Source organism: Nicotiana tomentosiformis, chromosome 12, assembly GCF_000390325.3.
Source record: "Nicotiana tomentosiformis chromosome 12, ASM39032v3, whole genome shotgun sequence".
Taxonomy (NCBI): Eukaryota; Viridiplantae; Streptophyta; class Magnoliopsida; order Solanales; family Solanaceae; genus Nicotiana; species Nicotiana tomentosiformis.
In genome coordinates this window covers 22094296-22155243 of record NC_090823.1, presented here as the reverse complement: position 1 = coordinate 22155243, position 60948 = coordinate 22094296, and the positions used below count along the sequence as shown (strand labels likewise).

General features: G+C 39.2%; 2 protein-coding genes and 1 non-coding gene across 5 annotated transcripts; 2 read left to right on the top strand and 1 right to left on the bottom strand.

Annotated features, from left to right (window-relative positions):
* The first annotated feature begins 15796 nt into the window (after positions 1-15796).
* LOC104120767 (protein ENHANCED DISEASE RESISTANCE 2-like) lies at positions 15797-16986 on the top strand. The gene has a single exon (XM_009632602.4). It carries the CDS (start codon positions 15973-15975, stop codon positions 16843-16845), a length of 873 nt encoding a protein of 290 aa, XP_009630897.1. The 5' UTR covers positions 15797-15972; the 3' UTR covers positions 16846-16986.
* A 4028-nt stretch (positions 16987-21014) lies between these two features.
* LOC117273530 (U6 spliceosomal RNA) lies at positions 21015-21116 on the top strand. Its single transcript, XR_004503536.1, has one exon. It is a non-coding gene; the product is annotated as a U6 spliceosomal RNA (small nuclear RNA).
* A 1925-nt stretch (positions 21117-23041) lies between these two features.
* On the bottom strand, positions 23042-27813 carry LOC104120769 (uncharacterized). 3 transcript variants are annotated; one of them, XM_070191854.1, is made up of 3 exons: positions 27632-27813; positions 27429-27543; positions 23042-23579 (listed from the first exon to the last, which is right to left on the bottom strand). In XM_070191854.1, exons 1-2 carry the CDS (start codon positions 27725-27727, stop codon positions 27484-27486), a joined length of 156 nt encoding a protein of 51 aa, XP_070047955.1. In that variant the 5' UTR covers positions 27728-27813; the 3' UTR covers positions 23042-23579; positions 27429-27483. The 3 variants fall into 3 exon arrangements, with proteins under 3 accessions (XP_070047955.1, XP_070047956.1, XP_033508598.2); XM_070191855.1 differs by having other exon boundaries at positions 23042-23554; positions 27632-27812; XM_033652707.2 differs by having other exon boundaries at positions 23042-23576; positions 27632-27811.
* Positions 27814-60948: the final 33135 nt, after the last annotated feature.

Here is a 60948-nt window from a genome sequence, read left to right as displayed (position 1 = left end):
AGGAAAAAAAAATATAAATCACACGAGTGGAAAGATATTAACCAAGTTGGGACTCAAGAATAAAGTCTATAGAAGATTAAATATTCAAAAAGATAAATCTAAATTATATGAAAGGAAACATATTCAATACATTGTAATTTGCTACTCATAATCGCTAGAATACTTTGTGTCTTGCTAATAAAGATATTTGAAATAACTTAGTTTAAGTAGAAATAACATAATATGTTTTAGGAATTAGTAATTTGAGTTTAATTATTTGTTGCCTTGAAGCAGTTTTCATAATTCCAAGGCCCAAAAAAAAATTTAATGCATTATTATTATTTTTAAACTTACTATATAAATATATTTTTCACACGTAAAATTTAGTCGGTACGCGGTTCAGTATTTTTTCGGTTTATTTTCATAAAATAAAAAACCTACCCTAATTATCAGATTTTTTAAAAGAAACCTATAAATCGGTTCAGTGCGGTACGGTTCGGTCGATTTAGTCAGTTTTCGAATATCCATTGACACCCCTACTCACAATAATGAAGAACTAATGAACAAAAGAAAGAACTTTGAATAGAGAAAATAAGAGTATATTGCCTTGAAATGCGTGTTACAATATGTTTATGAATAGTAAGCTTTCCCCTTTATATAGTAGGAGAATTTTACCCTAAGTACAATTCTAAAAAAGGTAAAAATCTTCCGTTTCGACGATCACTGATTTTCTGTTGATATAAGCCGAGATTCACGCCGTGATATCTGGTTGGGTACGAATATTACGACCCTTTGTTAGTCGTGTGCAGCTGCTCGGTGATGCTCTCTAAAGTCTCAACCCTTAAATCAGACCTCGAGTGTATGGCCCTGATATCCTCGAGGGCAGGTGTTTGCCCGAGCCTGATACGAGCGGTTCTTCATTCTGACTCCGATACGTTAAAGTCATCTTCCCGCTCCGCTTGGCTCACCGGGAGGTCGAGTCATGCAACGGGCTCGGCCCTTACCCGTATACAGATAGTCCTCTCGTTTCTCAGAGAGTAGGCTAGCCGAAACGATGGAAAACGATATATGACTCTAGTTCCTTCCTTCGTAAGTCACAACGGGGAAAAGAAACGTCCCATCAATCGCGTCGTTCTGACTTCGAACACGTGTCACTCACTGGCAGGTTGCCTCCGAATGCAAAACATCGACTATTTTCCAATAAAAACCTCCTTCCTTTGTACTTTTTTTACTTTCCGATCAAGCCGCAATCTTCGAGCCATCAACCATCATCAAAACCTTCTTCAAATCTTCATTTATTTTCTTCAATATTTATAGCAATCTCCAAATTTCTACCCAATTTTTTTTCAAATCTTCATACCCCGTTTCTCCAAAACTTAGTGTTTATTTCCCAAAATTTCAAACACTCCCCCAGATGACAATGGCAAAAACATCGAAAACTGTTCCTCAACAAGTTGCCTCTTCATCTTCTTAACCGGTCGCTGGTACTGAAGCGGTTAACCCTGAGGTGGTTGCCCTCGAAATGGCTCCCCCCGTTGCAGATGCTAACGAACCGACCATCGAGCCTCCCTTTTCAACGTTTATCCCCGGGGCTGATCAATTGAAGACGACTTCAAGGTTGAGAAGCCTTATCGCAAACAGACCGGGGGGAAGGGGTCTAGAGATAGATATGTTCGGTGACCGAGGATTTTCTTCCCACGGTTCGCAAGGAATGCGATTGGGAAGGCAAGGATGTAGTAGTCCCCGGACCCGAGGATGCCGTTACTACCCATGGGAATGGGTACTTAAGTGTTTACACTTATCCCTTCACATCGGACCCGGTAGACCCGATCGTCCTAGAATTTTGCAAGAGGTACGAAGTGTGCCTCGGGCAGATCCATCCATCACTGTGGAGGATCGTGACCCTCCTTTGTTACTTCGTGAACAAGACCGAATCTCGTCGTTTCATGATCGACCACCTGCTCAGATTATACAGTCCGCAGATGTTCCGAGGGGGACTGATCAAGCTTACGCGTCGGGCCAACAAGGGCTCCTTCTCCAGTACCGGGGCTGGGACGCTTTGTCCGGGTGAAGACCGAGGATTTGATCCACCCAGAATACATTCCATTCCCTGAGGAATGGAATGTGTCACGTAAGCTCAAGTCCTTCATCAAAATTTCTTCTTTTTTTATTTCGATATTCTCATTTATGTTTGTGGCTGTGCAGCTGTTGCCAGGGTTCCGAATGTGGTCCCCCAGTTAAAGGAATGGATCGAGGGCATATGTACTCAGATGTCCTACTTCAAGCGCACATGGCGCGGACTCTGAAAGGGCCGATGGGAAGCCTGTTCTCATGGTAAGATCTCTTTCTGGATAGACAACATTACGTCTCTGTTTTATATTATACTAACCCCTCTTCTTTATCATTGTAGGTTTGCCTAAGACCACCAAACTTAGGCCTTCGGAAGGGAACAAAGATGTGCCCTCGCCTGTTGATCCCTTCGTTGTTGCCACAGAGGGAAAGAAGAAGAGAAAAAGAAAACTCTCGGGCTCCCCGAGCTCCGAGGCGAAGAAACCGAAGAAGTGGGTGCTTCGCAAGCCTAGAAGGGGCTCCAGTTCCCGTGTGCCTGCCTCTGATTCCCTCCTTCAACTTAGGGATGAGCCGGAGGAAGAATCTGTCTTCGTAACTCATGGGACGACCACCTATCCCGGGGATTGGGAGGCATCCGAGAGGGAGACTCGCAAGACCGACCCCCCTCCAACTCAGAAAGCCGACGCGAATCCCCGAGGTGAAACTTCCCAAGATGTCGGTTCTCCACCAAAGTGCCCAACGTAATTGAGATCTAGGGGACGCCTTCTTACACCGAGTCTTTGCTCGAGGAAGCCCAAGGAAAGAAGGAGAAATCTAACGAAGGGGCTCATGGCGTGGACGATCCCCTTCGTTCCTTTTTTGATGGTGTGAACTCGTCTATCTTGGAAGACTTTTCGGGGATGGGCGATCTGGAAGTGCCGAGAAAGGATCCGTCTTCAGAAGTTGGAGGGCTAAACTCGAGCCCAAAGTTAGTCAACCAGTTCCCCACCCCGAGTGCGTACCCCGATCATAAGAGGTCGATAATCATCACTGTCCCGGAGGATGCCCGAGTTCTTTCTGGTCCCTAGGGAATAGCGAGCCACCTTCGAGGCCTGGTGACCGAACAAGACTAAGCGAAAATGAATGAGGTGGACGTGTCGTACCTATTCAACGAGGCGTAATAGGAACTGAATCGGGTAAGGCATCATTACGCTCTTTCTACCTTTGACTTAGTCCTTGATATTTCTCATGTCTTCTTTCTTTTAACCTTTTGCATGCCTCGATACTCCATCACGAAAGTTTTTTTGGGTACCGGATTGAGATTAACCAGCTCGAGGCTGAGGTCAAGGAGCTTACTGATAAAAGAGACATGTATAAGTTTCTCAGCGAGCAACACGAAGGGGTCGTTAAGAACCTCCAGGCCGAGCTGGATGTGACTCAGAAGGAGTATGCCGACTTTGTGGAAAAGGTAAAAGTTTTCGAAGTTAACCATGAAGACTTAGTCATGGTGACTAACGACCAAACCCCGCAGGTTCAGCAGAAGATTGGCAGGATCGACCAACTCCGAGCTGAAATGAATGAGGTCCAAGCCATGACCGATGGTTAGAAGAGCAAAATGGACTGTGAGGCAGCTATCCCGGAGGGAGATCCTCGAGGAGATCCATGCCCGAGGCTTCGACATGTTGGCCGAGATTGAGGAGGCGAAGAGACTTAGGGTCGAGGCTAAGAAGCTAGCTGAACCCGATGATGAAGAAGGCTCAGAGGGCTTAGAAGATCCCGAAGATGAAGAAGGCCCCGGCGACTCTAGTGGCGGGTCGGGTCGTGGTGAAGATCATGCGTAGATGCCTTAGGATTTTTTGTCTTTACTTTTGTACCTTGTATATTTATTTTGTTGAGGCCGTTTTCATTGGCTTTTGTAAAGACATTCCAGAATGTATATAAAGTTTTTTCCCTTTTGGTAATTTTCAAGTCTATTATATTTAGCATCATTTTTATAATTGCAAAGATTTCAAATGCCTTAGCACGGAATCAAACGTAGTAATAAGTCATTTTTCGGGGGACCGAATAAGACTTGTCCCCGATGCAAGTTTCACTTGAAACTTATGGGGGCTCGGATTGACCTGAAGCTTTCCCCAAGATGATTGTTTAAATGTTTTTAGACTATATCCTTGCCGAGGGTAACCTTTGAAAATGTTTGGAATTTTGTTGAAGGCCTTATGTTTTGATTACAGGCTTCGGACGTCTCTGAACCATTTTTAGGGTGGCTGTAGCCTTTTAGGTTTTGGCATTGCCTAATAGGTTTTGTGCCTCCAGGTTTCGATAACCCAAGCCGCCCGAACTTATCAAGGACGACAGTCCTCGAGTGGGGGTAGCCCTTTGGGCTCGGATAGGGGTGTCCCTTGGGCCCGATAGTTCCCGGGTAGGAATAGTCGTTAGGCTTGATACTTTTAAGAAGCAACAAATATTTGTTAGCAAGGTAGAAACTTTCTTTCATTTCTATGTGTAATGTACAAGATTGTATAAAAGCTCATATTATGGTCGGGGTGACCTATGCGGGCACAGTTTATTTGACTGTTTGGCCCTTACAATGAATCCTAACCACCGGGCCTACACTGTTCGAGCACAGAGCTTCCTTCATTGCTAAAATTCATGACTCAAGGGTGATGGCCCCCAGTATTTGAGGTCGATCTTCGAGTGGACTCAGATACTGTTGATGCGACCATTGGCTCCGATTTGAAACTGGTCTTCGACTCTAAGTTAGCACAGTTTATTGTTGCCTCATTAAAAAGCTTGCCGGAAAACCCATTTGGGACAAAACTGATTCAAGGAAAAAAAAGTGCAATGCGTGCTTTCAGACCTAATCAACTACATTCTCCTTTGGCTGTTGCTCGTAGGTGTTAGCCAAAATAAAATAAATAAAAGAAAACGAATGATGGCGTACCTCAGTAGTAATATCGTTTTAAGTAGGTAAAATTCCAGTTGTTTGGTAGCTGTGTGTCGTTTCCCGCTTCGAGTTTGTACGAACCTTTACCGGTAATCCCAATGACTCAATACGTACCTTCCCAGTTCGGTCCTAGCTTTCTTTCATTCGGGTTTCGGGTGTTCAGTGTTACTCTTCTTAATACCAAGTCCCTGATATGCCCACAAGACTTCGAGTAGGATTTCCTTCCATTTTCCTTTGGCATCGGTCAACCATTTCTTAAGGTTTTGAAGGATTGTTTTGTTCGTCGACTCTGCCTGCCCGTTCCCACTAGGGTGATAGGGTGTTGACAAGATCTTCTTGATCTTATGGTCCTCAAAAAATTTTCTAACCTTATGCCGATGAACTGTTTTCCGTTATCACATACTATCTCGGACGGTATACCAAACCGGCATATTATGTGGTCCCAAATGAAGTCGATGACTTCTTTTTCCAGAAACTTCTCGAACACTAGAGATTCAACCCATTTAGAGAAATAGTCAGTCATAAATAGTATAAATTGAGACTTACCGGGTGCCCATGGTAGGGGACTGCCGATATCCATTCCCCATTTCATGAACAACCAGGGAAATAATACCGAGTGTAGTAACTTCCCGGGTTGGTGGATCATCAGTGCATGCCTATGACAGTCATCGCATTTTTGCACTAACTCCTTCGCATCTTTCTCCATGCCGACCCGGTAATAGCCGGCTCTGATTATCTTACAAACCAACGATTCTGCCCCCGAATGGTTTCCGCAGGTGCCTTCGTGAACTTCCCTCAAAATGTATTCGGTGTCTCTCGGTCCCAAGCATATAGCGAGTGGGCCATCAAAAGTTCTTCTGAACAGAGTATTATCTTCAGACAGGCTAAACCTGGCCGGCTTCGGGCGGAAAGATCTTGATTCTTTGAGATCCAATGGCAGCTTCCCGGTCTTCAGGTAGTCTATATACTTGTTTCTCCAATTTCAAGTTAAACTTGTCGAGTTTATCTCAGCATGGCCTTCTTCTACTACCGATTTCATGAGTTGTATGACCGTCTCCGAACTGAATTCATCATCATCAACCGATGACCCCAAGTTAGCCAGAGCATCGGCTTCGCTATTTTGATCCCGGGGCACGTGTTGTACTGTCCATTCCTTGAATTGATGTAGCATTACCTGTATTTTATCCAAGTATCTTCGTATTCGTTCCTCTTTTACTTCGAATGTCCCATTCACTTGATTTACCACAAGGAGGGAATCACATTTATCTTCGATCACTTTGGCCCCCTGGCTTTTATCCAATTGGAGACCTGCAATCATGGCCTCATACTCGGCCTCATTGTTAGTTAATTTCATAGTACTAATAGATTGTCTAACTACGTTACCCATGGGTGGATTCAACACGATGCCAAGTTCGGACCCTTTTACGTTCGAGGCACCATCCGTAAAGAGGGTCCAAATCCCCGAGGGAGTCCCTGAGTTGGCCGATATTCGATATCGTACCCGCTAATTTCCACGACCCATTTGGCCAATCGTCCCGAGATCTCGGGTTTGTGCATTATGTTTCTCAATGGGTAAGTAGTTACGACACATATGTTATGGCATTGCAAATATGGCTTTAACTTCCCGGAGGCGCTTAGTAATGCGAGCGCCAATTTCTCCAGGTGAGGATACCTCATTTCGGCCTTGCCTAGAGTCCTGCTAACATAATAGATAGGAAATTGCGTACCATCCTCTTCCCGGACTAGGACTCCGCTTACCGCTATCTCAGATACCACTAAGTACAGGTACAACTGCTCGTTTACCTTCAGAGTCTGAAGCAAATGTGGACTCGAAAGGTACCGCTTGATTTCTTCCAAAGCTTGTTGGAACTCCGGGGTCCACGAAAAGTTACTCTTCTTCTTCAGCAATGAGAATAACTGATGGCTCTTATCGGAGGACCTTGATATGAACCGACTCAGGGCGGCTATACGCGCGGTTAACCTTTGAACGGCCTTGACATTGTCCACCTCGGTGATGTCCTTTATAGCTTTGATCTTGTCGGAATTTATCTCGATCCTCCGGTTGGACACTATGAATCCAAGGAACTTCCCGGACCCGACCTCGAATGCGCATTTCTCCGGATTCAGCTTCATATTATATTTCTTCAGTATGTTGAATTTTTCATGCAAATGTTCCAAATGGTCCGGGAGCTTCACATTGTCTACCTCGGTGATGTCCTCTACTCGCAGGGATTTAACTAACATGTTGTCAATGTAAACCTCCATTGATTTTTCTATTTGTTCTTCGAACATCCAGTTTACTAGGCGTTGGTAAGTGGAACCGATGTTCTTTAGTCCCAACATTACGTTATAATAATAGATGTCGTATTTAGTGATGAAAGAAGTTTTTTCCTGATCGCTTGAGTCCATCCGGATTTGGTTGTACCTGGAATAGGCGTCGAGAAAGCTGAGTATCTCATGGTCGGCCATCGCATCGATCATGCGATCGATCTTAGGCAAAGGAAAAGAATCCTTAGGGCATGCCTTGTTCAAGTCTTTTGTAGTCTACACACATTCTTAATTTATTTCCCTTTTTAGGCACTACTACTACGTTTTCTAACCAATTCGGGTATTTAACTTCCCGAATGAAACCTATTTTAAAGAGTTTGGATACCTCGTCTTTGATGAATGCGTGCTTGACTTCAGACTGAGGCCTCATCTTCTGTGTAACCGAGTGGAACTTTGGGTCCAAGCTCAGCTTGTGAGTGTTTATTTCTAGCGGGGTCCCTGTCATATCAAGGTGGGACAAATCAAAACAATCTATGTTAGCTATAAGGAATTCAATGAGTTTCTTCCTAAGCTCGGGAGTTAGCCTCGTGCCCAGGTATACCTTCCGATCAGGCAAGTGCTCGATCAATCTGACTTGCTCCAGCTTCTCAACCGTTGATTTGGTGGCATCGGAATCGTCAGGGGCTATGAACGACCTAGGGACTCCGTAATCATCATCCTCTCATGTCTCCTGCTTTTCTGGTTCGGTCGGGCCCGGTGTTGGTGATTGCTATTTGCTTTTTTCCTTGGTAACCGAACTTCGAGAGTGCAGATATCTGGCTCACCTCATCGACCGCGAATATTTCTTTTGCGGTCGGCTGTTCTCCGTAAATAGTCTTGATCCCTCCCGGTGTGGGGAATTTCAACGCCTGATGTAGTGTCGATGGTATTGCCTTCATGTCGTAAATCCATGGCCTTCCGAATAGAGCATTGTATCTCATATCTTCTTCGATCACATAGAACTTTATTTCCTAAACAGTTCCGATGGTGTTCATTGACAGGGTTATCTGCCCTTTAGTAGTCTCACATGCTATGTTAAATCTGTTTAAAACTCGGACTGTAGGCACCATTTGGTCTTGTAGACCCAGTTGTTCCACGACCCTCGATCTGATGATATTGGCCGAGCTACCTGGATCAATTAACACACGCTTAACTCAGGATTTATTTATGAGTACAGATATTACCAGTGCATCATTATGTAGTTGCACGATGACTTCATCGTCCTCATCGTTAAAAGATACAGTTCCCTCCGATACATAATCTCGAGTCCGTTTTTCCCTTCTAATGGATATCTTAGTGCGCTTTAATATCGGCCCTTGGGGGACATCAAATCCACCAATGATCATGTTAATGATGTGCTGAGATTCTTTTTGCTCAATCTTCTTGTTGGAGTCCCTATTCCTAAAGTGATTTTTGGCTCGATAACTCATAAATTCTTGGAGGTGTCCGTTATTGAATAACCGGGCTACTTCTTCTCTCAGTTTTTGGTAGTCTTAGGTTCTGTGGCCGTGAGAGCCATGATACTTACATATTAGGTTGGGGTCCTTTTGGGCAGGATCGAATTGCAATGGTCGAGGCCACTTAGTATCTTTGATGCGTCCGATGGCTGATACGATACCGACAACATCGATGCTGAAGTTGTACTCCGATAACCTTGGTTCCTCCTTAGACCCGATGGGTTTGTCAAAACCGTTTTTGCTTATGAGTCCCCAGTTATTATGACCTCAATCGCTTCTTCTTTCACTCCTCGCAGGGTTGCGTCCAGACCTATTACCCCTTCGATATCCATTGTATAGTTGATACTGATCTCTGTTCGATCTTGGTTCATAATCGACGACTCATTTGGATATTTCACTAGTTCTGACGGGATAAACAGATCCGGAAGGGGCCCCAAGCTGATCGTTTTCGACCCTAATTTTTGATTGGTATGTCAGCCCAATCAAGTTACCACCGGGTATTCTATCAAATTTTGTTTCAATTGGTGCGAAGCCAATGAGATTTGGGGGTTGAGTCCTTGGGTAAATGCCTGAACGACCCAATCGTCCCCGACCGAAGGCAGATCCATTTGTTCCATTTGAAACCTCGACACGAATTCCCTAAGCTTCTTGTTATCTCTTTGCTTTACTTTGAAAAGGTCTGACTTCCTGGTATCGACCTTGGTGGGCCCGGCGTGCGCTTTTACAAAGGCATCTGCAAGCATAGAAAACGAGTCAATAGAATTAGGGGGTAAGTTGTGATACCATATCATAACTTCTTTTGACAAGGTCTCTCCGAACGTTTTCAGCAGAATGGATTCGATCTCGTCATTTCCAAGTCGTTCTTCTTGATGGCGCACGTGTATGAGGTCACATGTTCATTTGGATCAGTTGTTCCATTATACTTCAGAATTTCGTCCATACGAAACTTCTTTAGGATCGGCTTTGGAGCTACGCTCGAAGGGAAGAGCTTTTGGACAAATTTCTTGGAATCCAGGCCCTTCAGTATCGGTGGTGCTCCTAGGATTTGATCAACTCTGGAGTTTTAGGTCTCCACTTTTTTGTCGTTGACTTCGATTTTATTTTCTCCCAATTCCACCCATTTTGTCAGTTCCTCAAGCATCTTTATTATCTCGGGGTTGGTCTCGGGATCAGCTTCACCAGGCCTCTCTGTGGTCGGTTCATTTCTGCGAGCATTTTCCCGAGATGGTTTGGGCCCAACTCTGCTGGAGGCGCGGCTTTGGTTCTGCAACTGGGCTATTGCTACCTTTTTAGCCTGTAACATTTCAAATATCACCCGCAAGTTTATCCCATCACCTTCGCCGTCGTGGGTGCTCCGGGCTATCGATTAGGCTCCCCCGCGAATGCTGTTTTCGGGGTCAGTAGGCAAGTTTGCTTCGATAGCCACGTATGAGTTTGCATCGATCAGGTACGTGACTGAAACACTATTAGGGTCGATAGGGGGTACCTCGTTGCTGGGCACCACGTTTTTGTTCTTGCCATGGTGGCCGGACTCAACATCAACGTTTAAATGGATAGATTGGGAGTTTGATATTTATGATTTGACCTGAAATTAGAATCTCAAAGGACAAGTGTAAAACATAGTATGTTATGGAAATTTGTATCAAATTGCCACTGTATCCTTAGCCCCACGGTGGATGCCAAACTATTTACCCTAAAAAAAAAGGATAACAATTAAATTTATATGTGATTTTAAGGATATGCGGATTAATTCAATACAAATGATAAATGGCGTTAGATTAAACAGATAAAGGATGTAATAAATTGTCAAACCTATTAAGGGGGCGATCCTGGACTCAGTAGCAGCTTAATGAAATGCCTGTCTTCGATCCCGGGCTCACAATAATGAAGAACTGATGAACAAAAGTAAGAACTTTGAATAGAGAAAATAAGAGTATATTGTCTTGATATGCGTGTTACAATGTGTTTATAAATAGTAAGCTTTCCTCTTTATATAGTAGGAGAATTTTACCCTAAGTACAATTCTAAAAAAGGTAAAAATCTTCCGTTTTGACGATCACTGATTTTTCGCTGATACGAGTCGAGATTCACGCCGTGATATCCGGTTGGGTACGGATACCACAACCCTTTGTTAGTCGTGTGCAGCTGTTCGGTGATGCTCTCCGAAGTCTCAACCCTTAAATCGGACCTCGAGTATATAGCCCCGATATCCCCGGGGGTAGGTGTTTGCCCGAGCTCTGATACGAGGGGTTCTTCGTTCCGACTCCGATCCGTTACGGTCATCTTCCCGCTCCGCTTGGCTCACCGGGAGGTCGAGTCATGCAACGGGCTCGGCCCTTACCCGTATACAATAACTAATATTTAAATTACGAGCATTGTGTGTTCCTTTCAAGAAATTATATTATTATTTTCTTCAATCATTAATACTCTTTTTAAATAAATTAAATGTTCCGGAAAAAGTGCATTCAAAGAAAAACTTGTTTGCCGTTGTAAACAATTAAAACCAAGGGAGAGGTGATTTCCTTCCATTCATCTAAGTGGTGGGTAAAACTATCCAATACCTATATCGGTAAAAGATAACAAAAATCCGATAAAATAATCAATATTATTGTTGAGGTTTGTTCAAGCTGCCTTGGGTGCCGACCACCACATGAACTGCCAACCATTGCATCCTACCCATAATTAGCGTCCCCTCCACTTAATCATGCAAATGCATATTCGTAATGGTGGGTCAAGAGTGGTTAGTTGGAAATAAAGAATGAAAAATACTAACATACACTTCAGAGATAATACTTAAGGTGCGTCTGGAATGAATGAAAATATTTTTCTAGAATTTTTGTTTTTAAAAAATAAGTGGTTTTCTTATTTATTTTTTGTTGTTTGGTTAGATAACATAAAATATGTTTTGAAAATATATAATTTAGACAAATATTATGCAGACGAAATGGATAACAACGGAGGAGGGTGGTCGGTTGGGGTCTAGGGGCTGGGGTGATAGTGGCGAGCTAGGATAGGGATTATGTGAGATAAGTGGTGGGGGTAGCGGAGGTGGGGTGGGGGATTGAATGGGTGATGGGGTGGGCAGGGGTAAGAGGTGAAAGTTGAAAGAGAGTTTTGGAAATTTTTTTTTCTTCTTTTGGTAAGGAAGTCATTTTCCTCGAATTGGAGGAAAATAAGTTCATGAGAAAAATATTTTCCAAATATTTAAACCAACTAAATAAGAAAAAATTCTTTCGTACAACGAGGAATAAGAGATAATTAATCTCGTGATTAAATTTGAGATAAGTTTATCCACGTTTGGTTGAGATAAATATAACTAATCTCTAGATTAGTTATCCGAAATTATACTGTTATTTTTATCTCTATAAAAGGATGTGATAACAATTTCAAAATTAATAATTAATTCCGAAATAATTAATTCTAGAATAACTTGTTTCCTAAGCAAACGAACTTTCATGTACTAAAGTTTTCCTACGGTTTAGAAAGAAGCTAAAAGAAGAATATTGATATGAGTTGACACTCACCTTTCGGTATCGGAAATAAGAAGAATCCATGCTGCCACAAAGAATTTTTTACAGTATTTACATAGTATCAACTGGTGCAGAAATTTCTTTATTTTGTTTTTCAAAAACAAAAAACAAAATTTGTCTTTAGAAAAAAAAATGTATAAACTACCTGAAACTAAAATAATCGTCCCCACGAGTGCCAGCCCATATCTATCAAATCATAGTCCAACGAATTACAACCTAGAAACAACAACGTTTCTAAAAGAGCAAATAATTGAATTACAGCAATTACTAAAATAAAGACAAAGCATTCATAACCAAGCCAATGAATACACAAAAATAAAACACAAAGATTTCATAGACAAATTATTGTTTTCTTATCTACATGTATTCTTCCAAAATCCAAATAATTGAACAAAATAGATGAATAGAAGTTGGTAAAAGCATTGATTCAGATTCCTCCCACTTCAGGATAATGACAGTTCATTTCAAAAAGATATTCTCTACAACTGGATTCCACGAGATGCTTTCTTTAATTTTTCAACAGATCAATTTTTTTACCTAGCAGTTTCATTCACAAAAATCATATCTACGGTTTAAATTTTTTATATATTTTTGCGACTACCGAATATAATAGTTTCAGCAGCAAAAAAGTGATCATTGCGCTTAAAATTAATGCAAGCAAATAACTCCAAGTCCATGTGGCCTTTTTGGTACGTGCAATAAAATAAATGAAATTTTACCTCCTATAGCAAAGGTATACATCCTATTTATTATAAACCAAAATTATTTTAAAATATTATTTTATATAGCTACCTTTTACATTTTATAGCAAAATAAGTATTTTATGGTATATACTACCATTGATGCATGAAATACGCTATTTATGTTTTTTTTTTTTCTCTTAGACAGCTGGACATACCTATTTTTAAGGGATTGCCGTTACTGTATTCATGAATACATGGCGCAGATACATGTGAATACATACGCGTACAACTGTATTCATGAATACAGCAGCGCGAATACATGTGAATACATGCGCGTACAGCTGGACTGCCCAGATTTTAGGCATTTTTTGCTACTGTATTCATGAATACATGGCGCGAATACATGTGAATACATGCGCGTACAGCTGGACTGCCCTGATTTTAGGCGCTTTTTACTGTTGTATTCATGAATACAACAATGCGAATACATGCGCATACAGTTGGACTGCCATGATTTTAGGCGTTTTTTGCTGCTGTATTGATGAATACAGCAGCGCGAATACATGTGAATACACTACCGTAACAATTGAATAGCAGCTATAGGAAATAATTATATATATGGTAGTTATATGAAATTAATAATTAGTAAATGGTTTATGAAAATTCGTCTAAAATAAAGTGGCAAGTAGCATTGAGGTATCCCTAATGTGTATTGAAAAGTGAAATGTATCTCAAACAATCCAAATCGTAGTTGTTTGTAGGGGAGGACATGCTTAAATGGAGCGAGGCCAGGTAAGGCCTAAGCGAGACAGAGCGAGTTTACGCACACCTCTATAATATATATTATTTCATCAAGTACATACTTAATATCTCTCACAAATACAAATGTCGAATAATACTGCTCACTGAACGCATGTTAATATGTTTTATCCTAGAGCTCAATAGTTAGTTGTAGAAATGACACCACGTAGCCAGAGCTGCTATTTAGGAATTAGCCATTGCGTTATGAATTTCAGTTTTCTAGTTTAATTTTTCAGGACAAAAATATCTTGAATTGTCTTGAAGTTAGAATTTTTAATTTAAAATTTCAGAATAAAATAAGTACTAATTAATCTCTAAATAACATCTCTGAGAATAGCTATATATGCACTTGCCCTTCCATAGTTCCTTTGCCAATTTTAGTTGTGATAAACAATAAAAACAACAATAATATACAGTGGTGGATGTAGAGTATAGTTACTGGGTTCCCGGAAACCCAGTAACTTTTGCGGAGACCCTGTATTTTTATTAAAAAATCCATTAAATGTCTATAAATATATAATTGTGAACACAATTATTATTGTATATTAATTTGAGATTACAATAGGAACCCATAAACTTCAAATCCTGGATCCGTCTCTGAATTAATATACCCAGTATATTCTCACAAGTAGGCTTTGATCGATTGCGATAAAGTGGAGAAATAAAAATGTTGGTAGAAGTCAATTTCATAAGAGACTAAAGATGGATTCTTTACATCACAAATGCCTTTATGTTCATAATATCAGTATTTAAAATATGTTTAGAAAATTCCAGCTGAATACATGAATTTCAGTTTTAAAAAATTTAAAAATCTGTGATTAAAATCCATTAATTCACTTGAAATACTCCTTGAACTAGTTTTAATAATTTTCCAGTACTTGAATTAATTAAGTATTTACAGAAACTAATAGTCAAAGCAATATTTTTACAAATATTGAGCTTCAGAATTTATAAATACTAGAATATTGGAGTATTACTTGTTAGCTATATTGAAAAATGAAAATTCGAAAGTGTGTAAATAATTCTTTTGGTGAGAAATTTTCATGAAGGAAACATAAAGAAGAAGAATCCAACTTCAAGAGTTTGGATATTTCCTCCTTCTTTGCTATTTGTGAGTTCACATGCCTTCTTTTACCGAGAATATGATATACTCGCTCCGTTCCAATTTATGTGAACCTATTTGACTGGGCACGAAGTTTAAGAAAAAATAAAGACTTTTAAAATTTGTGGTCTTAAACAATTCAAAAAGGGACCCAAGTATTTGTGTGATTATAAAAGCTTCTCATTAGGGGTAGAATTGTAAGTTTAACCAAAATTGTTTCCAAATTTAGAAAAGGGTGATTCTTTTTGGAACAGACTAAAAAGGAAATAGGTTCACATAAACTAGAACGGAGATAACAATAAATAAGATCCTTCTATCCTTAATTAGATTTTTTAATTTTAGCTTAAAAATAAAAAAATCATGGAGAGAAGTGCTTCTCTGGTAATTTGATACAAATCTGAACTATAACCTATTTGGCCAAACTTCTAAAATTAGCTTATTTTGAAATGTATTTTTCTTAAAAGTATTTTTTAAAAATATACTTTTAGTAATAAGTAGTTTGGATTTGACCAATTAATTTAAAAAATATTTTTGAACAGTAATTAATGTTTGACTAAGCTTTTAAAAAATAATTCTAAGTATATTTTTATCACAATTATTTTTCAAAAATTTATTTTTAAGAAGAATCTATTTTGTTCTACTTTTAAAATTTTGGTTCTGCTTCTATTCAAAATTATTATTTTTTTCTTCGAAAAACTTGACCAAACACAGTAACTTTTTATAAAAAAAATTTTAGGTAAAGAACATACTTTTGGCCAAACAAACTACTAGTGGACTTACAAATTTCGAAAATCTGATAATTAAAAAAAGTATTTGGCAGTTCACACTGTCACTATTAGCTGTGAAACCCAAAAGGGGCTCTTTGGTAATTTCCAGGAAACTCAAGGGCACGTGTGTTATCCCATTCTCACATACTATATAAAATCCCCCCCACGCCCCGCATTTCAATATATTACACCCATAGCCCCGGAGCTCCTCCATTTCTTCTCCCAACATTGACCTTTACTTCTATAATCCAATTTCTGATGATCATATAGAAGGAAGAAAAAGGAAGTTTTGTATAGAAAGAATATTTTTTTCCATTTTATAGTCCGAAGAATTCAAGTATTTTTTAGAAAAAATGTGCTCGACAAAGCAAAAGCTCAATAAAGATTGGATAGAAGAAGCAATCTCTGGCGGGTCATTAAAGCGGGTCGATTTGAATAACGGAGCAAACGGGTGGGCGTCACCACCCGGAGATCTTTTCAAGCTCCGCGCCCCAAATTACTTCACAAAAAAGACAAAAATACCCTCAGGTGAGTGGCTGTTACAGCCCGCGGGAGTCGATTGGCTGAGGTCTAGCTCAAAACTCGACCACGTCCTCGCGCGTAGCGACAACCTCGTGATGCAAGCGCTGAAGAAATCTCACTCACAAGGCGCGTGCTTAAAAACCTTCGTACTCGCCGTCAATCTTCAAATCCCCGGTAAGGACCACCACAGCGCTGTTTTCTACTTTGCTACCAAGGAAAACCGCGCCCTTGAACCCGGTTCGCTCCTCTACCGATTCGTTCACGGAGACGACTCGTACCGTAACGCCCGATTTAAAATAGTGAACCGGATCGTTCAAGGACCGTGGATTGTGAAAACCGCGGTGGGGAATTACTCGGCGTGTATACTAGGCAAAGCTTTAAATTGCTATTATCACAAGGGAGATAATTACTTAGAAATCGACGTGGATATTAGTAGCTCGGCGATTGCGAATGCGATTTTGCATTTGGCTTTAGGATACGTAACGTCAGTGACGATCGATATGGGGTTTTGTGTGGAGGCGACAGCGGAGGAGGAATTGCCGGAAAAGTTGTTCGGGGCGGTCAGAGTTTGTCAAATGGAAATGAGTTCTGCTACCTTTGTTGAAACGACGTCGTCGAGGAAGATAACAAATACTAGTCATTTTAATAATAATAGTACTAGCAAAGTGCAGGCTGAGGACAGCGAAGATGACGAAGAAAAATGAGTTTTTTTTTTTAAATTGTTGGAAAATTTCAATTATATGATTTTTTTTTTTTGGGTAATTATAATGTGAAAATTTTAGTGATCCCTGATACAAATGTCTTTGTTGTCAATTTTAATAAAAAGAATTTGTTTATCTCTTAAATTTTACAATATTTTTGTTTTGAAATTTAGTGACTCAGTTAATCTAAATTCGCACCGAGAAGTCGATAAGCTCTTTCTACTACAGATTTCTCAGTCACGAGTTCAAACCTAAGACCTACGATTAAGGGGTCAAGGGCACTAACGTACCTAGAAAATTTTATAAGCGGTTTCACCGTTTGAAAAATTGAATAAATAAATAAATATGTTATCTGTATATTGTTATCTCGTATTTTTATCTTTCTTATTATTTAACCGTATATATTTAATATAAAAATTTGACGAAAGCAATGTCACGGCAAGGTGCCTACGCCCCCGGTCAAGAGTTTCATTATTTTTTGTTGTCACTCCAACTTCTTATACATTGTTATCTTCGTCTCAGGCCATCTCCAACCCTTACCTCCATTTTCTCTTTCAAAATAGAGTAAAGTTACTCCAACCATTACTCAATTTTTTACTCCAAAAAAGAATATTCCATTTTATATTATTCTTTTCTTCAATATTATATTATTATATTTTATTTAAATTTTATTTTCTTATTTCTATTAAAGAAATTCTATTTGGTTTTTTTACATATTCATCACATATAATTTAATATAAAATTATTTTATACCATAAATTTTTAAATAATATAATTTGTAAGCAAATATTATAGATTATATATATTAATGGATAATTCAAATAAAAGTGAAATCATTGAGATACAAGATAATTAAATACATATTACATTATGGTAAAATTCAGATTTAATATTACATAAATATTCAACTTCCACCTCTAGTATGCTCCCATAAATAAAATTAATTTACATAAAAATAACTTATAATAAAATTAACTTACAATTTTACATAAAAATAATAAATGCACGAAAATTAATTTATCAAAATTATACACCAAAGTTAAGATGTAAAATTAATATTATAAATATATTACATAAACATAATTAGGTATATATAAAGAGATAAATTAAAATAGTTAAATAATAAAAATAATAATAAAGTAAGGACGAAGAGTGTCACTCCAAATTTGGAGTAACACTATTCATCCCCCATTTTGGGGGCCAAAATGGGGAGCATTGGAGTCATATTTTGGTTTAAAAAGACTGCATTTGGGAGGGTTGGAGATGCCCTCAGTGAGAGAAATTTGTTTAATGTTACGAGTTTAGTCAAATTTTTAGAGTAATATGGGAGAATGAGTATGAAATATTTAATTAATTTTTGGATAATTTTTATCTATAACAGTCAAAATATATTTAAACGTCAAATATTGTTATAGGTGTATAATAGTCATTAACTATAAAAGCAAAAAAAAGTATCGGATTAATGAGAGTATTTTAGAGAGGATTGACATTATATATATTTATGATTATTGAATTAGTGAGAAATTAATATTGAAGTGACAGTCTTTATGAAAGTTTAGATATAAACTAGGATTATGATATTAAATTTAATCATCCGTTACTCACTCTAAATATTGATATTTTCCAACCGTATCAAACACCAATGGTGATTGTGGTTGAGGATAAGAGAAAAACCTCACGACAAAAAAAACTCATTGTATGACCCAAAAAATAGATTTTGATTTTATACAATTAAATTTGTTGAAAAATATACAATTAATATTAATATTCAATGATAGATCTAGTTTATTACAGTGAGTATTTAACATACAGCATAAAAGAAGACAACTTGGGATAATAGTGAAGCAATAATAGATGACTTTCAAATAATAGATGAGACAAAGATAACCCGACAATGATAATCCCAGATATCTCTCTAATAAAGATGGATGGGGATAACAATCATATATTCTGATCCTTCTTGGATCGGGAGAGGGATAAAAGAAGGGCAGTGAAAAGTCTTACTTTGTTTCTATTTAATAAAGTGAGAAATTTGTACATACAAAGTTGATGAAATTCTTTACAAAACGTCCAATCCCCCTCTGATTTACATCTATTCCTATTTATAAAAGCACATAGGCGATAATATCCTAGATAGTACAACAGAAGAGAATATACAGGGAATCTACATTCTAAAGTTGGTCATCACTTCGTGCTGAGGGTGGATGCTCGTCCTCGTTTTCTGCCAAGCTGGTTCGACCTCGGTACCGTTTTGTCTTTCACCTCTGACCTCGACCTTTGAGAGTCATGTCGACACATCACAACCATCAAAGGTTTTATTACCGTTGACTAGGTCAAATATATAAAATGAAGTTTTCGTCCATACACTCATCAACGGAAGTGTTGGACACATTTATAGCATGTTTGGCCAAGCTGCAAAAATCAGCTTATTTTGAGAAGTGTTTTTCTCAAAAATACTTTTGGTGAGAAGTAGTTTGTTTGGCTAATTAATTTGAAAATAATTTCTGAGCAGTAATTAGTGTTTGACCAAGCTTTTAAAAATTGTTTGTAAATGTATTTTACTTAAGAGTGCTTTTGAAGATAAACTATTTTTTTCTGCTTCTCCAAAACTGCTTCAGCTTCTCTTCAAAACCAATTTTTTTCCTTTCAAAAGCTTGAACAAACACCTCAATTTTTGAAAAAAAGGTGTTTCTTGCTAAAAAAAAAAAAAAAGAACTTTTACCCCGAAAGAAAGATGTCAATACAAACAACATACCCAATGTAGCTGACACATGCATCTGTAAATTCTCAATGCATGTTACTCGGCAGTCGAGTTGGACTGAAACTGTCATGGACATAAAAAGTAATGTAATTAGTTAAAAGGTCCTATTTCATTTTAATCATTTAAAATTTGTTGATTTTAAACCGCAATACAATGAGCATCTCTCCAAAAAAAAAAAAAAAAAAAAAAAAACACAATTTTAGGTGAGCCTTTTCTTCAATTAAGCTCTTCATAGAGTAAACTATCATGAATGTGAGTCTTGGTCAAAAAGTGGATTCAGGACTTTCATTACATTTTGATTTTCAGTTTTTGGTATAATGAGGAAGTGCGAAGATGTAGAATACCATTTGTGTAATAGAAAGGTTTGGCAAAGGAGAAAAAATGAAACCATTGGAAAAAATGTGTATCCACTTTTGCATCTTTGGTTAAACAATCCGGTTCACATGCACAGAAATATGTAATAGGAAGCATCCTTGTCAAACCAAAAGGATTTTGTTGGCCTTAGTTTGGAAGAATTAGGCCATTGGCAAGTTTGATACTCCACTTTAAAACGCAATGAGATGTTAATACCTAATTGCCGGAGAAGCATCAAAGATGTGGTTATTGGTCAATAAAGTGAGTGCAAACGATAAAGATCAGTGTTTAAATTAACAGAGACAAAACACTTATTAGATGATTTATTTATATCGGCCTAAATTTTGACACACATAAGTAATATGTATTCGGTGAAATAGTCAAGATGTGGATAGAATGAGTGTGACACCTCCATTTTAACAAGGTACCTAATTGCTAGATGAGGAAAGTGAGTTGCACCTCACCAACAGCTTTCTTAGTCAGAGTTCATTGTATCGGGCTTGTTTAGTGCAATTTACATCTCCTGTGTGATTTGCGAACTATTGCATAATGAACAAGTTATCTAATGTGCACCCGAAGGATAGTAGCTCCGGGTTTCCCTCGGAATTTTTCAAAAAAGATAAGTTTTCAGATAAAAGGTTAGGTGAAAAATGATAGAAATACACCACAATGTTTGTCCAAAAACATGAAGACATTGTTCATGTCATTGTTTACGAGGGCAAAGAGTTGAACAAACTTCTTATGACTGCTTTGAATGCGATAAAAAAAGTGGCAATACTAAATTTGCTTATTCCATGGATTTTGCAAGATCATTCTCTTTTATACAAGAAAAATTACTTTGCTTCACTGTTAGGCAATAGCATGCAATTCACTAAGTAATGGAGTAAGGAATATTATGAACAATTTCAATACTACCTATGCAAGAGAAAAAGACTTTAGATGCCGCTTAACCGAAAATATTTATCCACACCAAATATTTATATTAAGCAAACAAATATAAAAATGTGTCGTTTATGTAAATTTTTATCACTTATGATTAACTAATATTATATATTCTATCCCTTCTGGGACATTCGATAAAATTGAAACGATACAAAGAAGATTAGCATGTCCCTGCGCAAGGATGACACACACAAATCGAAAAATGATATATATTATATATTCTCTTGACTATTAAACTTAAATTGCTTCATTTAGTGCAAACCCGTAGTGCATAAAGTATTTTTTAAGAGAGTAGCTGAATGTGTAACGTATTGATCCATGTTCAAGTCGTGTAACATACATTAAAGGGAAAATATTCTTTATTAGGAATTTCCTAATTTCAAAGTTCAAACTCATACAGCTAAATAAAAATGGAAGGATCTTATTCATCTTAAACATTGTAGTGCTGTAATTATTTCCTATTATGGTTTGGGACTGCAATTTTTTGAACTGTTAAAGAAAAACATATTTTAACCTTTTAAGTTTGCTTTCCTTTTCTTTTTTTTCCTAATAAGGATACGGTTATATTAAAAGTAAAACAGTAATAGTTTTAGAAAGGGGGACCATTCGTGGTACAATAACGTCTGAATAGTCCTTATTGAAAGCATTCAAAAAATGTAAGAGACTCCACTGCAATTGGCCTTCAGAAGGAGTTAGGAGCATGCCAAGTTTTGTCAATGTGTCTGCTACACCGTTTGCCACCCGGTAGATGTGGTCAAGTGTGACTGTCCGGAGCTGGTGGAGTAAGGTCCTGCAATCAAACATAAGATGTGAGTATATTATTCTCATTGCGGATCATGGAGATAAGTATTTCAATCTTTAAGGATAGAAGAAGTAAGTCATTAGCAATCTGGAGACCCAAGAGGAGGGCTCTTAGTTCAGATTCTAAAGCAGTAAAGCAGATAGTGGACATCTGATCCACTGTCCTCGGTGATTGCGGAGAACTCCTCCAGCAGATGCTTGCAGCGTTTGAGGATTAAAGGAGCCATCCCAAATTAATGTGTTGGACATGAATAGAAGGGGACAAAGGTGTTATGGGAGATAAGTAGTGAAATTTGATAACGTGGAAGAGGATGGTTGGGGGGTGAACTGGGTTGTGGAGGTTGTTGAAAAGGTTATCATTTCTGATTTTTCAAATATGCCAGAGGATATTTGAACATCAATACTGTGATAGGTAAAAGATTCCTGTGGGGTGGCACAATAAAGCTTGAGCTTGGCCGAGAAATTCGTGGTTGGTGGTGGGATGTTGAAGAAAGACCAAATGTGATGCTCGGACATTGAAAAACAGGTGTGTGAATGTTTCAGGGACTTGTGGACTGAAATGACAGTTGGGTGTAGGAAGCATGTTGTCTTTTCCTTTACTTTTTGTCCTTTTCATCAACCATTGTTGAAGGATTTGAAAAAAATGAGATTTTGGAGTGTGGTACAAGTTTTAAGTTAATTATTTCTGGAGCACATTTTGTGTAATCCCAAATTAAACCTCTTGTGCAAAAACAAAAACAAAAAAAAAAAAAAAAATCTCCCGAGAAGAATTAGATCCTTTATTGTCTTATTTGTAATCTTGAGCAAAAAGATTAGATCGTTTATTTTCTTTTTAAAATAAATTCTTTTTTTTTACATTTGAATATTCTCAGAATTCGAAAGATGAAATTGTTGAATCCATAAACGAAATAAGTCTACCTTTTTACAAAAATCAAGTCATTAAAAAAAAATGTCAGTCAAGAGAAAATCAAATTAACACTTGTTCTTCTTATCGTCTACAGCCTCGCTTCTGTTGTGAAAAAACCCGAATGCTATTTCAGAAAACATTAAAATATACTTTGGTGTCAATAAGACATTCAGTGACCAAGAATCACATCGAACAGCAGCGTCACAAGTACTAACTCTAGTATCTTTCTGATCAGAGGTACAAGTCTTTCATATTCCTTTTGTTTTTATCTTTTTTTGACTTTCCACACAGTGTCTGATTTTGAGATAAAGCACTTCCTAAAAAATTAACTCCTTTCTCAAAGCTCAAATGCAATACATCTAGTTAAGGAAGGAGGAACTACAACCTTTGGTGGTCGTTATTAGTTATATGAGGAAAAAAGATAAAAGCAAACATTTGAAAGATTAAAATGGACTGAAATATGACCTATGTTTAGTAAATTTTGGTTGACAAAATCTTTTCTGTCTACATCAGTCCACTTTACACAAGTTTATATAACTCACTCAAACAGCCAATTACACCTAATAATCCTCAAACTTCTGTTGCAATTTTCATACTAGATCAACTTTACATGTATGACTCAAGTTCCCTATGCATAAGAAACTACAACTGTATGACAGGCTCTAGCAAAGACTGTTGACAAAGCACACACACCAAAAGAGGATTAGTGATGAAAATCCTGTAGAAGAATTACAAACTTGGGGTATAAATGCACAGCACTGACGTTAATAGAAGAATGTAGAAGTTTCTCAACAATGGCAAGTGATTAACGCGATCCATTAACATGTAACAAATCCCAAACTTTTCCAGCATAATTGCACACAAATTCATGGAGAAAAAGAGGACACGTGTATGCTTAGGCAAAGAGGGCTGACCAATCACCAAAGCCTTGAGTGTAAAGCTTGCTTCTGAACCGTATAGAATGAATCCCTACTAACAAACAAAAACAAATTCTCAGTCATCAGAAAGCGAAACTGAAAAACAAAAGCTGAGAAGTAAAAGAGGAACATAACGTTTGACAGCATGAACGACAATTACTTTTCAAAATAGGACTTGTAATAGCCTGAGATATCTTGTAAGATGCAGAGGCTTTGACTCTTTAGTCTTTATACTCGAAAACTCAGACAAAATGTTCTACAACAACAATGCAATGCACGATAGAATTGGTAATAGATATGCTCCTTCTGGAGTAGTTAACTGATGAGTTCAGAGTTAACAGAAGGGAACATTATAAAAGATAGAGAACAGCATGCATCAAAGTCAAGATATAGCTCCTCAAAGTAATCAAAGATCAACCTGAATAACCACAAACATGACCATTCAGTATCTGATAAAATCACTGCATACAAGAAAATCAGTTATCATCAAACGATGGATGGTGTAGATGCAACGCACGTCAGAAATGAATGTACAATATCTAACTTTGGTCACCTCATTAAACTGTTATAACTTTGCTTTTTAGATTATTGGAGATTATCCAGAAATGATAAATAAATGTGATTATTCCATCCGAGAGTTGTTGATTCGTGTGACCCATTTCAGAGAAGAGGTGTTTATAATTATTTACTTTATGTCTACAAGACTACAACACCCTACCTCACATGTGGGTCTAAATATCTAATTCTTTCTCTTGGACCAAGAACATGTAAATACTTTTATCACTGGGTGAAGATAAGGATCGAACTCAAGACTTCTACTTAAACAATTAGAGAGGGGATACTTTTATTTCTTTATTTTCTTTTCTACAAAAAGGGAAAGAATTGAACATGCAACTCAAACCTCCAGTTGAGTAGCTCAAACCTTTATAAACTCCTCTGAATCGCTTATCCCTGATGTGAGATATTATATAGTTCAACACCCTTCCCTATATGGTATTCATACATGGACTTCCATGTGGATTTACGAGTGGAATTGGCATTAATATCATGTGAAACAATTTGAGCATCCAATCCAAAATGTTAAGTCAATAGGTGGAGTTTCAAGACCTTTATAAAACTCTCCGGTTGCCCTTACGCACCAATATGGGATACAAATTGTTAAACTAAAGGAAGCAGTAGTATTTTGAATTTGATGTAGGGTTCTCTAAAGTTAGCCTCTGTTTGCTAGAATGTTCTATATCTTTTAATCTCCATTCTTAAATCTCATGTTCAGATACTTTAACAGCATGCTAGTAGTTGATACTCTTACTCAGTGAAGTCCGTCAAGTTTTTCTAACAATCATCAATATAACAATCTCACAAATTTCAACCCCACATACCACTCCCAAAAGAAAAGAAAATAAATAAATAAATAAATAAATAAATAGACCTTTTCTGGCTTATGCTCTGTAGCTGGAAATTCCGAATGACATCCCAGCAATCCTAGATCATGGCTTTTTTAAGCGAAGCTCCGTCAAGGTATCACCAATCATCACCAGATAAATGCAAAAGTATCCATCTTTATATTATATAAGCATGATATTTCAAGCCATAATAATAATTTGTAATCATATATAAAGGTATTACCTTCTTCACTTAATCCCTAATAATTTTATCGAACCATCTATGTACGCTAAAAGTTTTGCCACCAGTCAGCAGGACTTCTGAGAGAAGTACTTAGAGTAAACGGAAAAAGAGACAGTAAGACCTGATGTTCTCAAGTATGGAATGCTCAGCAATCCCACTGGAGATCATCTAACACTTAATCACCAAAACACCTGATCTTTCAAAACTATCCTATCCTAAACATTACTGGAGACATAAAATGCTCTTAAGATTATTTTTTCCACTACACTCCCACTAAATGCACCAGAAATCCACCAGACTTGCAAAGTTTTAAGGGTTCTTTTATCATTAGCAGGTAAGCCAGGAAATAAATCATTGACTTCGGCAGAAGACCACAACTTCTTGCACATAACACCATTTAAGAGCCTCTAATCACCAGAACCCCTTAGAAATGAATAGTTGAAGTCAACTGATGTACATACTAAAAGATTTGGAAGATTTTATTATTGATCTTAGATGAATTTATTGTCTTTTTAGAGTAGATCTTATATTTATCATTAGCTAGCTTAGTTTTTACTTCACATCTTTATCATTATCCCTTGTTTTATTTTACCGTTATCTTCTTTTTTCTTCAGAAACATGAAAAAGGTTAGTAAATAAGATTGATAGTATCTATCTTTGATTTTATTTTTATCTCTTATTTAGAGATAAAGTTCCTACTGAATTAGGATTCTACCTTGTACAATGTTCCCTATATATAAATAGGACCCTGAGACCCTCCTTTCAGTTTGATGAACCACTTCATTTGATAAATTATATTTTATGATTTGATTCCTTATCTCAATCACTATCTCTCTGTATTTGTCTCCTTGTTCTCCCTCCTTCCTTTTGGTGCTACATCAATATTAGTATCAGAGTTCAAGATTCTTACACAAACTGTTGCACTTCTTCAACACCATCAATTATAAGAATATCACCTCTAAACAAATGCTGAAACAGAAGAAAAAAGACGGCGAGTAATTCTTGCTCAAATTGCCTTGCACCACTCTAAGTCACATAACTCCACACATAATAAGTGATAAGCTCATGCTTCACATCAATCTATAGCTTTAAGCAATGAAGCGATCACTTTCCGCTAAGTATAAAAACATTCTTCATACAGTTCCATGGCATCCTAGCTTAGTATGAAGCCACATCAAAGGAGAAAAAAAGGCTTTCACTCTTAGAGAAGGTTTTCCACCTTACCCCCTTAGAAGATTGCACAGGACTTCCCCCAACCTCATCTCCTTAACAAAAGTTGACTCCAATTACCTAATTTAACTAAATTATCACTTCAAAAGATTTTGATACGCAAGTTCACCAAAATAAGGTCCCTGTAAGAGTCGGTTCCATCCTCTGCTTTATTGTTTCTTTTTAGTAGAAATTTGCTACCTTCTCACCCAGTTAAGTTATTGCTTTCCTTCTATCCTTCAAGAAGAAGAGGATTAAGATCAAAGCACTAGATTTTAAATAGTCTTCATATTCCTTTAACAAATAACAACCTTCTATTTCTTTGTTGCACACTACCAAAACACAAACGTGAATGGAAACTTTGCACATACCAGCTATTCTTCAACTTACCACAATGCTTAGTCTATTCCAATTTGACTCCAAGGACTTCTCTATCATATTTAACATTCACATCACGTGCCTCTTAAAAAAGTTCAATAGCAAAAGAAAAGAAGAATTCACTCTCCCGTGACTGCTATAAAAATCCATTCACATTTGCAGCCATCTTATACATCAGGCAATATAAATATGGGCAGTCCAACTCAAAGAAAGCAACAACAAAAAAAAACGACCACCCAATACCAAATTTCTTCATCCAACAGAATTGACACCTCACAGAGTGATCTCTACAACAACAACTATGTCTTAATCCCAAACAAGTTGGGGTCGGCAATATGAATCCTTACTTTCGCTATTTCTCCATTTAATCTCAACTCATGTCAACATCACATCAAATAAGAAAAATGAAAATAAGTTAAATATATATAAATAATAACCATAACAATATTACAAGTTCTCTATATTTTTACTGGCATATAAATCTATGAATATTTACAAAATTCCAAGTGATAATTGTACAAACAGGACAAATATTCAACAATAATTTAACCGTAATATAATTTTCAAAAACTCAAATTCTTGAGTAATTCAAATTTCTATTTTGAGTAATTCAAATTTCAAAGAACAATTGAAAGTTTCACAAACTTAAAGGAGAATAAGAAAACACAAGGAAATACTAGGGTTTTTGTACCTTGAATTTTCCCAAAAGCTGAAGCGAAATGAAAATTCATCTAATCTACATATTGCTAGTGCTTTTTTCTCCTCTGAGGCTGTTTCTCAGTTGCTAGCCGGTAAATCCAGTACACCTACACCCAAATTCAGTAAATGACTCAAAAAATCACAGTATGTACTAGTTAAAAAACACAAACACAGTAAGAGATAGGGAAAATATACCAAAGCTAGGACATGAGCAGCGATTAGTATGACGACTAGAAGAGGTACGACTTCGAGTATCCATGGCCTACTCGATGCTTGCTGCTGATTCGCCATTTTCAAGATCACTGCCAAAGCTACAACACTAGAGAATTTGTTTATTCACAAGGTTTTATTCTACTTCTAAGTTTTTTTTTTGTTTTGTTTTTTATTTTTTTATTTTTTTATTTTATGTTAAGAGATTTATATACTTTGTTAGTGCACTTATCGTTATACAAAATCAATAAAACTTATACCTGCAATTTATTGTAAATGATTTAATTGTGTAAATAATTTTTTTTTATGATAGTAGTGTATAATGCTTTATCTTTTAGTTCATTTTTAATTGTTAACTTTGATTTTACACTCCCTTTAAGAAAAAATAAATGAAATATATATTTTATAATTTTATCCATAATAATGATAGTATTTTCAAAAATTTTGAGAAATGATTTGGGAAATAAGTAGTTAATGATAAGGATAAAATAGGAAAAAAAATCGTCTTTCTGTTGATTTAGTATTGTGAACAACTAAAAGTGAAAATGTATTTTTAGTATAGCGGACAAGTAAAAGTGAACGGAGAGAGTAAGTTTTGTATACATAAAGTATAATATTTTTTTATATATTAATGCAATTTAACTTATTATTACAAATTATTTTTAATAGTTTGATTTTACTAAAGAGATGAGAGAGAAGCTCAAGGTGTGCATGTTATGTTAGGCTTACTAACGTGCACCATCTCACAAATAACGCAGATGAAGCGGCATGCTGCTCTAGTGTCAGCCTCTTTCAAGGCTCAGAATATTCCCTCTAGACAGATAACTAGGCGTTCCTCAAACCTTAGCGTCGATTCAACTAGCTCATTGGTTGCCAGGAATAGAGAATGCCCCTACGATACTACAAGTAGTACCCCCACCTCAGGTAGTAGAGACTCAACAAGTGATGCAATCAGTCACAATCGCAATGAAACTTGTTAATTTATGAGCTAAGCTTGAAGAAGATGATAGCTAGCTCAAGGTAGAACCGAGAGAATTAGTGTCACGACCCGGACTTCCCACCTTCGGGACCGTGATGGCGCCTAACATTTCACTTGCTAGGCAAGCCAACGTTAGAGGATTCTTTAAGTCAGCTTTAGTCAATTTCAATAACATAATCAATCAAACTAAATAGAAGCTAAAACTAAAATGCAGAACAACATAAAGCCCATAATATCTGATACAATTCGGATCTGGAGTCACAACTCACGAGCTTCTCAGATTTTCTACAAACAGAGTCTGAAAGAAATACAACTGTTCTAAATGAAAAGAAACAGTAAAATAGGGGAGATGGAAGGGGGCTCCAAGGTCTGCGGACGCCAGCAGATCTACCTTGAGTCTCCAATAAGCAAGTCCAAGTTGCTAAGCCTCACGATCAGCTAGGATCGGTACCAAAATCTGCACAAGAAGTGCAGAGTGTAGTATGAGTACAATCGACCCTATGTACTCGTAAGTGTCGAGCCTAACCTCGATGAAGTAGTGACGAAGATATGACAAGACACCCACATAATAAACATGTGCAAATAAAAATATATGTACAAGAAAATAACAATAACAGCTAAACATGTACTATTGGGAGGGGGACATGCTAAAGGGGCAAAAGATATAAGAGATACAGCATAAATGACAACCAGAATAGTCAACATGCTTTTAACCAGTGAAAATAACTAAACACAATGAAAAAAATTACACGGCATCACCCTTCGTGCATTAACTCTCATAACATGTCACGGCATCACCCTTCGTGCATTAACGCTCACAATATGACACGGCATCACCCTTTGTGCATTAATGCTCACAATATGGCACGGCATCACCCTTCGTGCATTAACTGTGATAACATGGCACGACATCACCCTTCGTGCATTAACACTCACAATATGGCACGGCATCACCTTCGTGCATTAACACTCTCCTTTATCACATAACAATGAACGGGTAATAACAGGGAGATAGAATCAACAAGAACAAGCCTTACTTCAATAATGGTTCCATAATACCAATCTCAACTCAATACTTAATTATCACAAAAGCCCGTAAACACGATAAGAATGATCAATTTAGTAAGTAACTAGTCTAAACATGGGTAACAAGATCAAAGTAAGCAATAAACTATAAGGAACAAGTCCCCACCCGCATGCTTTAATCTGACAACAACGCATAAGTACTCGTCACCTCAAATATACAATGTACCCAATATCTAAACATGTAGCAAATAGACAAACAACTCCTAATCCCTCAAGTCAAGGTTAACCACTACACTTACTTCGCTCCAAAGGTCCACTCAAAGCTCAATCATAGCTTTGCCTCTCAAATTAAGCCTTAGGAACTACCCACGATTGCAAATGATTCAATTTAGGTCATTATTGAAAAATCAACCAAAGTCAACTCCCGGGACCACTTGGTCCAAACCCGAAATTCAGACCAAAATCCAATTATTCATTCACCCCCGATCCCGGTTATGTAATTTGTTTTGGGATCCGACTTCAATTTGAGGTCTAAATCCCTATTTTATAAAAATCCCTAATTCTACCCAAACCCCCAATTTTCACCATGAAAACACTAGATTTTAGGTTGAAATCTTAGAAAATGTAATGAAAGATTGAAAGAAAATAGGTTAGAATCACTTACCAATGATTTGGGGGAGAAGAGTTCTTTGAAAAATCGCCTCTAGGGATTTCTTGTTTTGAAAATTTGAAGAATGAACAAAAATCTCGTCTAACTCCCATTTTGATCAGTTGCAGATATCGCATTTGCGACCAGGGGTTCACAATTGCGAACCCCCGCAAATGCGAAGAACACCTCGCAAATGCAAAGTCTGCGCACCTCTTCTTTCATCGCATTTACGATGAAATAGTCGCAAATGCGAACTCTGGCATCCCCGCAATTGCGACCTCCTGATCGCATATGCGAACTCATGCTGACCCAGGTACTCTTCGCAAATGCGAGCCTCGAAGGATTTGGGATGTTCGCAAATGCGAACACTGATCTCGCAATTGCGAGATCAGAGACCAATACCAGAAATTGCAGTACACCGGCTGAGTTCTAAGTCTAAACCACTCCGTAGCCTATCCGAAATTCACCCGAGCCCTCGGGACTCTAAACCAAGTATGCACACAAGTATAAAAACATCATACGAACTTGTTCGTGCGATCAAATTGCCAAAATAACATCTAGAACTACGAATTAAACACCAAATCAAATGAAATTTTCAAGAAAACTTTGAAATTTTTATTTTCACAACCGGACGTCCGAATCACGTCAAACCAACTCTGTTTCTCACCAAATTTGACAGATAAGTCATAAATATAGTATTGGACCTATATCGGGTTTCGAAACCAAAATACGGACCTAGTATCCAAAAAATCAAACATTGGTCAAACATTTGAAAGTCATTAAGCCTTTAACTTTCAAATTTCAACAAAGTGCGATAACTCGAGCTAGAGACTTTCGAAATCGATTCTGGATATATGCCCAAGTCTCTAATCATGATACGGACCCACCGGGACTGACAAAATATGAATACGGGTCCGTTTGCTTAAAACATTGATCGAAATCAACTCAAATAGATTTTAAGGCAAAAATTTTATATTTTTCTCAGTTTTTAACATAAAAGCTTTTCGAAAAAATACCCGGACTGTGCACGTAAATCGAGAAAAGTTAGAATGAGGTATTTAAGGCTTCATAGCGCATAATTAGATTCTAAAATATAAGATGACATATCGGCTCATCACAATTAGCTAAGAGTAATTGTAAGAAGAGAGAATAAAATGATCTTATTTCATGAATGAATTCAATTACAATGTTGTAATGTATTTGTATCACACTTGCTCAGTTGTGATATGCAACAACTGAGCTAATTCCATTCATGCTACAGTGCATTTCCCAAACTAACGATTTTAACTAACTCATAACTAACTCACTGACAATTGTAACTAACTCGATGCCAGCTGTATCATTCATCCCCACAGTCCATTGCTTCAACATTCTTGCACTTTTATTAATATCCCTTGCTTAAAGATGATTCTTGTCCTCAAGGATGAAATGCACGAAATCTGTGTTGCAATTCAGTCAAATACTCCCAAGTAGCTTGTGCAATATCAATGCATGTCCACTTTACTAACACTTGACAGACAACTTTATTGCCTCGCTTAACCATTCTCCTTTCCAAAACAGACTCAGATAAGAGACAATAGGGACTTGAAAGATGAAAAACTGGTGGATAGTTAATGATAGTAGGAATCTCAAGACACCTTTTAAGTTGAGAAACATGAAAGGTTGGATGAATTAGAACATCAGCAGGAAGTAGTAACCTATGGCTATAAGAAATAACACCAATCCTTTTAACAATAAGATAGGGACCAAAGTACTTAGCTGCCAACTTGTTGAAAGGTATAACAATAACTGAAACTTGTTTGTAAGGTTGAAGCTTCAAGTAAACCCAATCACCCACCTCAAAACACATATTTGTCATGTGTTTATTGGCAATGTCCTTTATCCTTTGTTGAGCTCGTGTAATGTGTAATTTCAGCAACTGAATCACTGCCCCTGTAGCCTTCAAGGATCTATCTACCATCTCACAAGTGGCTTCACCAGCAAGATAAGGAAGATGAATGGGAGGAGTTTGGCTATACAAGACCTCATAAGGGGTACATCTAATTGTGTGGTAAGAAGTATTATACCACTATTCTGCTAGAGCCAATTAAGACAACCATTATGAGGCTTATCAGAGCAAAAGCACTTTAAGTAAGGTTCCAAGGTTCTGTTCAAGATCTATGTTTGACCATCAATTTGTGGATGGTAAGCAATTGATCTCTATAATTAGACACCTTGTAATGTGAAAAGTTCTTGTCAAAAGCTACTAAGAAAACAGGACCTCTATCACTTGTTAAAGTGACAGACATGCCATGAAGTTTAAAAATGTTACCCAAGAAGCATTGAGATAGTGATTGGAAAGTATAAGGGTGGGACAAGGCCATGAAGCGGCCATACTTGCTTAATCTATCAACCACAACCATAATCACTTTCTTACCATTGGATTTAGGTAATTCCTCAATTAAATCCAAGCATCTTTCAGTCCAAACTCCTTCAGGAACTGGCAAAGGTTGTAACAGTCCAGGAGATGCAATAACATCATATTTGTTCCTCTGACACACATCACTTGCTAATGTATGTCCTGGTGTCTTGGCTGAGAGTTTTCTAAAAGAATAATGAATGTAATCTCTTAATGGTTACATCTATTCCAAAGTGACATCTTTGGGGAGTTGCATGCGACAATTCAATAATGGTGTTCCTCAACTAAACATTATCATCAACCACAAGTCTACTTTCCACCTTAACTGAATATTACACCATGTATAGGACTTGTATGGTTGTCGTTGGAGTTTAGTAATTACCACTTGTAATGCTGAATCAGTAACCTAAGTATTATGAATCTGAGTAAACAAGGAATCATTTGGAGTTAGCAGGGAAATAACTAACAACTCAGCATCTGGTTTTCTGGACAAGGCATCTACAACTTTGTTTTCCACCCCCTTTTTGTATTCAATAGAGAAATCAAAGGCCTTGATTTTTAAAATACCAGCAACTTGGAAATTAGTATGAACATTATGATCCAATAAATATTTTAGTGCCTTCTGATATGTTTTTATAATGAATGGCTTTCCCAACAGGTAATGAGACCATTTGGTAACTGCAAAAATGAGTGGCAAAAGTTCTCTATCATAAATTGATATTTCTTGGTGTCTAGGGGCTAAAGATTTGCTTATGTAAGCTATATGATGCCCCTGCTACATCAGGACAGCTCCAATTCCCTTCCCACTAACATCAGTCTCTACAACAAATGACCTAGAATAGTAAGGCATTGCTAAGGCAGGTACAGAAACTAGTGCTTGTTTCAACTTATTAAAGGATTCAGTACACTCTTCAGTCCATGAGAATCCTTCCTTCTTAAGTTGATCCTGGAATGGCCTATATATAGCACCAAATCCTTTGATGAATCTTCTATAGTACCCAGCAAGACAAAGGAACCCTCTCAATTGTTTGATATTACAAGGAACATGCCACCTCTGTATAACCACCATTTTTTTGGATCAGTTGAAACTCCTTCAGCACTGATAAAGTGACCTAAGTATTCTACTTTAGGCACACCAAAGACACACTTGGCCATCTTAGCATACATCTGATATTGTTGCATCAGTTCACAGACAACCTTCACATGATCAACATGAGCATACATATTTTTACTGTAGATCAGAATATCATCAAAAAAATACTAGGACTGACTTTCTCAACAAAGGCTTAAAAATAGAATTCATAAGGCTTTGAAATGAAGAATGGACATTAGTTAAACCAAATGGCATAACTAAGAATTCATAATGACCTTCATGGGTCTTGAAAGATATTTTTTGGGTATCCTCTTTTGCCATTCTTAGCTGATGGTAACCAGCTTTAAGGTCTATCTTAGAAAATACAACTTTACCTCCCAACTCATCAAGCAAATCCTCAATAATAGGTATAGAAAATTTGTCCTTGACTGTTACATGGTTTAATTCCATATAGTCAATACACAACCTCCAACTAGCTGTCACGACCCAAAACTAACCCCCTGTCGTAATGGCGCCTATCGTGGAACTAGGCAAGCCGACTCATTTCCAAAACAAAATGATATTTTCATTTCAAAGATAATTTCAAGGTTATTTAACATAAAAACCTCCATTTAAAGAGTTCAAATCAAAGAAAAACAGAAGTGCGGAAAAGAAAAGCCCGACATCGGGGTGTCACTAGTCATGAGCATCTACTATAATCTGTATAACAATATCAATGCTAACTCAGCCTGAAAAATAGCTAAATACTACTAGAGGAAGATAAGAGGGAGAAGAGAAGGGGCTGCGATCGCCAAACAGCTACCTTGCTATCTCCAAGCAAATCTGCAACCAAAACACTCAATAACCGCTACCGTGTCCAGCCACACCTGGATCTGCACAGAAGGTGCATGGAGTAACGTGAGTACGCCAACTCAGTAAGTAACAACAATAAATAAAGACTGAGCAGTAGTGACGAGAAGTAAAGCATATAACGTTCATATCAGGAAATCTCAGTAAAATACCACATGCTTTTAAAAATCAGGATTTGAATCAAATATCTCGTTTAAACCCAGTTCTAGTAAAAAAAATCATTTAAAGACATTTTTCCAACAGTTTTTCAAACAAAGGCTCAATGCAAAGGTGAGCAAAATGATGAAATCATAAACAGCCCCTCGGGCAAACCTCACAGTCACACTTGCCACTCGGGCATACCTCACAATCACTCTTGCCACTCGGGCATACCTCGCAGTCACTCATGCCTCCCAGTCACTCAGCACTCGGCACTCAGCACTCGCACTCAGTAGGTACCTGCGCTCACTGGGGGTGTGTACAGACTCCGGAGGGGCTCCTTCAGCCAAAGCGCTATAATCTGCATGGAAAACTCATGTGCGATAATAATAAAGTATGCTACAGGCGGGCAGCCCCGATCCACACTCATCCTCACAAATCAAGCCACTCGGACATTTCAGTAAAACAGGGCATTCGGCCCAAAATATTTATATGCATCAAAATAGAGTCATAAAATGAAGTTATGCGATAAACAAGTGTAACCATGATTGAGTATAGATTTTCAATCGAAAATAATAAGAGGATGGTAAGAGACAGCCCCTAAGGGTCCAAACAGCATTGGCGCAAGGCCCAAACATGGCATTCAGCCCAATTTACAAAAAATCTTTCTAAATCATATAAGTATCAATGGTTTCAACAAAGTATGCAACTTTACAGTTGCTACGGGGCGGACCAAGTCACAAATTTCCAACAGTGCACGCCCACACGCCCGTTACCTAGCATGTGCGTCACCTCAAAATAATAGAATGATACGAAATTCGGGGTTTCATACCCTCAGGACTAGATTTACAATCGTTACTTACCTCAAACCGGTCAAATCTCTACCCCGCAATGCTCTTGCCTCTGGACTCGGCCTCCAAATGCTCCAAATCTATTCACAATCAGTATAATACCATCAATATACGCTAATGGAATGAATTCCACAAGAAAAGCTTCAAAATTAGACCAAAACCCGAAATTGGCTCAAAAATTTTCTGTGGGGCCCACGTCTCGGAACCCGACAAAAGTTATAAAATCCGAAAGCCCTTTCAATCACGAGTCTACCCATACCAATTTTACCAAAATCCGACCTAAACTCGACCCTCAAATATATAAATCTTATTTCCTAATTTCTAAGTTCCAATTTCCGATTTACACTTCAAAATCATGTAATCTAGCCAGATTATTCGATGACAATTCAATATTTTAGAGTAGAAATGATAACAAGGGACTTACCTCAAGTTTTTCCTTGAAAATATAACCAAAACCGGCTCCCCTCAAGCTCCAATTTGCCAAAAATGGCGAATGGGACGAAGTCTCTATTTTTTTATAATTCTGCCCAGACATCCTCGGTCCTCGATCCTGGGCCTCGATCTTGGCCCTCGATCTTGGCCCTCGATCTTGGCCCTCGATCCTGGGCCTCGATCTTGGCCCTCGATCCTGGGCCTTCGATCCTGATTCTCGGTCCTAGGCCTTCGATCATGCCTCCGATCCTAGCCTTCGACCGTGACCCTCGACCCTGGGCTCGATCATATCTTCGATCGTGGCCCTCGATTCTAGACTCGATCATGTCTTCGATCGTGCCCCTTGATTCTGGGCTCGATCGTGTCTCCGATCGTGGCCCTCAATTCCAGGCTCGATCGCTGGGAGATTGCTGGGCTCGATCGCTGGGTTCGATCGCTGGGCAGAAGCAATTTCCAACAGAAGGAAATTGTAGCAGCTATTCTAGTTCAATTTTTGATCCGTTAACCATCTGAAACTCACCCGAGGCCCTCGGGACCTCAACCAAATATACCAACAAGTCCTAAAACATCATACGAACTTAGTCGAATCCTCAAATCACCTCAAACAACACTAAAACCATGTATTACACCCCAATTCACGCCTAATGAACTTTAAAATTTTTAATTTCTACAAACAACTCCGGAACCTATCAAATCACGTTTGATTGACCTCAAATTTTGCACACAAGTCCTAAATGACATAACAAAGGTATTCCAATTTTTAGAATCGGATTTCGACCCCGATATCAAAGAGTCAACCCCCGGTCAAACTTCTCCAAAAATAAAACTTTTGGCATTTCAAGCCTAATTCCTCTACGGACTCCCAAATAATATTCCGGACACGCTCCTAAGACCAACATCATCATACGGAGCTATTGGAATCATCAAAATTCAAATCCGAGGTCGTTTACATATAGGTCCATATCCGGTCCACTTTTCTAACTTAAAATTTTCAATTATGAGACTAAGTGTCTCATTTCACCCCGAGTCCCTTCCGGACTCGAACCAACTAACCCGATATATTATATATAGCTGAATAACACAAAAAGAAGTAGGAATGGGGAAAACAAGGTTATAACTCTCGAAACGACCGGCCGGGTCGTTATATTCTCCCCCTCTTAAACATCCGTTCGTCCTCGAATGGGTCTAGAAACATACCTGGAGTCTCGAATAGGCGTGGATATCTGCTCCGCATCTCCCGCTCGGTCTCCCAAGTGGCCTCCTCCACAGGCTGACCTCTCCATTGCACCTTTACTAAAGCTTTATTCTTTGACCTCAACCTTCGAACCTGCCGATCCAAAATAGCCACCGGCTTCGCATCATAAGTCATGTCACCCTCTAACTGAACCGTGTTGAAATCCAAAACATGGGAAGGATCTCCAATATACTTTCGGAGCATGGAAACATGAAACACTGGATGCACACTCGACAAGCTAGGTGGCAAGGCAAGCTTATAAGCCACATCTCTTATCCTTTGAAGCACCTCAAAAGGCCCAATGAACCGGGGGCTCAACTTGCCCCTCTTCCCAAACCTCATAACACCCTTCATGGGTGATATCTTCAGCAAAACCTTCTCCCCAACCATAAAAGACACATCACAGACCTTCCTATCCGCGTAGCTCTTCTGCCTAGACTGCGCCGTGCGAAGCCGCTCCTGAATCAATTTCACCTTATCTAATGTGTCCTGGACCAAGTCTGTACCTAAGAGCCTAGCCTCACCCGGCTCAAATCATCCAACCGGAGATCTACACCTCCTCCCATACAAAGCCTCATACGGAGCCATCTGAATACTCGACTGATAACTGTTGTTATATGCAAACTCTGCGAGTGGCAGAAACTGGTCCCATGAACCCCCAAAATCAATGACACAAGCACGCAACATGTCCTCCAATATCTGAATAGTGTGCTCTGACTGCCCGTCCGTCTGAGGGTGAAAAGCTGTGCTTAACTCAACCTGAGTACCCAACTCTCGCTGCACGGCCCTCCAAAACTGCGATGTGAACTGAATACCCCTATCTGAAATGATGGAAACTGGGACACCATGCAGGCGAACGATCTCTCGGATGTAAATTTCAGCCAACCGCTCTGAAGAGTAAGTAGTACCAATAGGAATGAAGTGAGCGGACTTGGTCAGCCGATCCACAATAACCAAAATAGCATCGAACTTTCTTGAAGTCCGTGGGAGCCCAACTACAAAGTCCATAGTGATCCGGTCCCACTTCCACTCTGGGATCTCTAACCTCTGAAGCAAGCCACCTGGTCTCTGATGCTCATACTTAACCTGCTGACAGTTTAGACACCGAGCCATAAACCCAACTATATCCTTCTTCATCCGCCTCCACCAATAGTGCTGCCTCAAATCCTGGTACATCTTCACGGCACCCGGATGGATGGAATACCGCGAGCTGTGGGCCTCTTCAAGAATCAGCTCTCGAAGCCCATCTACATTAGGCACACGTATCCGGCCCTGCATTCTCAGCACCCCGTCATCACCAATAGTCACATCCCTAGCATCACCTCTCCGAACCCTGTCCTGAAGAACGAGAAAGTGAGGGTCATCATACTGATGCTCCCTGATACGGTCATAAAGAGAAGACCTGGAGACCACACAAGCCAATACCCGACTAGGCTCCGAAATATCCAATCTGACAAGCTGGCCTGCCAAGGTCTGAACATCTAATGCCAAAGGTCTCTCTGTTGCTGGAAGATAGGCTAAACTCCCCAAACTCTCTGCCCGGCGACTCAAAGCATCGGCCACCACATTGGCCTTCCCCGGATGGTACAAGATAGTGATATCATAGTCCTTAAGAAGCTCCAACCATCTCCGCTGATGCAAATTAAGATCCTTGTGCTTTAACAGATACTGCAGACTCCGGTGATCAGTATAGAACTCACAATGAACCCCATACAAATAATGACGCCAAATCTTCAAGGCGTGAATAATGGCTGCTAACTCAAGATCATGGATAGGATAGTTCTTCTCATGGGTCTTCAACTGGCGCGAGGCATAGGCAATCACCCTACCCTCCTGCATCAAAACACAACCAATGCCTATCCTTGAGGCATCACAATACACGGTGTAAGAACCTGAAGCTGATGGCAAAACTAACACTGGAGCTATGGTCAAAGCAGTCTTGAGCTTCTGAAAGCTCTCCTCACATTCATCCGACCACCTGAATGGAACACCCTTTTGGGTCAATTTGGTCAAGGGCGATGCAATAGATTAAAATCCCTTCACAAAGCGATGGTAGTAACCCTCCAAACCAAGAAAGCTCCTAATCTCCGTGGCTAAGGACAGTCTGGGCCAACTCTGCACCGCCTCTATCTTCTTCGGATCCACCTGAATACCCTCACTGGACACCACGTGCCCCAAGAATGCTACTGAACTGAGCCAAAACTCATATTTAGAGAACTTTGCATAAAGCTTCTCCTCTTTCAATCTCTGCAATATAGTCCTCAAATGCTGAGAGTGCTCTTCCTGGATACGAGAGTACACCAGGATGTCGTCAATGAATACAACGACGAATGAGTCCAAATAGGGCTGGAATACACTGTTCATCAGATGCATGAACACTGCTGGGGCATTGGTCAGCCCAAAAGACATCACCATAAACTCATAATGGCCATATCAGGTTCTGAAAGCTGTCTTGAGAATATCTGAATCCCGAATCTTCAGCTGGTGATAACCGGACCTCAAATCAATCTTGGAGAACACCCTCGCTCCCTGAAGCTGGTCGAATAAATCATCAATACGAGGCAAGGGATACTTGTTCTTGACTGTGACCTTGTTCAACTGCCTGTAATCAATACATATTCTCATGGAACCATCCTTCCTTTTCACAAATAGAACCGGTGCACCCCAAGGTGACACACTAGGCCGAATAAACCCCTTATCAAGGAGCTCCTGAAGCTGTTCTTTCAATTCCTTCAACTCCGCCGGTGCCATACGATACGGTGGAATAGAAATGGGCTGAGTGCCCGGCACCAAATCAATACCAAAGTCAATATCCCTATCAGGCGGCATGCCCGACAGGTCTGCAGGAAACACATCCGGAAAATCACGTACCACTGGAACAGAATAAATGACAGGAGTCTCTGCACTAACATCCCTCACAAAAGCCAAATAAGATAGGCAACCCTTCTCAACCATGCGCTGAGCCTTCAAATATGAAATCACCCTACTTGGTACATAATCTATAGAATCGCTCCACTCAACCCTCGGAATTCCCGGCATAGCCAACGTCACCGTCTTAGCGTGACAATCTAGAACAGCATGACATGGAGATAACCAATCCATACCCAATATCACATCAAAGTCAATCATACTGAGCAATAATAGATCTACTCGAGTCTCCAAACCCCCAATAATCACCACATATGACCGATATACGCGGTCCACAATAATAGTATCGCCCACAGGAGTAGATACATGTACAGATGAAACTAAGGACTCACGGGGCATATCCAGAAAATGGGCAAAATACGAGGAAACATATGAATACGTGGAACCAGGGTCAAATAATACTGAGGCATCTCTGTGGCAAACTGAGACAATACCTGTAATCACATCGTCTGAAGCAATAGCATCTGGTCTGGCAGGGAGAGCATAAAAACGAGCCTGACCACCCCCTGTTCTGCCTCCCCCTCTAGGGTGACCCCTAGCTGACTGACCTCCACTCCGAGCTGACTGGGCGGGTGGTGAGGTAGCTGGTGCTGTAGTCAGAGGCTGACTCCTCTACTGAGATAGACCTCCATGACGACGAGGACACTGCCTCCACATATGCCCAAGCTCCCTACACTCAAAATAACTCCCTGGTGCTGGCGGCGGAAACTGAAGGGAACCCCTAGCACCGGGATGACTGGCAGAAGAACCTAGCATGGAATATCCCTGAACAGGTAGAGCACGGGACGAACTCTGAACTGGAAGGGCACTAAGTGATGAGTGGCCCTGATGAGAACTGTGAGAACCATGGCCAGATGATGCACCCCAATGAAATGGCCGAGCTGACTGAGCCTGTCTGAAATGATGACCTCTACCGTGCTAGAATTGACCCCCAAAAGGAGCACCACTGAATCCACCTTGACCACGAGGCCTCTTGGCCTCCCGCTCAACCCTCTCCTGACCGCGAACCATCTCAATCTGCCGAGCAATGTCAACAACCTCATTAAAAAGGTAGCACCCGAAACTCGCTCCCTGGTCATGAGCAACTGTAGCTGATAAGTGAGGCCATCAATAAACCTCATGATCCTCTCTCTGTCCGTGGGAACCAACCAGATAGCATGACGGTCCAACTCGGAGAACCACATCTCATACTGCGTCAAAGACATATCACCCTGGCGTAGCCGCTCAAACTGTCGCAGCTCCTCTCTGCAGGATCGAGGCACGAACTTCTCCAAAAAGACCACGGAGAACTGCTGCCAAGTAAGGGGTGTTACGCCAACAGGCCTACGCCTCTCGTAAGTCTCCCACCATCTGAGTGCCGCCCCAGAAAACTGAAAGGTAGTGAACGAGACCCCAAAAGTCTCCAAAATACCAGCAGTACGGAGTATCCTCTGACACCTGTCCAAAAGGTCCTGAGCGTCCTCTCTCTGTGTGCCACTGAAAGGTGGTGGCTGAAGTCTCCCAAACCTCTCCAACCTACGCTAGTCATCCTCAGGCATAGCAGGAAACACATAATCCTGAGCAATAATAACCGGATGGGCTGGTGGTGCCTCTGGTGTCTGAAGTCCCTGAATAACCTGCTCGGGTGTGCGAGTGATGGGAGTCTGAGTGCCTTTCCTGGCCTGAGAAATGGTTGCGGCCATCGAAATAGAGACCTCCTGAGCAAGGCCAGTACATGCTGTCAGAATCTGAGCTAGGGCCTCTTGAAGGCCTGGAATCGCAATAGGTACATGTGGTGCCTGAGCTGGTGCATCAACAACTGGAACTTGGTCCTGATCTGGGACAACCAGTGGATCTGTAGGTACTGCCCAACTGCTGTACGGGCTACACCTCTGCCCCTACCACGGCCTCTACCGCGGACTCGGCCTCTCGCGGCCTTGGCTGGTGGTACTGGTGGCTGGCCCTCCTGACCGGTAGCACGAGTTCTCACCATCTGTGAGAGAATGAAATAACAGATGTTCAGTTACTAGAATCAACAGATTCGCACGACAAGAATTCAAGAATGTGGAGTTTCCTAAAGGTTCTGCAGCCTCCTGAAGATAAGTACAGATGTTTCCGTACCGATCCGCAAGACTCTACTAAACCCGCTCATGACTCGTGAGACCTATGTAACCTAGGCTCTGATACCAATCTGTCACGACCCAAAACTAACCCCCTGTCATGATGGTGCCTATCGTGGAACTAGGCAAGCCGACTCATTTCCAAAACAAAACGATATTTTCATTTCAAAGATAATTTCAAGGTTATTTAACATAAAAACCTCCATTTAAAGAGTTCAAATCAAAGAAAAATACAAGTGCGGAAAAGAAAAGCCCGACATCGGGGTGTCACTAGTCATGAGCATCTACTATAATCTGTCTAACAATATCAAGGCTAACGCAGCCTGGAAAATAGCTAAATACTACTTGAGGAAGATAAGAGGGAGAAGAGTAGGGGCTGCGATCGCCAAACAACTACCTTACTATCTCCAAGAAAATCTGCAACCAGAACACTCAATAACCGCTACCGTGTCCAGCCACACCTGGATCTGCACACAAGGTGCAGGGAGTAACGTGAGTACGCCAACTCAGTAAGTAACAATAATAAATAAAGACTGAGCAGTAGTGACGAGAAGTAAAGCATATAACGTTCATATCAGGAAATCTCAGTAAAATACCACATGCTTTTAAAAATCAGGATTTGAATCAAATATCTCGTTTAAACCCAGTTCCAGTAAAAAAAAATCATTTAAAGACATTTTTCCAACAGTTTTTCAAACAAAGGCTCAATGCAAAGGTGAGCAAAATGATGAAATCATAAACAGCCCCTCGGGCAAACCTCACAGCCACTCTTGCCACTCGGGCATACCTCACAATTACTCTTGCCACTCGGGCATACCTCGCAGTCACTCATGCCTCCCAGTCACTCAGCACTCGGCGCTCGACACTCGCACTCCGTAGGTACCTGCGCTTACTGGGGGTGTGTACAGACTCCGGAGGGGCTCCTTCAGCCCAAGCGCTATAATTTGCATGAAAAACTCACGTGTGATAATAATAAAGTATGCTGTAGGCGGGCAGCCCCGATCCACACTCATCCTCACAAATCAGGCGCTCGGCCTCACTCAGTCATAAGTATGCTGCAGGCGGGCAGCCCCGATCCACACTCATCCTCACAAATCAAGCCACTCGGGCATTTCAGTAAAACAGGGCATTCGGCCCAAAACATTTATAGAGTCATAAAACGAAGTTATGCGGTAAACAAGTGTAACCATGATTGAGTATAGATTTTCAATCGAAAATAATGAGATGATGGTAAGAGACAGCCCCTAAGGGTCCAAACAGCATTGGCGCAAGGCCCAAACATGGCATTTAGCCCAATTTACAAAAAATCTTTCTAAATCATATAAGTATCAATGGTTTCATCAAAGTATGCAACTTTACAGTTGCTACGGGGCGGACCAAGTCATAAATTCCCAACAGTGCACGCCCATACGCCCGTCACCTAGCATGTGCGTCACCTCAAAATAATAGAATGATACGAAATTCGGGGTTTCATACCCTCAGGACTAGATTTACAATTGTTACTTACCTCAAACCGGTCAAATCTCTAACCTGCAATGCTCTTGCCTCTGGACTCGGCCTCCAAATGCTCCAAATCTATTCACAATCAGTATAATACCATCAATATACGCTAATGGAATGAATTCCACAAGAAAAGCTTCAAAATTAGACCAAAATCTTAAATTGGCTCAAAAATCGCCTGTGGGGCCCACGTCTCGGAACCCAACAAAAGTTATAAAATCCGAAAGCTCTTTAAATCATGAGTCTACCCATACCAATTTTATGAAAATCCGACCTCAACTCGACCCTCAAATGTATAAATCTTATTTCCAAATTTCTAAGTTCCAATCTCCGATTTACACTTCAAAATCATGTAATCTAGCCGGATTATTCGATGACAATTCAATATTTTGGAGTAGAAATGATAACAAGGGACTTACCTCAAGTTTTCCCTTGAAAATATACCAAAAACCGGCTCTCCTCAAGCTCCAATTTGCCAAAAATGGCGAATGGGACGAAGTCCCTATTTTTTTTATAATTCTGCCCAGACATCCTCGGTCCTCGATCCTGGCCTTCGATCCTGGCCCTCAATCCTGGGATTCGATCCTGGCCCTCGATCCTGGGCCTTCGATCCTGATTCTCGATCCTAGGCCTTCGATCATGCCTCCGATCCTGGCCTTTGACCGTGAACCTCGACCCTGGGCTCGATCATATCTTCGATCGTGGCCCTCGATTCTGGGCTCGATCATGTCTTCAATCGTGCCCCTCAATTCTGGGCTCGATCGTGTCTCCGATCGTGGCCCTCGATTCCAGGCTCGATCGCTGGGAGATTGCTGGGTTCGATCGCTGGGTTCGATCACTGGGCAGAAGCAATTTCCAACAGAAGGAAATTGCAGCAGCTGTTCTAATTTAATTTTTGATCCGTTAACCATCCGAAACTCACCCGAGGCCCTCGGGACCTCAACCAAATATACCAACAAGTCCTAAAATATCATACGAACTTAGTTGAATCCTCAAATCACCTCAAACAACGCTAAAACCATGAATTACACCCCAATTCAAGCCTAATGAACTTTAAAATTTCTAATTTCTACAAACAACTCCGGAACCTATCAAATCACGTCTGATTGACCTCAAATTTTGCACACAAGTCCTAAATGACATAACAGAAGTATTCCAATTTTTAGAATCGGATTTCGACCCCGATATCAAAGAGTCAACCCCCGGTCAAACTTCTCCAAAAATAAAACTTTTGGCATTTCAAGCCTAATTCCTCTACGGACTCCCAAATAATATTCCGGACACGCTCCTAAGCCCAACATCATCATACGGAGCTATTGGAATCATCAAAATTCAAATCCGAGGTCGTTTACATATAGGTCCATATCCGGTCCACTTTTCTAACTTAAAATTTTCAATTATGAGACTAAGTGTCTCATTTCACCCCGAGTCCCTTCCGGACTCGAACCAACTAACCCGATATATTATATATAGCTGAATAACACAAAAAGAAGTAGGAATGGGGAAAACAGGGTTATAACTCTCGAAACGACCGGCCGGGTCGTTACACTAGCATACTTCTTTCCTACCAACACAACATGTGAGGTGATGTTTGGCCATAATTTTATATTTTTAGTGCATTACTTACCTTATATTTTAGGTACTTTAATGCTAAACTATATTATATTTGCACTTAATTGAGTCTATTTTATGTGTAGGTATATTGAAGATGAAATTGGAGCAAAGTGAATATTTAAAGTGTAAATCATGCCCGAAAACAATAGGAAAGAAGAAAGAAAGAAAGAATTGAGCAGAGGGAAAATGAAGCAGCAGGCGAAGCAAGACCAGTGGCTCGTGTTAGAGTAGACGAGGCGAGCTCTTTAGCTCGCGTTGAAGTGCGCAACGCAAGGGTTATGTCGAGGTTGAGCGCGCGGCAGGGCTTGCGCCGCACAGTCTGAGACGAGGTGAAGCTCGTGTTTTGCCTTGCGAGGCGAAGTTCGTAGCGAGCCTGATCCGGATTTTAAAAGCCTATTTTGTCTCCTTTTTGGACTTGGACTTGGGCTATGCCATTTAGGTCTTTTCCTACACATACAAATAGTCATTAAATACCACTTCTGAGAGAGTGTTTGACGACTTGTGGCAAGAATAGCTCGTGGAACAACTTTTGGGGGAAAGAATCATCGAGTTCTACATTCCTTCATCTTTTTTTTGTAATTTATTTATGCAAAATATTTGAATATTGTTACTATGAATATGAATAGCTAAACCTCTAATCTAGGATTTTGATGAAACCTATTGGAGGATGATTTTCCTATTACGTTTAATATAGATTTGACGTAGCTTTTTCTCTATTTGTTCAACTACATTTATATTGTGGTTGATTGAAGAGCTCTCAATCGACTGTGCCTATTTAGTGTGTGTTGCTCGGAAGAGAATGCATATTTAGGTAGTTGTTGAATAACATCATTCCTAACATATGTGAGGGATCAATACGGAGGGTTTAAATGTGGGATTAGGAATAACGAAACCTTGGTGCGATCCGAGTGAGCCGTGACTTAGTGCCAGCTAGCGTAGTTCGGAAGAATATGTCTAGTAAATTGTAGTAGTTACTCGGAAGAGAATTACGACACTCAAAGCGCTCACGATCAGTAGAGAAAACTTAGGCAAATTTATAAGAAACGTAGCGGAAATGATTCCGACAATAGGGGAAATCATAACCTTTGATCATTCCAAATCTTGTCTACAACTTGTTCGTCGTTAGTATTAATTACTGTATTTTCATTACTTGATCTTTAGTTAGTAAACATCCAATTCGTTATTTAATATTTTTGAAGATTGATACGTGAATTTGTGCGAGTCTAGTAGTTATGCTTAATAGGTTAATTCCATGTGAGATTCGACTCCAGACTTGTTAACCGGATTATATTTGCAACGACCGCTTAGTCCTTTTTATAAGGCATAGTTGGGCGTGATCATGAGGTATAAGGGCTGGTACTGTGTTGGATTACCCCTTGGTCCATCATTGTTTGAACTAACTTCTCTATGATATCCTTTTTTTTACTCCAGGATATCTATATGACCTTTTGTTCACAGGGCTTGCAGATTCCATCAAAGGAATTTTGTGATCAAAAGAGCCTCTATGAGGGGGTAAGATAGTGGGACTTCAAAGATACCTAAGTACTATTTGATGAGAGCAGATAAAGCTAGTGGAAGCTTAGCTTCCTATGTGGCTTGTATGTTATGGCATTGTACTCCATTTGTATCCATATCCATCAGTGACATCATGAAGAGCTGAGCCTATGAGCCCTCTAATTTGGATAATAAAGTGGCTTTAATTGATTTAAGTTGACTGTTAGCACCTCTTAACACATGCTTCTTGCCTTGGTGAACAAATTCAATGGTTCTGGTTCTGAAGTCAAATAGAATTCTTCCCAAAGTACTAAGCCACTGCACTCCCAGTACTATATCCACATTTTCTAATGGTAACAGTAGGAAATCTGATGAAAATGTTATCCCCTTACATTAACCATTGTAGGTTCCTACACACAGCAATAATCTGTACCTTTCTACCATCAGTCGCACTGATAGATTGTTCCACCATAGAGCTAGACTGATACCCCAATTTCTTAGCAATTTCCTGATCAATGAAGTTGTGTGTACTCCCAGTATCAATCAAAACTGGTAAGGGCCTCTTCTCATGATAGTCAGTGACTCTGATTGTTTGATAACCAGACACCCCTAGTAAAAGCTATTAGAGGTATAGTCATGAATTCATTGTTAGTTTCTACAATTTATTGGGTCAATACCTCATCCTCTACCTCTACTGCTGTAGTTATTTCCTCATCTACTACTTCCACCATAAATAATTGCTTCCTAGACTTGCATTTATGCCCCATTTCATACTTTTCATCACAAAAGAAGCACAAACCGTTGGCCTTTTTTTCATCCATTTCAGCACCAGTTAGCCTTCTACCCAGCCTGTTAGGTTTGTTTGAATTGGTATCAACATTTGGTAAGTAGAGTTTGGTACAGAAGGTTTTTGATAATTATGTGGTTTGAAAGAAGTTGGATTGGGTAAATAGGATTGAATTAGAGTGAAAAGGTCTGGAAACAGGTTTCAAACCCCATGTTTTAGCATGGGCATCAAAGACTTCTTCCGTTAATCTGGCAATTTTATAGTCTTGCATTAATGTTCTTGGTGCTTGAATTCTTACAGCCTTATTCATTCTTGGTTTAACACTTCCTAAAAAACAACAAATAACATTCCTAGTTGTTAGATTAACTCAAGTTAATAATCTGTCAAATTCTACTTGATATTCCCTAACCCCAACAATTTGGCTTAAATTCTTCAAAGCTTCCATGCGATCCTCAAAATTATCACCAAATCTTTCATTCAAGGCAAGAACATACTCGCTCCATGATAGATCCAGTGTAGAAGTTCTAGACTTTACACAGGACCTATGCCAAGCAATGACATCACTATCCATGTGAATGGATACCACCTTCACCCTGTGTTCAAAAGGAACTTCATCCATAGAAAAGTATTGATCGACCTTATATAACTATGTACGCAGATCTCCACCAGAAAATCAAGGAAAATCTAGTTTTGAAAATCGAGTAAAGAAATTACCATTTCACTGATGAGTAGAGCCACTATTCCTTGCCTCCATTGGTTCCCCTCTATTGATTGAAGACTCGACTACAATTTTCTCTTGCTCCTTTGAGTGATAACTCAAATAGATTCTTTTAGTGCCAACAGTTCCTTATCAGCTTGTGAATTCCTTCGCTCATACTTATCATGCCATCCATTACTTTCTGTAATTGCTCTTGAATCTGTGATAACTTGTCCTTTATTTCCTTGACTGGTTTGTCTTGATTTTTTATGCGAGTCATATTTGATTATGTTGAGAATCGATTGCTCCGATACCAATTGATGCAATCAGTCACAATAGCGACGAAAATTATTAATTTAGGAGCTAATCTCGAAAAAGATGATAGCTAGCTCAGGGTAGAACCGAAAGAATTAGCTGAGAGAAATTGCAAGAAGAGAGAATATAATGATCTTATTTCATGAATGAATTTAATTACAATGTTGTAATGTATTTATATCATATTTGCTTAGTTGTGACATGTAGAAACTGAGCTAATGCCATTCACTCTATGTAACTACCCGACCGGTCAATTTGAGATTTAACGTCTCGTTCGGTGGCTTAACGTCTCGAGCAACTTTGTATTATGTATTATGACTTTAGTATGTGGTCGAGTTCGGATATCGGATGATTCGAGATTGATTTGGAAGAAGAATTCTTGCTTTAAGAGGATAAGATGCGGGAGGCGAGGTTGAGATGGTTCGGGCATGTTAAGAGGAGAAGTATATAAGCACCAGTTATGAGGTGTTAGCGATTAGCCTCGATGTGTAGAAGGAGGGGTATAAGTAGGCCTAAGAAGTCTTGGGTAGAGGTTATTAGGTGGGACATGGCACAGTTGGAGCTGACTGAGGACATGACCCTATATAAGAGGGTGTGAAGGTCAAAGATTAGGGTAGAAGGTTCGTAGGTAGTCGAGCGTTTCTCTTTGTCTTACTCAGTTCTCTAGCATTAGGGTTAGTATGATATTGTTTATCCATAGATGGCTATTACTACCTAGAGTTTGACTGCATTCTTGGATTCAAACTTATTTCATCTTGTTGTTATTCCTACTTATTGCAATTACCTTTTGTTTTTCAGTCGTTCTCTAGCTAATGGTCTATTGAAAATAACCTCTCTGCTCTTCCAGAGGTAAGGGTAAGGCTGCGTACATCTTACCCTTCCCAGACCCCACTTGTGGGACACTACTGAGTTTGTTGTTGTTGTTGTTGTTGTTGTTGTTGATTCTTGCTTTAGAAGCTTAAGCGGTAAGAGTTGACCAGAGTTTGACTTTTATGTAGATGACTCCGTAATAATGTTTTGACAATTCCAATAGTTTCGTATGGTGATTTTAGACTTAGGCGTGTGTTCAGATTTGGATTTGGAGGCCCATAGGTTAATTTGATGCATTTTGGAAAACAATTGGAAAATTAAAGGTTTGGAAGATTGAGAGATTTGACCGAGAGTTGACTTTATTGATATCCGGATCGGATTGCAATACGATAGTTGGATTAGCTCCATTATGTCATTTGGGACTTGCATGCAAAATTTGAGGCTATTTCGGGTTGATTAGATATGTTTCGGCACGAGTTGTAGAAGTTTAAAGTTTATAAGTTCATTAAGTTCGATTTGAGGTGCGATTCATAGTTTTGACATTGTTTGTTGTGATTTGAGGCCTCGAGCAGGTCTGAGTTATATTATGGAACTAGTTGGTGTGTTCGGACGGGGTTCCGGGAGTCCCGGGTGTGTTTCGGATGAGTTTCTGATTGTTTTTGTGCTTTTGGTTAGGTTTGTTTCTGGTGTGTTGCACTTGCGCATTTTGGAGCGTAGGTGTGGAGCCACTGCTGCGAAGTTTCTGTCGCTTTTACGATGTTAGGCCTGGGCGGGAGTTCCGTATCTGCGGGTTGGCAAACCCAGGTGCGTGGCCGCATCTGCGGTGTGCCCATCGCAGATGCGAGTTTGTTGCTCAGGGTGACTGTCGGCGGTTCTTATCTCGCTTCTGCGGTGTCGCAAGTATGACCTTCGTCGCGCAGATGGGGAGCTCGGGCTGGTAGGTTGTTGTCGCAGATGCGTGAATTTTCTTACATGTGCGAGAGCGCAAATGCGCTTCTTTGTCCGCAAATGCGGAAGTGCTGGGCAAAAAGTTTTAAATTCTAGGGTTTGATTTCATTACTCATTTTTGGACCTAAGGAGATCGGTTAGTGACGATATTTCGTAGGTTTTCAAGAAATTCATTGGGGTAAGTATTTTTTACCCGAATCATATTATATTTCATGAATCCATTGTTATTTTCATCATTTAATTAGTGATTTAAGTTGGAATTTTGGGGAACATTTGTGAAAATTTCTTAAACTAAACTTTGGAGAAGGTGATTTGAGGTGGGATTTGAGTAATTCTTGTATGGTTGGACTCGTTATCGAATGGGTGTTTGGATTTTATAATTTTGGCTGGGTTCCGAGACACGGGCCTGGGGTAGACTTTGAGTTGATTTTTTATTTTTCTTTCAAGATCGAAGCTTTATTATCCAGAATCGTTTCCTATGATTTTTATTTATGATGTTAAGTTATTTTGGCTAGATTTGAGCAGTCCGGAGGTTGTTTCACACAAGAAGGTCATTTTAGAGTATCAGTCTAACTTCTTTGAGGTAAGTATCTTGCCTAACTTTATGTGGGGGAACTACCCCTTAGGATTTGAGTCATTCGTGCTAATTGTATCATGTGAAGGCCGTGTACGCGAGGTGTCGGGTACATACTAGGTCATATTTGTGGGAATTTGACCGTTTTAGGCTCTTAGGTTCTTATGTTCATTAAAAATAAAGTTGTCTTATCATGTTAAATCATCCATTTACTAAATTCATCCTTACGTGTCCTATTTGGAGTTGATTGATTCATGTTCTACCCTTGTTGCCAATAAACTCTTATGTGCCTTAATTGAAGTTGTCGCCTCATTTATTGCCATGTTGTCTTTTTCATAATTGCTTAGCCTTAATTGAAGTTATCATTATCTTTTCCATAATTACTTAACCTTAATTGAAGTTATTATTATCTCTCCCGTAATCGCTTAGCCTTAATTGAAGTTTTGTTATTCCTTTCATTGTTGACTTATCCTTATTTGGAATTATTGATTTATGTAATCTCTCTTATCGTCGAGTTGTACTTATGTGGAATCGTTGTTATACATTATCTCTCCCCTTGTTGAGCTATTCTTGTTGAAACCATTATTATCTGTTGTGTCTTTCACTGTGATCTCGTTCTTCCATTTTCTTGTGTTCTGTAGTTCTTGTGTTGATTTATTTGCCATACTCTCGTGGTATTGTTGTTGTTGTTGTTATTATACTCAGTATTGTTAAGCCGCGGGCTATGCGTGGTTGCGGTATTGAAATTTGTTTTGAGAAAAATTTGTGGCATATGGGCACATGTGGTGAAAGACCTTATATTGTGTTGTTATGTTTTTGGCACACGTGGTATGGTTGAGAGGATTGTCGGGGTGTTCACACGTGAGTTGTTCGTGCTTTTGTTACTATTGATATTTGCACATGCGACATGACAAGGCGGGCTATTTATGTGGGTTTGCGCATGTGGCGAGACAAGGTGAGAATATTATTATGCGCGTGCATCGAGACAAGGTGCACATTTACTTTATTGTTGCGCACGTGACGAGACAAGGTAGTCTATATCGGGAATGATTTGTGATGACTTGTGATGGCCTGAGGGAATTGTTATTGATGATATTTGTGGGGTGGTGTGCCTACCTTGTGTGAGTTATACATTGTACATTTTATGGTGATTATTTCCTATGTGCCATTCATTGTCTTTACTCTTACTTGTTAACTTGAGTTATGATAGAACACTTGCACAAGCATACACGTAATTAATAACACATATCGGTTTAAGAAAATGAATCCTGATGCTATTGACCATTTACATGTAATCTTGTTTACTTGCCTTCTGTGTGAGAGTTATCCGTGCGGTCATGATTCATTGTTATTGTTGGCACGTGAGTTGTCCGTGCAGATGTGAGATAATGTCACTCCCTTGGCACATGAGTCGTCTGTGCGGTTATGAATGTTGATGAGGGCACAAGATGATAGGTGATTAGGGTTCATGAATTGAGACCCGTGAAATGAGACTACAAGGTGAAGTTCCTCAGGGAAAATCCTTGAACAAATCTGGTGTGGAAGTGGTTGCTCTTATTGAGTTGTTACTTGTTTTTCTTTACTTGGTTTTACCGGATTTAAACTGTGTTCAGCTTACTCCACGACATTACTACCTGCTTGCTCCCTGCTGCTAATTGTTGTTCCTAGTGTTCTATTGCGAGTATAGTTTTGTTATCTTACCATGCTTAGTTTTATATTGGCATTGTTTCCATGTTAGTTTCACATTCATACTTGTACAAGTTATTAATTCTAGTAGGTGTCTTGACTGTCCCTCGTCACTACTCCACCAAGGTTAGTCTTGAAACTTACTAGGTACCGGTGTGGTGTACTCATGCTACGCTTTCTGCACATTTTGTATAGATCCAGGTACTTCGGAGTTGGTTGACCACTAGCTAGTTATTCGGGTTTTGCTGTGGAGACTCAGGGTATACTTGCCGTCGCGTTTCAGGCCTCGGAGTCACCTTCTGATATTATACTTATACTGTCTATTTCTATTCCGGAACAGTTGTACTGAGAAGATTTTTTTCCTAGTAAATTCAGTAGAGCTTATGACTTGTACTACCAGTTTTGGGTATTGTATTGCACTCGGGATTATTAGTTTACTATAGAGATTTCAGTGCCATGCTTAATAGTTGTTTCTCGTTAAATTCTGTCATTTAATTTAGTAAGTATTAGGCTTACGTAGTCTTAGTGACTAGGTGCCATCACGACATCCTATGGTGGGAAATTTGGGTCGTGACACTCTACAGTACATTTTCCAAACTAACGGTTTTAACTAATTTTTAACCAACTCGATGCCAGCTGTATCATTTATCCCCACAGTCCATTGCTTCAGCATTCTTGCACTTGCATCAACAAGATTCATATGTATGTACTTCAAATGCAGCTAGGAACTTAACATTTTTGGCTAATTCTAGTGGAATCAAGCTTACTATAGGTGAAGTGGTGAAGGGCAATGAAATACAACTACTGGGTATGCAGCTTGACTACCACGCATCAGTAATGAAAGACGGTGTCAAGATTGTTAAATTATATCCCCAGGAGATAGGTTAACAGACTCAGAGATGAAGTCTAGCACGTATTGGATACGTCACCGGAGGAAACCCTACGTTTAAGTAGATGCTGAAGTTTGCATATGGGGTTTGGAATTTCGTATCTACGCCTAAGGTATTCCTACATAATAACGGGTACTTCATTTAATTGAGATTCAAAAGTGAGGAAGATAAGACCATAGTACTGTAATATGGTCCTTATACGTTTAATTACAAGCATCTTGTTCTAAAGAAATGGAATCCAAAATTCCAAATGAACAACAAAACCTAACCTGGTTATTCCTATGTGGGTAATGTTCCCAAATTTGCCTATTCAATTTGGGCCCTTGGGAATCTAGGTAGAATAACGAGTTATCTGGGAAGGCATCTGGGAAGGCCCATCTGTACCAATAAGCTTACGACATTTTCCAGAATGTTAATTGAGATGGACATTTTCCAGCCTTTACCTTACGCAATCTCACTTAAAATGCCAAATGGGAAGTGTGGGATGCAACACATTGAATATGAGTGGAAGCCCTTGTATTGTTCAAGATTGTCTGCAAATAGGGTATGCTACGGGAAGTTGCAAGGAAGTACCATATGATCCTTAAATTCCAGTGAAGCACCAATCCAACATGAAGAAAAAACAACAAAAGATGGAATAAAAGACCAAGGTTGGACCTAGCCAAAATCAGGGCGTGGAAAAGGCTCAAGAATCTATGCCAGTTTCTAAACAAGCTACTGCTAATGTTGCAAAATCGGCCAATGATGTCTAAGAGCCTAGTGCCAGTGCACAGGAGCAAGTGCAGCCAACCGTGTTAGGAATAAATCCCCACAGAAATAATATTTACGGTAATAAAAACGGAATAATAATGTAGCACCGAGATACAGTAATTAATAAGAATAAAAGAGTGACAACGACACCAAGATGTTTTACGTGAAAAACCCTTTTAAATAAGGGAAAAACCACGGCCCCTAGAGGAGCAACTGATATCACTATAGCAAGGAATTTTATACTTTGTAGGTCAGAGTAAAATACTCCAAAGACCACTACAACACTTAAAAGAAATAACCCTCTTTTGATATTCTCACCTCACTACAATATCGCTCATTCTCTATTTTTCACACATATTATTTTCTTATACCCTATCTGTGATGCATCACTTTTTCTTTCTTTCTTTGTTGGTGTGTCTTCGACTGAATTAGGAGCTATCTATTTATAGACATCCAATACTCCTTGCTTGCATCATGGATGACATCATCATAATATAAATGTCAAACTTTCACCTTGTGAAAACAATGAAAAATCTGCCAACCCAAATCACATTTCCTGTAGATTTGGCAGCATAGTACTTTATGTCAAAGGAAGTTTGTCTTCCTTTCATATTCATGGGATGGACCCCACAATCTTCCCCTCCAGTCCCATGCACCTGAAGGAGGTATCTCCAGTTTTTCATATAGAGTTCATGCCGACAAGTTCTTTGCATAGCTCAAACTTGTCTCTTGGTACCACCTTGGTCAACATATCTGAAGGATTCTCACTTGTATGGATCTTCTTGACATGCATAGATCCATCCTCTATCCTTTCTCGAATCCAGTGATATCTCACATCGATATGATTCGTCCTTGCATGATACATGGCATTTTCGCTTAGGTCTATTGCATTTTGACTGTCACAATAGACGACATACTCTTTTTGATGCAATCCAAGCTCTCAAAGGAACCGTTTCAGCCAAACTATCTCCTTTCCAACTTCAGTATCGTCAGTATACTCTGCTTCAGTTATAGAGAGTGCAACACACTTCTGCAATTTAGACTGCCATGATATAGCTCCCCCTGAGAATGTGAACAAGTATCCTGCAGTAGATTTATGATTATAAAGATCACCTACCATATCAGCATCCGTGTAGCCCTTCAAGACTGGATCTGATCTCCCAAAACACAAGCATTCATCTGAGGTTCCTTTTAGATACCTAAGTATCCAATTCACAACTTTCCAGTGTTCTTTTCCGGGATTATCAAGAAACCTGCTAACAATACCGACAACATGAGTAATATCAGGTCTGGTACATACCATTGCATACATCAGGCTCCCGACGACAGATGAATATGGAACGTTAGCCATACTTTCTTTATCTTCCTTTGTTGTAGGACACATTGTCTTGTTCAACTTCATATGAATAGCAAGAGGTGTGCTAACTGGTTTAACACTCATCATGTTGAAGCATTGAAGTATACGTTCAATGTTGTGACAACAACAACTTACTATTTGTCCTATCTTGGACAATCTCCATTCCTAGAATTTGTCATGCTGGACCCAAGTCTTTCATGTCAAATGACTTGGACAAATCTTCCTTCAACTTGGCAATCAACTTCTTATCTTGTCCTACAACCAGCATGTCATCCACATATAACAACAAGATGATAAATTTATTGTTAGAGAATTTCTTATAGTATACACATGGATTGAAAAAGTCTTTGTGTACGCTTGACTTCTCATGAATGAGTCAAACTTCTTGTACCACTGCCTAGGCGCTTGTTTCAGTCCATAAATACTCTTTTTCAACTTGCACACCATGTGTTTCTTTGCCTTTACTTCAAAACCTTCTGGCTGCTCCATATAGATCTCTTCTTCCAAATCTCCATGAAGAAATGCAGTTTTCACGTCCAACTGCTCCACTTCATGATCTAGGTTAGCTGCCAAGATCAAGATTGTTTGAATATACGTCATTTTGACAACAGGTGAGAAACTTTCATCAAAACCAATACCTTTCTTCTGTTCGAAACCTTTTACCACCAATCGAGCTTTGTGTTTGACCAGCTTGCCATTTCCATCTTTCTTGAGCTTAAAGACCCACTTGCACTTAAGCGATTTTTTGCCTTTTGGAAGTTCAACCAGTTCATATGTATTATTCTTCTGTAGAGAATTCATCTCTTCTTGCATGGCTTCTATCCACTGGATTTGTTCCGGATGAGATAGCATCTCCTTGAAATTCACTTGCCCCCCCTCATTAGTGACGAGGATATACTCCGAAGAAGGATACCTTGTGGATTCTACCTTCTCTCTTTCAGATCTTCTCAAAGGTTGTTGTCCTTCTTCTTGTTTTTGTTGCTCTCCTTCTTCCTCTTGTGGACTAGGGTGCTCCCCCTTCTCAACAACCTCTTCATCTACGCCTTTCGTGTGCAATTCTTCACCTGTGGAAGGATTACGTACAACTACAGTAGGAGTAGTAACAAAGTTAGTAAATGTACCATTATCATTTTTGGTCTTTGTTGATTGACCACTATCAATCCCGACCACATCTTCTCTGAAGATCACATCTCTGCTTCTGATGAACTTTTTCCTTTATAGGTCCCACAATATGTAGCCGAACTCTTCATCTCCATAACTGATGAAGATGCAGGGAATAGCTTTGTCATTCAGCTTCGTTCTCTGCTCCTTCAGCACATGTGCAAAAGCTTTACATCCAAACACTTTCAGATAGGAGTAGGATACCTCTTTGTTGGTCCAAACTTTCTCTGGAATGTCAAACTCCAATGGAACTGATAGACTTTTGTTAATCAAGTAATAGGATGTGCGAGCTGCTTCACCCCAAAATGACTTAGATAGTTTTGCCATTTTGAGCATACTTCTCACTTTTTCGACAATATTGCGATTCATCCTTTCAGCTACACCATTGTGTTGTGGGGTTCCAGGAACTGTATTCTCATGTCTGATTCCATAGCTTGAGCAGCAGTAGTCTTCAAACTCCTTTGAAGTATACTCTCCTCCATTGTCTGTCCTAAGACGCTTTAATTTTTGACATGTCTCCCTTTCCACCAGAGCATGGAATTTATGAAATACCTGGTCTTTGGTTCTCAAGAAAACAAATCACAATTTTCGTGAGGCATCATCAATAAATGTGAAAAAATATTTGTTACCTCCCATTGATTCTACATCCTTAGGACCTGAAACATCAAAATATACTAAATCAAGTATATTCGATTTTCTTCCATGAGTTTCTTGAAATGATACCCTGTGTTATTTTCTAAATAAACAATAATCACAAGAATTCACAATTGTACCTTTTACAAATCAGATGAGTTACCTTTTGGATAGGATCTGCAATCCCTTCTCACTTATATGGCCCAATCTCCGGTGCCATAAATCTGCAAGTGTATCATCTATAGCCGCATGTAATCCATCTTCACATATCTCGACGGTTGTCTTGTACAATGTGTAGGATGAAACTCCTTTAGAAATCCCCAATGATCCCTTGGTGAGTCTACACTTCCTATGGGAAGTGATTCTCGTAACCGTCTCGATCTAGAGCGATCCCTGAAATCAAATTCATTCGCAGATCTGGTACGTGTCGCACATCTTTTAAAACTAATGTGCATCCGACATTTGTCTTGATACAAATGTCGCCAAACCCCACAATCTTTGAGTGACTGGTATTTCCCATCTTGACCATTCCAAAGTCTCCTGCTTTGTACCTATAGAAGAATTCTCTTACCGGTGTGTCATGGTAGGATGCCGCTATACCAACCACCCATTCTGACTCTTGGCTTGATAAGTGCATGCATTCCTCCTCCTCGTGAACGAAGAGAACCACCGAATCATCGTTGTGCACTGTAGCAGTTATGTTGTCATCATTCTTCTGGCCACTACTCTCGCCTTGACCTCTCTTTGGGCAATCTCTTTTGAAGTGACCGGGTTGACCGCAACTGTAGTAATTTCTACCCTTTGACCGATTCCTGAACTTTCCACGAGCTTTGGATTTATCACGGCTACTTGATACTCTATAAAAACTTCTTCCTCTGTTTTCCATGATAAGAGCCTACCCCTGATTTTCGGGCTTCTTCCTCATCTTATCATTGAGTAGGATGGTTGATATGACCTCTTTTAAATCGATAGTATCTCTACCATGTAGGATAGTTGTTGCCAAATTATCATAGGAAGATGGCAACGAGTTTAGAAGAATGATAGCCTTATCTACTTCAATGATTATTTCTCTAAGGTTTGCCAGCTGTGTGTTTAATCCGTTGAACATATTTAAATGGGACAAGAAATTTGTACCTTCACTCATATGGATGGCATAAAGCTGCTTTTTCAAAAATAACTTATTTGTTAAGGATTTGGACATGTATATACTTTCTACTCTTTTCCAAATACCACATGGACTATTTTCACCCCCGACATTATTGAGTACTTCATCGGACAAGTGGAGTCTGATAGCACTAGCCGCCTTCTTATCCATGTCTGCCCATTACTCGGCTTTCATGATTTTCGGCTGTGCCTCTTTTCCATCTAGTGCAATGTCTAACCCTTGTTGGATGAGCATGTCCTTCATCCTTCTTTGCCATATGGAGAAACCGTCATTACCGTTGAATCTTGTTACTTCATACTTTACTCCTGGAATGTTTTTGTCACAGAGTAAAATTGATTGTGAATATAATGAGCAGAACCTGTGCTCTGATACCAGTTGTTAGGAATAAATTCTCACAAAAATAATATTCACGATAAAAAAATGGAATAATAACGTAGAACCGAGATACGGTAATTAACTAGAATAAAAGAGTGACAACGACACCAAGATGTTTTACGTAGAAAACCCTTTTGAATAAGGAAAAAATAATAGTCCTGAGAGGAGCAACTGATATTACTATAGCAAGGAATTTTAAACTTTGTAGGTCCGAGAAAAATACTCCAAAGACCACTACAATACTCAAAAGAAATAACTCTCTTTTGATAGTCCCACTTCACTACAATAACGCTCACTTTTTATTTTTTACACAGACTATTTTCTTATACCCTGTCTGTGATACATCACTCTTTCTTTCTCTCCTTGTTGGTGTGACTTCAACTGAATCAGGAGCTATCTATTTATATACGTCCAATACTCCTTACTTGCATCATGGATGATATCATCATAATATAAATGTCAAACTTTCACCTTGTGAAAGCAATGAAAAATGCGCCCACCCAAATCATATTTTCTGTAGATTTGGCAGCACGGTACTTTAAGTCAAAGGAAGTTTGTCTTCATTTCACATTCATGGGATGGACCTCACAAACTGATAGAGGGAAACAAGTGATGCCGAAAAGAATTCTTAGAGCCAAGTAATTGATGTAGTGAAAAAAATGCTTAGACATAATCAATTTTATGCTTTAAGGATACAACTAGAGGTAACCACTAGTAAAATGTTAAATGGTACTAGTCCAGCCAGAAAGAACCTTTCATGATCTTTGGATCGTGGAATATTAGAGGAAATTGATTATGCATCATGCCCAAATGGAAGGATATGTATATGTTGGAAACCACAAAATGTGGTGGTCAATATCTTATTTTTACAGCCTTAATTGGTACACTGTTATGTGAAAGATAAAGGTTCTGAATTTGCTTGTTGTGACACTCTTGTCTATGATTATAATACTATAGCTGGTAGAAAGGAAACTCGGGAGCAACTAAAAATGATCAATAATACTATGATGGATCCCTGGCTCATTTTAGGGGATTTTAACACCATACAATCAGTCAATGATAGGATCAATGGAGCACCAATTCAACAGCCAAAGACACAAGACTTTCAAGAGATATTGCTGGACGTAGGAAAATGGTCCAACATCCATGAGAGGGTAATCAGACAGAAATCTAGATCTATATGAATTTCTCATAGAGACAAAATCTAAAAATATTTATGCTCAACTCAAAGCTAGGTAGGCTAGGAATAACATTACATTCATCTAGAATGATCACGGAGTACAGTTAATAGACCCAAGTAGGTGCAACAAAAATTTATAACTTCTTTTCAAGATCTCTTGGGAACCAGTGACCATGAATTGCCTTGTCTAAACACATTCATAGCTAAGGATGGCCTCTACATCCATCGATAATAACAACAGGTGCTTGCCTAACGTATAGTGGATGAATATTGTTCAGGCATTAAAGGATTTACATAACTATAAGTCTCCTGTGGTGGATGAATACACTGTAGAATTTTTCAAAGAATACTAGGATATAATAAGGAAGGAAATTATACAATCTATTCACAATTCCTTGACAATGGGAAACTCTTAAGAGAGATTAACTATACTACTGTCAACTTAGTACCAAAGATGCCCAATCCTACTTATGTAAATGAGTAAAGGCTTATAGCTTTTTGTATAACTCCTTACAAGCTAATACTCAAAGTCCTCGCTGCTACGCTTAAACTAGTGGTGGATTATCTGGATGGCTCTTCACAATTTGAATTCATAGCAGGGAGAACCATTTTAAATAATGTTATAGTTACTTCTGAGCTGGTCAAAGACTATACACAGAAGGATCTTTCTTTCACCTAGATTCCTTATGA

What these genes read in the sequence shown, in the direction of transcription:
- LOC104120767 (XM_009632602.4), top strand. Translation starts at nt 15,973, where the DNA reads ATGTGCTCGACAAAGCAAAAGCTCAATAAAGATTGGATAGAAGAAGCA.
- LOC104120769 (XM_070191854.1), bottom strand. Translation starts at nt 27,727, where the DNA reads ATGGCGAATCAGCAGCAAGCATCGAGTAGGCCATGGATACTCGAAGTC. An exon ending in CTGCTCATGTCCTAGCTTTG is followed by an intron (nt 27,544 to 27,631) that starts GTATATTTTCCC and finishes ATTTGGGTGTAG; the next exon opens with GTGTACTGGATTTACCGGCT.